Source organism: Miscanthus floridulus, chromosome 7 (assembly GCF_019320115.1).
Source record: "Miscanthus floridulus cultivar M001 chromosome 7, ASM1932011v1, whole genome shotgun sequence".
Taxonomy (NCBI): domain Eukaryota; kingdom Viridiplantae; phylum Streptophyta; class Magnoliopsida; order Poales; family Poaceae; genus Miscanthus; species Miscanthus floridulus.
The window spans coordinates 12,131,612-12,201,843 of NC_089586.1; the positions used below are offsets into that span (position 1 = coordinate 12,131,612).

The window sequence follows — 70,232 nt, forward strand, 5'->3', positions numbered from 1 at the left end:
AAGGATGCGATGTTGGAGCCAAACCCGAAGATTTGGTTTGGTGGATATATCCCGAAGATGGAAGGACTAAGCAAGTGCTAGGACCGGAGATGTCACCATGACGGTGCAAGCTAACTGAACTGACTTGTGTCGGATCCCAGGCAAGCCCCGGAGCATATTAAGCCTCCTAATTTCCGAAATGCAGTACAGTATTATTGTTATATATATATATATATTGTTGCATTAAGTTTAGGTGTTGGATGCAAACACTTGCTGCATTGGTTACCCAATTCCTTGTCCAGATATTGTTACCCTGAATCCTATGTAGCTCAGGCTCGAGTAGTGCTTAGCCCTGCTTAAATGCGGTAGAAGTCGGGTGATTTCCTGTCACCTGCGAGATATAGGAATATACATGTGGCACGGTTGGCTATATTTGCTATTGTGGAAAAGAACCAGTCTTAATTTGAAATGAAGACCGGACGGAGGCTTGCCGGTTTGCAGTGACTCCGTCTGTGTCGATTAAGGACTGGATCTTGGAGCCTTTCCTGTTCATGTTGAACGCATGCCTCTCTCTTAGTTGGCCGGCCTGAAGACCGACCGCGAAGCCGAGTAGCTCACCTCAGGCCGGGAGTCGATAAGTATAAAGTGCGCCTCGGAAGGGAGCCGTAGGCGTGAGTCCAAGGGCAGGTGATTTAAAAGTCCTGATCGTCCTGGCAGAAGGGTAATCCCTGAGAGTGCTGGCGCTGATCGAACCCGCGAATTTGGTTCCTGAGATTGTCCCAAAGGTGACCCACGGCTACCCTTGCTAAGTATGCCAGGGTGAGAGTTAGGAATACCCCCTCAGCTGAGTTGTAATTCGATTCGAGTCGCCGTCTCTCCCGGTTAGTGAGAACTTGACGGGCTTATCTCCAATGTAGATACACTAAATAACATTAATGGTTCGGAAATGATGATATGATGATGACAGCCGTATTATACCTGCTATGGTTAATATTGTTTGCTCCTAATAAGTGAGTGCTCTAGTATAGGTGCTAATCTAGTGGACAGGTAAATGATGATAAGCTTGATGCTAAGTTTAAATTGGTCACCATATTCATAAGCTCTTTTATGCAACTATGTCAAGCTAGCCCACCTCATAAGCCTTGCATGACTCCTTGGTGTCATTTATTTCTGGTTTATGACGGGTAAGTCTAGCTGAGTACCTTCTCGTACTCAGGGTTTATCCCATCATGTTGCAGGTGGAGTTCTCGACCTGTTGATGATGGTGGCTAACCGCCGATGGGCTCGGTGATTCTATAGTTACTTCTCATCTATATGCTTTTGTCGGATGATGTCACTTATGCTAGCAATGTATTTGGAACATATATTAATGTAACCTTTTGAAAGCTATGTTGTTTTCACTAATTGGTTTTGAAACCCAAACTTGTACTATTATTTGTGAATCCATTTGTAATATTATTTTCCGCTGCAACCCTACGTATGTGATGTGTATTTGCTTAATCACGCGATCTTGGTTGTGATGTTGATTTACCGAGGTCTTTCGGGACACTCGGCGGACTACCGGGTTTATATGAGTGAAAGTATGTGCGTGTCAACGTGTTAGCGGGGACAGCCGTACTTGATCTTGTATAAATTGGGCGGTTCTGTTACAGCTGGTATCAGAGCAAGATTAAGCATAATACTGTCATGTACATTGTTTTAAAAACAAAGTTTTGGTTTTAAAAAGTCTATTTTAACTAAAATTTTAGCTACAGGCAAATTTGTCAAAACTAATTTGCAAAACTATGCTAGCGACATCATCCTTTATGCCCAGTTAAGGACTATTAGGTGGCTATCTAAGTACTAACATGGGTGTTTTTACTTTCGTCGTCCATACGGCGTGCTATTATATGGATGCCATTCGTTTGAATGGTAATGTATGGATCAATTGCCTCTACGCCCAGGTAAGTGTGAGTTGTGAGAGCATGACCGTCCCATTGTCGGTCTAGGGGAGAGTTAGCTTTGGTTACTGGAATATTTACATGTTACACACATGTATATATGAAGGTACTTAATTATGGGTATATCTATTGGGTAACTATGGATACTGAAGTATATATATCTAGGGATGTATATATGGAGAGTATCTTAGTTTACTGCTTTCATTGTGTGCTTATTTATCTCTTATGAGGATGGGCTGCAATGAATTTACCTGCAGGTACGCTAACCACGAATGCGTAGATTGAATATAGCTGACGACTAGCTATATATCGAGAGATTACGTGTTTTGCCACCGACATAGAACGTGATTGCCACCTTAGGCTGGCAATTTCGTGAGGACGAATAGGACGAGCATGCATCATGATTGTGCTTGTGCATAAATATGCTTCCCTCACCTTGTTCTAATACTATGTAACTTGTGATCAATGTAATGTTACTATCTTCCCTGTGTGAAGCTAGACAAAATGCCTTATCCCATGCTGCTTGAATAGCTATGCTTGAAGGTAGTGTGTAATTAGTTTTGTCTTGTATGTTTGCTTCCAAAGGAAATAGACGACAAGTTATTAATTAGCAAAACTTCACCCCTTTGAAAACTAAATTGCTAAATGTAAGTAAAACTTGTTTTGTAGAGATATCCACCTACTCCGTAAAAAAGAAACAAAAGATAATAGTGCCTTACCACCATGTTTTGCCTGATATGTGTAGTGTTGTTGTTGTAGGTGACTGTTTGTTATGTATGAGCTTTGTGCTTCGCAATAGCCATTTAAGCTAATTGGATTGAGTGTTTCGAAATGCTCGCTTAAGACCATGATGTAGGCGTGGATGCTCGTTATCTAGGTAGTGCCGTAGTTGTCACCCTTTTGCCCTCGGTAAGCATATGAGTGTGGAAGAGCGCTATCCTAGAGCAGCGTCCAAGTTTTGGTAATCTCAGGGTTGTCGTCTACAATTAAGTTCTCTCTTAGGAACCTGAGCCTGTACATGTGGTTGCTAGCCTTGAACATTGTGCTACGAAGACTTTATCTATGCATTTGCTTGACCTTAGGCCCAAGCTTAGTTCCGTTGAATGCTTGCATGTTTCGTGGTTGTTCCGCTCCTATGTGGGAGGACCCAGCTCAAAAATCCTTGTTAGATCTTATTGCTCCTTCGTTTACAGATGATCTGGTGCAACGCTAATCGCTATCTATCCTAGCCTTGGAACATTTTCCTCACAGATCATGTCATTGCTTTATCAACTCAATCCCTAGTCAGTGCAATGGCTCTGTCCCTCGAATCTCATTTATTTTGCCTCCAACCCTTTCAAGTCTCTGGATGTTTATTAGTCTTGATCTCCTGTTGCTGCTCGACAGGACAAAATCTCATGTTAATCTTTATCTGGTAATCACTTTGGTGGACACGAGGCATATATGGAAATTAAGCAAAAGTCTCCTGCTTAGTTGCCTTCAACAATTAGGATATGTTCTTTTGCGCTGTGTTTTGACCTTCTGATCGCCTCCTTGTTGATTCCTAACCTTGTGACTATCCTTATTTGCTATCCCTCCTTTGCATAGTGCTTGTTCTTATGACCCAATCTGTGCAACTTGAAAAAAAAAATCACTTTGGGTGTGTGATCAGTAATGGTGTTATGAGTAGCAACTATGGTGCCGCGACGGAACCTAGGGCCTCCTTGTGGCCGGCCGGCACATGGTTGTGCTACTGGGTGCGCGCAGGTATTGAGGTTTCTAGTCATGATCCATTGCAGAACTGCACCAATGTGTTATTTTCACATGAGCTCTTCCTTGGTTATCTCTCTATGTCTTATCAAAGATCCATATATCAGACCAAAAGTAGTAGAGCTTACTTTTGAAGTCACAAAAAGGATACCCTTTGAAGAACTGGTCACTGACATAAACATTAACAGACTACAAGAGGTGGTAGACAAGTGACTCCACTTGGTTGTCCCAGTATTGACGTCCATCACCTAGTGAACAACTTATGTCATCCATGTTGGATCCGAATGGTACCCAACACTTAATGTTGGACAAGTTATCAATCTAATGATAATGTATGGCGATATCATGTGGTGTAACAGGTCATCGGGTGCTCATGAACCTCCCATTCAAGTTCTTGATCTGTAGGTGCATGATGGTCATACAGTTGAAATCAACCATCTCTAGCGTGACTCCTTATCTGCAGACTTCGATGGCGACCATCTGTTTGTGCCTTGATTGCAATTATTGTTGTGGTCAAGAGTAAGAATTTGGAACTTTGAGTGTTGAGAGACAACTGATTGGTTACTAGTCGGAAGCTTAACCTCCAGCTAGGTGACAACTTTTGCTAATTATGAAGGCTATGTCTCGCAGAGCAATGTAAGCAACGAAACAACAAGTCATTTGGCAATGCAACTACTGCTTTGTTTTCCAAAACCTGTGCTATCAAGTCAACTTCATCTTGGACAATCACACAGATAGTACAAGACGTTGTGTTGGCTATGTAGGAGCTAGCGAAAGCACGTTCCTAGTTTCAGTCAGTATCTTTGTGCCCCTAGGTGCCACTAACACATGTGTCTGGGCTCTATTGGACGAAGTGCCGAAGGACATATAGGAATGGTTCCTTATCTCTGTAGGACAGTCCCTCTATGTAGAGTATGCTTTGTGTCCCGAAAACATAGTCACAAGTCCAATGCTTGTGCATCGTCAAGTTGGTGTCAAAATCTAAACAATTTAAGTTGTTTCCTGAGAGCCACAGGTGGAAAACCTTAGTCTACATCCTCAAAGAAAAGAGCTGCTGCTGCTATACAAAGAGATCGAGAGTATAGAACACACACCACAACGTATGAAGCAAAGAAAGAGAAGAACGAGAAATCTATCTAGATTTTAAGGTACAGAACCGAACATCTTCGAGCCAACGATTAGTGACTCAAATGAAGTTGGATTGACCTCAAATTTGGTGAGCTCATTCCTTGCTTAGGACCCTTCAATGTCTTAAGTTAGTTTGAGTATTGGTTGAGTAAAACATCAGATTTGAGAGATATCTTGTCGGCTCAGTTTGCTGCCATTTCAGAACAGAGCAGTTTTGGTAGATGAATTGTTTGGATGACCAAACGGTGTCCGGTTGAGTTGAATTTTGGTGAGTAGTTAGAAGACCCATGGATCTACATGCCCACCAAAATTTGTGCATATTGGAGCAGTAGTTTGTGAGATATGAATAGAAAACAAAAGGGTACAGAATCTGCAATTTTGCTGTGACTGCGATCATCCTTGGCATTAGACGGTTGTGTTTGTAATTCATACCAAGAAATTACAACTTGTAGGTGTATTGCTGTTTGACAACCCTCCATACCCTTGAGAAGATTAATTGCACCCCTATGTGCCTTGCATTTGCCCTCTTAGATCAGCAATGCGTGAGCAGTCAAGGTGTTCTAGAAGTCAAATTGTGCCCTTGCAATTCGAAAGTAATTGGAAAAGGTGTCAAACCATAGATTTTTGGATTAGGGTTTTTGAGATATTGATTGGCCTAAGAATGGAAGCCACGACGTCAAATATAGTTTAAGAAAGCTGGTTTTGCTACAATGCAAGTCAACCAACTTGCTGTGCAACTGCATCACGAAGGCAAATTTTACTTAACCTGCTTGGTATTGAACTAGTCCCTAGTTTTGTGATTACTTGCAACTTATGTTGTCCTCCAAGCCTCGCTGACATCCTTCTGCGTCAATGGTTCGCCAATGCTAACATGGCTTTGGTACCTTATATGTGTTTTTACCCAAGAGGTTGCATCAGATACAACTCAGATAACTGTTGCCGTTTGGACACGAGAATTTCCTTAAATAATGGTCGTCGAAAACGCTGAGTCAACAGAGTCAGCTATCACATTCACCGCTCACTCAACAGACCTAGGTAATACAGTGTTGTTATCAGAGAAAGAGCACTGCACACATGGAACATTATGTAGCTTTCCATCAGTTGACATATGAGTGATTGCACCGCTACCACCAGTTTGGATATTGGTTAACTAGCTTCTCATGCCCTCAAAGGATGTTTACCCCGTCTATGATCACATCCTTTATGAGAAGTTGTGCTCAAGCCACTTTAGTAGAGAACTGCTTTTCAAACCTTGGGAACAAATATAGCACCATTGCAAGGAATATCCGTCAACCGACTGCGATCTAGTGCAAAGTCCATAAGTTCTGTGCTATATCCACTAGAGAAGTAGATGTTACAAGTATTTAGTCTACGCTTGTATCACTCTTCATACATCGAGGACGAAGTACGTAGGACAGTGCTGTCTTGGATTCCTTCCAATGTAACAATGCTTTATGGACACCAACGAAGGAAATTCTTTAGACAACAACTTACGACGAAGAGCAAGTATCAGAAAGTGTCGTGAGCAACTTGGTCCCTCTGATACTCTGAAGTTAAGTAGTCTAATGCTATCACTGATGTTGGAAACTGGATGACAAGTTTCTCTTCCCATAAAAGTCTTTCGCACCGAATCTCGGGACGCGATTCCTTTAAGGGGGGAGGGCTATAACACCCCAGGTCTTTGTCACCAGTTAAGCAATGGGTTTGATCTCAAACATAACATGTCGAGTGGTAATGAAGGTGTCAAGATCAAATCTACATGATGGAGCTCCAACTTAAACTTGGGCCACGCACATTTGCTTACATATGGGCCCTTGTTAAGATTTTGCAAGAGTAATGTTAAACATGCTTATTCCATGTACATTACATCCACATGCATCCATCTAGACCTGTGGAAAAGTTTCATAAAGTTCGGAATCAAGAAGTCGCATGAAATGATGAGTTACATTCTTGCTTGAATTGCGCTAGTAAGTGAAGGGAATTATAGGCCATCAACCAAACCTTGCTACCTTGCCTAAATGACTCTAATTGAACTCTACAACAAAAGTCATGAAGGGTTTGTGTTGAGCACATGTCAAGAAAAGGCCTCAATTGGTCGAAAACTCTAATTCTAGGGTTAATGAGATGCTGCTTTGACCAAAGTAAAAGAATGGTTTATATTCAAGATACAAGGTTTGACCTTGAATAAAAGTTGTAGTATAGTTTGTGTACTACAAACTTTATTGAAGGACCCAAGTCTAAATCTATTTCTAAGCTTGACAAACAAAGGTCACAAGATTGATTCTGCTGCAGTTTTCAGCACTTAGAATTATTCTAAGTCTGGAGTTTCGCTAAGCAACGGCGTTGGCATTCCGCGTTCTCCAAAATTTGTTAAGCAACTTGAGTTGGTCCAAAAATAAAAGTTGAAGGATATATTATGGAGAAGAGCATGAAAAAAGTTGCACTGAGTTTGACCGAGTTTTGACCTCCGAAAGTGAAATTCCGTGACCGTTATCAATGTGTTGACACTATCACTTTGAGGCTTAATTACCCGCTGTTACAAAGCTCAAATGATCAGGCACATTAAATAAGAAACGTAGAGCAGGCCGTGTAGAGCAAACTTCGTTTTTGGCCTAATAGCTGATTCGGCCCAGATCTAGCCCAAAAACGCGCCCCACATCGGACACTGCGGCGCACGCCACCTGTTCGCTGAATTGCCTCAATGGGCGGCGCGTGGCCGCCATGCACAGAGCGCGCCCGCCATTGCTGCCGCGTGCCCTACTCGCTACCACGTGCGCCACACATCCTTGCACCGCTGCGCCCTCCAGAGGTGGATGCCGAGCTTGTTCCCTCTCTCACTCGCACCCTCTCTGCCTCTTCCTCGCTCTCTGGCGTCGCACGCAAGCTCCAGGGCGCGACCGCCATTGATGCCGTCGGCCAACTCCTGCTGCTGCTCACATAGGTTGTAGCTGGGCCGCTGCTACCCGCGGCTGGCTGAGCCAGGGACCCGGCGCGACCACAGCTCTCCTTCGCAGCCAGCTGGCCAGGCCCTAGCGAGCAGCGTCGTCGCCGTCCGCCGCCGGTGTGCCCGTCGCTGCTGCCGCAGCCGGTCCTCCAGAGCCTCTGCCGGCCGAGCCCAGGGCCGGGCGTGGCTCCGGCTAGCCACGGCTGGCCCGGCCGCACCACCGGCCGGCCTCCCCCTCGCCTCCCCGGCTGGCCGAAGCCCCTCGCCGGTCGGCCGAACCGGCCACGACGGCGCGTCTTCCGTCTCTGCCCCGTAAAAAGGAAGAAGAAGGGTCTTATCGTAAATAGAAACTTTTTAACGTGTTCACTTTGTAAAATAGCCAGACACAAGAGGTTACATTTACGGGCTTGGTTGATTTGAGTAAAGTCCAGGGTTCCCAATGCAAAAAGCGTTTTCTTTTCGGTTTAATCTTTTAATGACAGATTTTGTGCTAAACTTTGAAAATTCATAGTAATTTGTAGAAAAATCGTAAAATAGTAAATGAGGACTTTTTGGAATCCTTGTGAAATTCTCTGTGCACTAGATCTATAATATTACATGTTTTAGTTTAAAGGTGTAGCTGTAAAAATAGATTTAGGCAGTTAGGTTCTTAATGCTAGTCATGTCTTGTCTTTTTGATAACTGCAGTTATTTTACTCAAATAAATGTGAAATTTTTATGGAGTGTTACTGATGTGATTAATGATGTCTGGTAAAAATTTCAGTATTTTAGGCTTGATAGTTTAAGATCTATAAAGATAACAAATTACCTGTATTGTCTTACCCCTATTCTGAATAGGTCTGCAAGATTAAATTAATTGGCTTAGTTAGGTTATGAATCATGACTTTATGATAATACATGAGTTGTAGTACTTTTATTAAGCTTTTCAAAAAGCTAAATATCATGATTTTTGGTTAAGTAGATCTTGAGTTATACTTGCTTAAATATCAGTGGCTGTTTCTGCCCAAACTCTGACAAGGTTACCCTGTTGGTATTGTGGGGCCTTCTTAATAGTAGAATTAGCTTTAGGTGTTTACAACAAAGTTGTTTAGAATTTGATAAGATTTCTAAAAAGTCTAGAACCACATTTATTGGACATGTATAACTCCAATTATAGCTGTTTAAAGTGGCATGTCATATTCTGTCTATGTTTTGGACAGAAATGCAATTATAGGATTAATTGACCCTTCTAACTGAAGAATCATCTTAATATGAGAATAAGAAAGTTGTAGGTAACTTCCTAGGCTTTTCAAAAAGTTATGGTTCATGTTTGTTGGAGGTCTAGAACTCCAGTTGTGCTTCTCTGAAGTTCTTATCAGTTTTCTGTACCACTGCTGTTGGGTTGCATTTGCAGTTTTGCTTGTGCAATTATTTTCGTGGTGTAAATGATGTTTGCTATGGTTGTAGTGAATACAAAAGTTGTAGCAAATTTCATGATCTTGCTTGTGTTCAAATTGTAAGGTCATAGGCCAGATAGTGTAGGAGTTACATGACTTTTAAGTCTTCTGTCAGGTTTTAATTGTATTCTGAGCAGATCTGAAAGATGCTAGTGTTTGATCTAGTTAGGATTTGAATGAGCTTTTGGTGATAATAACAAAGTTGTAGATAATTCATATATATAGCTTCTGTTAAAATTTGGTGGTATTTGGTTTTGTGGTTTGTGAGTTATGCCTGTTTAAAGTTAGATTTCAGAAATGGCTGCTCTCTGTCAATTGTGGACCAGTTTCTATAAAGGTATAATTTCGACCTACTTAACTTGGGAATCATGCTGTGATGGTTATAGATGAAATGTAGATAATTTCATAAGCTTTCCAAAATGTCTTCTTTCAAGTCATTTGGATTTGTGTAACTCCAGTTATAGCTAAATCTTGTAGCTGCTGTTTGCATGTCCAGAAATTGGCAGATTCCAATTATAGTGTTTGCTTGTATATTGCATCTCATCTAGGTACGCTAGATGCACCACGTGAAGGATGCGATGTTGGAGCCAAACCCGAAGATTTGGTTTGGTGGATATATCCCGAAGATGGAAGGACTAAGCAAGTGCTAGGACCGGAGATGTCACCATGACGGTGCAAGCTAACTGAACTGACTTGTGTCGGATCCCAGGCAAGCCCCGGAGCATATTAAGCCTCCTAATTTCCGAAATGCAGTACAGTATTATTGTTATATATATATATATATATTGTTGCATTAAGTTTAGGTGTTGGATGCAAACACTTGCTGCATTGGTTACCCAATTCCTTGTCCAGATATTGTTACCCTGAATCCTATGTAGCTCAGGCTCGAGTAGTGCTTAGCCCTGCTTAAATGCGGTAGAAGTCGGGTGATTTCCTGTCACCTGCGAGATATAGGAATATACATGTGGCACGGTTGGCTATATTTGCTATCGTGGAAAAGAACCAGTCTTAATTTGAAATGAAGACCGGACGGAGGCTTGCCGGTTTGCAGTGACTCCGTCTGTGTCGATTAAGGACTGGATCTTGGAGCCTTTCCTGTTCATGTTGAACGCATGCCTCTCTCTTAGTTGGCCGGCCTGAAGACCGACCGCGAAGCCGAGTAGCTCACCTCAGGCCGGGAGTCGATAAGTATAAAGTGCGCCTCGGAAGGGAGCCGTAGGCGTGAGTCCAAGGGCAGGTGATTTAAAAGTCCTGATCGTCCTGGCAGAAGGGTAATCCCTGAGAGTGCTGGCGCTGATCGAACCCGCGAATTTGGTTCCTGAGATGTCCCAAAGGTGACCCACGGCTACCCTTGCTAAGTATGCCAGGGTGAGAGTTAGGAATACCCCCTCAGCTGAGTTGTAATTCGATTCGAGTCGCCGTCTCTCCCGGTTAGTGAGAACTTGACGGGCTTATCTCCAATGTAGATACACTAAATAACTTAATGGTTCGGAAATGATGATATGATGATGACAGCCGTATTATACCTGCTATGGTTAATATTGTTTGCTCCTAATAAGTGAGTGCTCTAGTATAGGTGCTAATCTAGTGGACAGGTAAATGATGACAAGCTTGATGCTAAGTTTAAATTGGTCACCATATTCATAAGCTCTTTTATGCAACTATGTCAAGCTAGCCCACCTCATAAGCCTTGCATACTCCTTGGTGTCATTTATTTCTGGTTTATGACGGGTAAGTCTAGCTGAGTACCTTCTCGTACTCAGGGTTTATCCCACCATGTTGCAGGTGGAGTTCTCGACCTGTTGATGATGGTGGCTAACCGCCGATGGGCTCGGTGATTCTATAGTTACTTCTCATCTATATGCTTTTGTCGGATGATGTCACTTATGCTAGCAATGTATTTGGAACATATATTAATGTAACCTTTTGAAAGCTATGTTGTTTTCACTAATTGGTTTTGAAACCCAAACTTGTACTATTATTTGTGAATCCATTTGTAATATTATTTTCCGCTGCAACCCTACGTATGTGATGTGTATTTGCTTAATCACGCGATCTTGGTTGTGATGTTGATTTACCGAGGTCTTTCGGGACACTCGGCGGACTACCGGGTTTATATGAGTGAAAGTATGTGCGTGTCAACGTGTTAGCGGGGACAGCCGTACTTGATCTTGTATAAATTGGGCGGTTCTGTTACAACTGCCATACAGACCTTTTGATCAGTTGCACTCACTGCCATCAGCCATCATAAGAGGATGTTGTTGCTGTGGAGTACAACTGAGCATAAGTGTAGAATGGAAGGATAGGCAAATAAAGAAGAAAGCACAACAACAAAACCATCAAAACAAGAATAAGGTAGCCACCTCAAGTTTGTTTTATGCATCATAGGCCTTTAAATCCCACAGTTACCACCAGAGGCATAAACAATAAAAATAGGCAACTAGTTATCAAATAAAAAGTAGCCAACAGAGGCTACAAATAAGTTTCTTACAATACTAAGTTCAACCCAACAGCCAAGGGCTCAAATGTTCCCAAATCCTTGCCTATTGTTAGCCACCCTCCTAGGCAAACTACACCATCAAGGTCAGGTGTCAAAAGAACAAGCAGACTGCATAAAAGGTCCTGTTGTCAAAAGAAGAGAGAGTGGATGAGGGGGGGGGGTGGAGGAACTATACATCTCTACAGTCAACCCCCTCCTGGCCTTCTAGCCCTTCATGTGTAGTGGAACTACACATAGTAGTTTTTGGCTAGGAAGGTCCGAAGCCAAAGGGCCCTGTGGGCATCACTCATGTTCACAAAGCCCCTGCCTTAGGCCTTGTTATCCAGGAGGAAGATGTAGGTAACAATAAGTGCCTCCTCACTGAAGCCAGGCATCTCCATCACAACAAGGTACAGATTGGCATCAACATGGGTAGGTCCAGTCTCCCTAAGAGCATTGGCCACATTGTTCACAGCATCTGACATGTTAGTCAACATGAGCATCTCCTCCTCAGAGAAGTTCCCTCTCTTCCTCTTTAGGCCAGCAGCTGAGGAGGTAGGAAGCAGTTCAGTGGCCTTGCTATCCCCTCCCTATTCACTAGGAACTATGGTGTGGGTCAAAGGAGGACCATCAGTCTTGGCACCAACACTGTCAGCCTGGTTCTGCCCTAAGGCTTCACCAGACCCAAGTGCAAACTTGCCTATGGCCATGGCATTAGCAAAGATAGCCTCCATCTCAGTGTAGAACCTAATAGGGTAGTTAAGAAACTCTGCATCTTTAGGATGGTCCTGCAGAGTTGGGCAAATGTAGTTTAAGAAAGGCAAATGTAGGTAGTCAAGGCAAAGACGAGATCAAACTGCTACCTTGCAGTGGCCAAGGTAGTGCTCTTGCTCAAGCATGATAGCATGAGCCTGGTCATTCCAAAGAGCATCACTAAGGTCCTTCAACTTGCTCACCCTAGCCCATTTCTGCCTCCACTTCCTCAAGTGGTTGTATACTTGAGTTGGGCTAACAACCTCCCCACAGAACTGCTTGAGGGCTTTAGCCACAGAATTCACATCTTTGTCCTTGAAAACCTTCTCAGGCCTGCTACCATCACTAACAAGGGCAGCCATCCTCCTTAGCACAAAGCCAGAGGTGGTGTTGGTCCACCTCATTGCCCTCACAGCCCCATTCCTAGCTACAGGAGCAGCAACATCAACAGGGTTTGCTACACCTGGAGCAGCACCAGCACCAGCACCAGCTACAACAGGGGCAACAGCACTAGCACCAGCACCAGCTACAACAGGGGCAGAACCACCATTGATGAGCTACTCCATCACTGAAGTACCAGCAACAAACCCACCCTTAAATGCACCTGAATCCATCTTAGGACTGGCATGTAATGAAATTAACAATAGAACTAGTCAAGAACAGACTGACAGATCATGAAGAATAGAATGATTCAAGAACAGAATGAATGAAGCATAAAATTGGTCTTAGCTTTGTCCACCAAATTATTACATCACCATGACACACACATGAGTTCCATAGCAGGGTACAAAAACTAAATTCAAGAACATATTACATCAACTAGTGTTTGTTCCCCTCCCTTCCCACATAGCATTGCAAATGACATCCCTTATTTCAGCCATGTCAATAGAGTCTTGGTCTAGATGGGCTGGGGGCAGGTTGGTTGGATCAGCAGAAGTAGTGAAACCTTCCTCATCAGGCACTACTTCATCAATGCCAAAACCTAGGATCCAGTTATGCAAAATGGCACAGGCAACTACAAGCTTCACTTGTGTCCTATACTTGTGGAAGGGTTTGTTGTCCAAGATCCTAAACCTGCCCTTCAGTGCACCTATAGCCCTTTCCACAGTCACTCTAAGTGATGAGTGCCTAAGGTTGTAGAGCTCCCTTGCATTGGTGGACCTGTTCCTTGGGCCATACTCAGACAAATGGTACCTAACCCCCCTGTAGGGAGGTAGTAAACCATTTTTGCATGCATACCCAGCATTTACCAAGAATATTTTACCTACACAAGACATCTACTGTGAGAGTGTGTGTTAATAGGCCATGGAATACGTAATTAGTGTTGGTGTGCAATTACCTTTTGGCAAACTCAAGCCATCTTCCCTGGCTACAACATCTGCCAAAACAGTTGCATCATGGGCAGAGCCCTCCTAGCCAGCCAGGACATAAGTGAATTTCAGATCACAATTCACAGCTACCATCACATTTTGGGTGGGATCCTTTTTCCTACCCCTAAAAGCTTGTTGCATGCGCCTAGGAACCCTTGCTAGGAAATGAGTGCCATCTATAAAGCCAATGACATCCTAAAAGCATGGGTCAGTCATTGCAACAGGTCTAATGTAACTAATGAACACAGGGTATATAATTACCTTAAAATATGGATTCCATGTATGGCTTCTAAGAATCTTTGGGTGAGTGGTAGTGCTAGCTGGCTTTATCATTTTATTCCTAAGCTCACCCACAGCATACAACACCTGATGGAAGTGCTTGTGGACAGTTTGGATAGACCTCCTAAAGGACTGGTGGACAACCCTAAATCTTTGGTTGTGCCCTACAACATGTAAAAATATGGCAACCTGCTCTTCTACTGACACCCCCTCCCTATCAATGACAAGACTCCTCTCTCTAAAAGTTCTCACTAACTTAAAAAAAGCAACTCTCTTCATCCTAATTATAGAAATACACTCTGAATCAGTGGAATTGTATATCATTCTCCGTGTTCTCTGTCTGTGCTGTTCATTTTCATCCCTAATTAGGCCCAGTGCTATAGGATCAGACAGTGGGGTTTCAGGTTCAGCGGTTTTCCTTTTCAGCCTAGTGGATACAAAGGTAACCATAACAACAGTCAAGGCAGCTGCCTTCCTACACAGCATGTCACGGCTCAAAGACAGATCTATCTACAAGCATATAAAAATGTAACATGATTTCAGCTTAATGTACCCTGCTAGGCATCAACATGAATGTGAAATGAATGCATGCCAACAAAAGCACGGCTGCATCTTGTATGTGATGCCTCCTAGTACTAAATTTGGACAACATCATCGACCAATTATGGAACAAAAAACTCAGAGTAATAGTAATCAGAAATAGATCAACATCCCTAACAGATCAAGAACAGCAAGGTACAAGTAACACTAACAATCGTATCAAACAGTTATGAACAGCAAGGTACAATACAAATCTGAAACAGATCAACAACCCTAACAGATCACGATCCCAACAGATCAAGAACAGCAAGGTACAAGTAACCCTAATAGGAGCATGAAATAGTTATAACAAGTATGAAACCCTAACAGATCATGAACAGCAACGAACAAGAAACCCTAAGAACTTCAAGAAGCACCACAAAAAAGAAGATTGGGGGTCGATTTCATCTTGGCTCGGGGTCCAAACAACGGAGAGGAGGCAGATCTGGAAGTAGAGGATGCAGATCGGGAAAAAGACGAAGCAGATGCGGACGGAGAAGAAGAGGAACACCGCTTCCACGGAGTCCCAGCAGCAGCCGGAGCGGGGACGCGGCGAAGAACCTCGGCGCCGGTGACCTAACCCACAACCAGCCGAAGGTCGCCGCCGCCGCCACGCACCACAACTCACCGCCGGTCTCTCACGAGGGAGGTGGAAGAGCAAGCACCGAGTGGAAGGAGAGAGTGGAGAGTGGGAACCCGTATATAAAGGCCGGCGAAATCGCCGCCATTTCGCTTCGCGCGCGGCGGCCAGAGCGGGAGCGGAGAGCGGGGACGCGCGCGAAGACGTTTCCCCTTCCCGCCAGAGCCCGCGCGAGCCACCCCGCCGCCGCCCAAAATCGCCCGCGTGCGTCGCAGACGAGCTCGGCTCTGAAGAAATGAGGGTTTCGGTCGTTTCCAGAGAGCCAGGCGAAGAGGTCGAATGTTGCTCTGCGAAGCCAGGCTCGCTTGCGGGCCATCAACCACAAACATGGCAACTTGCAGCCCACGGGCGCAGCCGGGCCTCTGGGCCAGGGCTCGCAAACGCGCCCTTAACCGTCAAAACGGACCGCAGCGGTGATGGGTATCTAAAAGTGGACCGAATTGCAATTATGCAATTCTCATTGATCTCAAGGGAGGAAACTGCAAAATTTAGGGTTTGTTCGCCTCTCATCCAGGCACACCCACGCCGTCGGCTCCTCCCCTCCCCACCTCCACCTCTCCCCGAGAAGAATCGGCGGCGGCGGCGGCGAGCTCCTTCCCTTGTCGAAGTCCACCCGGCTGTAGAGCAGGTCAACTCGACTCCTCGTTCCCCACTGATCGATTTGGCAAAACCTTGTCTAATTGCAACCAATAGGGTTGGTTTGATGCGTATGCTTCTGTTCAAACTCGCAGAGCCTCGTTGCTGAGGAGGGGAGATGGCGGGCATGGGCGATATGCCGATGAGGCCGGCGCGGCCGGGCCCGCCGATGCAGCACCGCGGGCCGCCGCCGATGGCGCGCCTCCGCCCCGAACCAATCGACCGCGAGAAGGTCAGTGCTTACCCTCTGGCCCTTGCCCCCCTTGTTCCCGGTGTCAGTCTTCTAAGTTTTAACTCATGGTCTGCCCCCCTTTGGTAGATTGTGCTTTCACAAGTAGTTGAAAACTGATATGCAACTCCGCGGCATTAGGTTAGGTTTTGCTTGCGTCCAGAGGAATGTGAATGCTGACTAATCTTACTGATGGCATTTTCTTTTGTGTGCAGACCTGTCCTCTGCTGCTCAGGGTTTTCACAAGGGTAAGCATGCTTATGCCTTCTTGTTTCTGCCCCCAACGAATTTATTTATTGGTTACCTGTGCTGGTTAGCACTTTATTTTAGTGTGTTGGGTGGGACTTGAGAGTCTGTAGTATTGATTCACTTGTTTGTGTTACTATTACTACTGCAACTTTTAAGTCGATTTTGTTGTACCTATGGTGCATGGTGGAATCAGCAGAAAGTTTTTCATCATCAAACTATGCCTTTTCTTTTTATGAAAAGGCAATTTACTGCCAGTTTACTTACACTGGAAATTTATTTAGAAGTCTATGCTTTAAGATGATTGCGTAACTAACAGTATAATTATTTGTTTGTGAAACAAATGAATAATCAGTGAAGTTTTAGTGAAGCACAAACCTTAGTTAATTAGTTCCATGAAGGGGAAGCAACTTAAGCCGGTCTACCTGTTCTGGAATGATTCTGGAAAAAAGTTATTTGATGGTGAAACCAATGAATAATCAGCGATGTTTTAGTTAAACACAAGGCCTTATTTAACTAGTGTCATAGAGGGGAACAAACATAATCCGGTCTACCTGTTTTGGGATGATTCTGGAAAAAGTTGATATGCTTAAATCAAGGGATGAAATGTTTATCTTGTTTAGAGGCCTGCACTTCATATATAATTATTTATAGAGTTGTTGAGTGCAGTAACGCATCTTAGCCATCCACTGCTCCAGGATTTGTTCTGTTGGTGTTCTGTTAGCACATTTCTCTGTTGGTGTTCTGTTAGAACATTTCTAGTGTCAGTTCTTATTTAGCTGGCCTGAAGGTTTACTGGGTCAGTGGGAGCTCTTCAATGGAAATTATATTGCCTATTTAGATTCTAGGTGGCCCATTTATCATTCCTAATCCTTCCTGGAAAGCACAGTAGTAATCTCATGATACATTAGAATCTAGAAGCTGGGAATACATTTTTATGTGGGTGATCTGCACAAATGTACCATTAAGAGTGCTACATATATTTGTGCACGTCTTATCTTACAGGTCTTGCAGTAGAGATTGATAATAAAACACCATGTACTGCAGAAAGTTGATTGTTGGTTACTGTTTTCAGGTTGCTGGTCACCATCAAAATGAAGAGTTTGCTGTGAGAGGGAAGGAACCAAAGGATGAAGTTCAGATTTACACATGGAAGGATGCCAGTCTCCGCGAGCTCACTGATCTTGTAAGTCCTTTCTACAGACTTGAACTTGCTTGAGGTAACTAGGGTTTCATGTCCTATAATAACATAGCACTGGGTTTGAGCAATGGCTAGTGGGGCCTGAGTCTGCATGATATCATGTTAAATCTTATCAGTGCATTATGATTATTTTTCAGGTGAAAGAGGTTGCTCTTCCAGCAAGGAAAAGGAATGCGAGGCTTTCTTTTGCGTTTGTATACCCAGACAAGAATGGTCGTTTTGTTGTCAGACAGGTAAGGCTATAAGAATTTGGGCATGTTTGGACCCTTAGCTCTACCTCACCTTGCTTTGCTGTTGCCAGGCAAGGTGGATGCTTGGTTTGTTTCGCTGGGTGGGCAATGTTATAGGCGCTGTTTGGTTTCCTAGTTAAAAACTTGTTTTTGCTGGCAAGCTTTGTGGTTTAGTTTAACTGCTAGGTACTCTTGCTCATGAAGATACACTCACCAAATTGCCTTAAGTGGGATTGCCTCCATCCGTCTAAATGAACAAAACCTGCTTGAAAAATTTCAGTACACGTACCATACCAATTCATATATACAATACAAGGCGATGAGAGAACCATCACAAGCATTACCGTCAACACAATCTTCCACATGTCATACACCCAAAATACACCGTGCTATATATAGTTTCATATATCCAAAATGCATATTATGCCTTATACACATTATGCCCTATAAAGGTTCATATGGCCAAAATATATACCCTGCATCATTAGTTTCAAAGTGCCAAAAACACAGTATGTCATACAGTCATTGTGCTTCATACTTTTAAAAGCTAAACTAGTCAGTCCATGAGCATTAACCAAAGTTATATGAAGAGTTTAATCCATAGGATAGTGATCCATGACCCACTGTCCCACGGACTATTGGATGCTTTCCTCCAGCTGCCCCATCAACATGCTAGCAATCCTAACATTTTCAGCAAGATAAGTCTGCAAATCATAGGCACACTAACAAAGGATACTCCATGTTATCGATGACCCTGTAAATTCCCTTATTTGGGTCAGTGGCATGAGTGAAGCGCATACCGCATAGTCTCAGACTTGTTCTTACTTCTTAGAACCAGTGACGTCTTGAACCATGGCATACTCATTCTTTTCGTTCTTCCTTTTCTTCTAGTAATCTTCAGGCTTCCCCTTAGAGCCACCTGAGCTAGGACCATTAGAATCTAGTAGAGTATCAGAATCATAGTGCTGAGAAGGATCATTGTCCTTGTTCTTGACTCTTTCTCCCATTGCCATTGAGATCATTATTCTGTCTTGGTCGGCCATCAAAAGGTGCTAGAAGCACACTAAATTCTCCCATAGCTTGTTTTCTTGTGAAGATAACCTCCATCTCATCCTAGAAGGGAATTGGAACATTGTAGCACTTGGCTCTCCTGTTGCCATCCTACATTTGACATATAATAGCTTCTTATTTGCAATGCCCAGGGGGTGTCTTCCCCGTGTTCGAGTTTCTTTTATTAGTTACCCAGTGTGTAATAAAAAACCTGTATCTAACAAAACATTTTAGACATGCATACTTAGATTTCATCTTCACAACATCTATTTCATCATGGATTATCTTCTTCTGGACACCATCAAAACTAGTGCCCCTTGTAGACTTTCCATCTACAATTACCTTCCATTCTCCCTTAAGCTTGTGGTACTTGTTGCAGATTTGTTTCCCTGTGAAGTTAGAACCATATCTCTTTTGTTAATTCTTTGAGCACAGCCTCATGATGCATCTCCCTTAGAATCAGGGTCTTCCCACTCTTCTGGATTTTCTGTTTGAAATAGAGGAGACCTTCCACTTCCTGGGGCTGCCACATCACACAGTTCCCAGTCATCTCCCACACATGACAACTCAGAATTTGCATGATTATTTGGAACAGTACTGCAACTCATATTTAATTTAAAAACATTATTTCTCAAAGCACACATAGTTCAAAGTTCTTTTTACATTAGTCTAGATGCAGGTACAACTGCCACTTTTTTTTTAAAAGAATTATATTCAGAGTTCTGTTGTGGAATGAGCTTATGTCGTTAATGCTAAAATGCTAAGCCTCTAGGTGTTAATGCTGATGTGTTGGCTTATCATTAAGAGTTTAGGCCCATTGAATCTTTGGCTTGTTTCTCTTAACTATGTTGTCTTAATCAGTAGCATGTAGAACTATTTGCTACTTTTGCCATCAAACAATTATGTTCTTAGGTAGACGTACCTAACACATGGCATGAGCTGAATGCATTAGCAAAACTCTGGTCCCTTCCCATTGTCTATTAAAGCAAGTTTGCTGTTAACATCATGATATTCATGGACTTTTACTGAAATGCTGCCCGTTACTTGGTTAGTTCATTGTTACCATTGCATTGTTGCCCTTTCATGACCTGTCTTATTGAATATTTGAAGGTGGGTTCGACCTTTGCATATGGTCATGGAAGAGGTGATGATGCCAAAACTCTTGCAGAGCTCGGGTTCCAGGTACGTAAGAATGCTGTATTGTGCTACTTCAGATTACACTTTTTGGTCAGTGCACAAAATATTTATCTGTGCTGCCTTGTTCTGCAGATTGGTGATTACTTGAGCGTTGCAATCATGTAGACAGTGCCCACAATGAATTTCAGTGACTGCACCGGATGTAACTGCTGTGATGTCAAAAGGCTTTAGTTGCAACAATCAAGGCATGAATCTCTGTTAGCACTAGGAAGTGGAACCAAAATTTTCTGTAATACTGGTATCAAATTTACCTAGACATTTCGAACGAGCAAGGAGTCTGGTCTGGTTGCTTGTATAATATCTGTGGTGCCTGAAGTTTCCAAATCTGGACAACGTGCGTTTTCAATTGAGAATGTTAAGTTGGGCTGACTGATATTCTTTTTCAGTTTGTTTTTTTAGCCAGAACAGTATTTTTCTCTCACAACAAATCAGTCGGAACAGTGTTTCGGCTTAAGCGAAGCGAATGGGGCCGAGCATGTACATTGACTAGGGATGAAAACGGATCGGATACGGACGGATATCATCGATATTACATTTGTTTTCATATTTCTGTCTGGATTCGGATTCGAATACGGATAGTGTAACTATTTCGGATATGATACGATTGGATATCGACATTATAAATATGTGATTTGAGTATTTGGATACGGATACGGTATCGGATGTTAGATATCCGGACTCAGACACGGATAGATCTCAACCCCTCTAAACGGATTCGGTTTCGAATACAGTCGGAAAATATTCGTACCGTTTTCATCCCAAACACTGACACAGAATCCGGTGAGACGATCATAACAGTTGCAACGTAGTCTTAACTTTCTTGGCCAGCATATGGTTTGAGATGAAATTAAGATAAATGGATATGGATATGGTTACAGTTATTCTCAGATTACAAATGCTGGCCGAGCATGTACAAGAAAAGCGTCTGATCCAATGCATGAGCGGACAAGAGTCTGCTCTCTTCTGTATGGGTGTGTTTAGTTGGGAGGCCAACCCGCTTCATGGAGCCTCCTCTGCCCCGCCGGTGCTCCTCCCCACGGTGCTCACCGTGGCGCTCATCGTGCTCGCTGCCTCGACGGAGGCCGTGCTCGCCTCTCGTTCCTGGGCGCATCGCCGCCGGAGCCTGGTGCTCGTCGTGCTCGCCTTCCTCCCCGGCATCGTCCTCCGCCTCGGCGTGCTCCACGCTGCTGGCCTCGCCGTACTCCGCGCCGCCGGTCTCGCAGGACGGGCCACCACTGACCACCGCCGGCAGCTCACTCACTTCTTCATGGCGGTGGGGCTGCCGGACTCGAGGATGGGCTTGAGCGTGGGGTCCTCCTTCATGCGCGCGACGCGGGCCTCCAGCTGCTCCTTGTGCGCCGGGTTGGTGAGCCCCCCAGCATGGTGGATACGGCGGGGTCCTGCATCAGCGCGCTGCCTAGCTGCTCCGCCATGGCCACGAACTGCGGGTTCTGCATCAGCCGCTGCATCGTCGACGCGTACTTCTACGGGTCCAGCTGCGCCGCCGCCGCTGCCGCGGGGACACCACCGTCTTCTGCAGCTGCTCCGCCATCTCCGTGAACGCCGTGGTGCTTGTCGTGCTCGCTACCGTGAGAAGGCCGACGAGGAGGAAGAGGAAGCGGCGGAGCGGATGCATCATCGTGGTGATGTGCTGGTTGTGCAGAGTGGAGTAGTTCGTCGGAGTGGGGGACTGGTGGAGGCTGCCGTGCTTCACCGAGGTGTTCGCTAGTTCCTCCTATGCGCACCCACCAATTGTTCGATGAAATTCCTCAAAGAGGTAAGCTTACTAATTGAGACAAGAGGTGACTGTATCAAAACAAACCAGCAACCAAACAACTAGGGATTGACTTGGTGGGAGCAGACTAAGGCTGCCCAGGCTCAGATTCTAGCCAGGCTATAAGTTGGCCAGGAAACCAAACACACCCTATGAAACCAAAGAACCAGTATGAAACCAAAGGATGAATAGTAGCTACGACTTCAAAGCAGAAAAATAAAAATTCAAACATCTGTTTGATTTTAAATGACACATGCTGTGAAAAGCCGAAAACCGTTGTCAAAAGAAGCTGCTGCTTGGCAATCACATAAATCTGCTGAAACCACTCGAGTGTTAATTTTCTTCGTATGCCTTTCTTCTAGATATCTCTTCACAAGGGCTAGCTACACAATCTTAAGCTTGTGATTTGAACGATTTCTTTGCATAATGATTCAAGCTTGTAGATTCAACTAACTATTCTTCATGATTCAAAAGTAATTGACGCTTTGCACATATGACTCTTCATAGCTAGCTTGATACATTCCTCGGCATTGCATTGGTCCAATGCAAAGTTCGGCTAGGCGGCGACTACTCGGCGACTACGCGCGCCTAGTCGCTGGGCGAAGCCCGTCGCCGCGACTAGGGGCCCAGCCGCAGCCACGCGTGCGCCAGCCTCAGCCGTCGGGCGGCCGCGCGTGCGCGTGTGCCCGCTCCCCTGGCTGCCGCATTCTGCCCCTCCCCACGCCGGGCGCGGCCCTCTGGTTGAAGCCGCCCCTGCTCTGCTTCACTCGGGGAACCAGGCGCGGCCCTCTGCTCTGCCTCGCCGCCCCTGCTCGCGGCCCTCTGCTCTGCTCGCTGCCCCTGCTCAGCTTCGCTCGGGGAACCAGGCGCGGCCCTCTGCTCTGCTCGCTGCCCCCTGCTCTGCTTCGCTCGGGGAACCAGGCGCGGCCCTCTGCTTTCTCTTGGAGCAGAGGAGAGCTCCGTTGCCAAAACGCCTAGGCAAACGCCTAGGAGCGCCTAGGACCGAGTACTCCCGACTAGGCACTAGGCAATGGGTCAGCGCCTAGATTCCACCTAGCGCCTAGCTGAACTTTGGTCCAATGCCTATTCACTTCTTATTTTGCACGTCACAACTGTCAATAAGGCCTTCTCTGCTGATCATCTTGCTCATTCAAAAAATTTTATTTCTGGATATTTAATATATTTACAAAGCATCATTTGTATGCTGGTGTCAACTAATAAAGAGAGACATATCATGAAACAAGGATTTTCATGGAAAATAGCTTCAAAGTAGTAGCATCCTCGAATAGTCTTCAAGGACAAGGAGCCTCTTTTCCTTGTTGTACAAGTACATGACACTGATCATCCTCACAGCATTCAAGCAGATCCGTGTGAAGCTGGAGGAGAAGGTCCTCCTACAGAAACACTCCCTGTTGAGCTCCTCCCACTCTCTTGCAATCAAGCTACGCATATATGCTTCAACATCGTTGGGGGTACATCTAGGGTTCTCCATGAGGTAGAAGTCCCTGTGTGACCCATCAAATCCTTCCTGTGCTTCATCCTGCAAACGATTGTTGACTGTTCGAGTGTTTTCTACTAAATTTACAGAAATATTGGGTTTGGAAATCTTAATATGGAAATGGCAAAAACATTTAAGAACTGTATATTCAGCTAACCTCGGCGCTGCCCATGTCATCCCAAAGTCGCAGAATCTTGGCTGAGCAAGAGATGACAAAAGGAATGTGATCAATGAGTGCTTCAATACTTTGATCATACCCTAGCAGCACAAGTAGGTGTACAAATGCAAGTGCACTCCTGAAGTGACAACACCATTTCTTAGGTAGTCCTCTGCAGTAGGAACCTGATCTGTTGCTAACCATTTTGCCTCAACCATGAATCCATCAAACAACACTACCCACTGCATAGAATGGTGGAATAGGTTTCCTATGTTAGTGATTGTTATTAAGTGTGGTCCAATTATCATAGTTGCAATAAGTTTCATTGTGAAAAAATATAGCAAGTTTTTAACCAATTTTTTCTAGAAATGCACAAGTTTTTAACCAATGAAGTTGAAATTTCAGCAATATAGGACATCATTCCTAGATGGAGGTACAGTGTTTTTTAAATCGAATACTGTTTATGAAGATCCATTTGAGAAGTATAAGAAAAGGCAATTTGGTAACATACTGCTTTCTTGAGATGATTGACAAGGTTCAGTTCATGCTCCTTTTCAGCCATATCTGCGATCTCATTCGTAATGGTGTAAAGAGCCATGAAGCATGATCTCATGCAACTAGGCAGTGAATTAGCAGCTGCAGTATTCCACCTACAATTGCATTTTATCATTATGTAAATCAGTTACAATGTGCCAACAACTATTAATACCAAAATCTAAAAAAAAATGTGCATATGCATGTGTACTTGACAACTACTTTATATCATTTAATTTACTGTGCAAGTTTGAGACTACTGTTCTAAGCTTACATTTTGATTGCCTTAGTGAAGAGTGAGAGCTCCTCTAGTGTGCCAATAAGGTCAAATATGTCATCCACAACATAGACAAGCGAGATTATTTTTTGTGATCTCAACTCGGTATTTGGAGAAGTAACATCCTTGGAGGGCTGTCATGGACCACATGTACCATTTCAGCACCTGGTCTCTCGCCACTGGTATTTGTTGAGCTAATCCTAGGTCCATCCACCATCTACATCACAAAAACAAAATCTTTCACAATTATGATTAATGAAAAGCATATCACCACTTTAATTTCTCTTAGATAAACAAAGGTAGAATATCATTTTCTAAACACTTTTACATAGTTGGTCTAGCACAAAAGCATACATGCCTGTGATTAACTAGAAAGGGCACTCATTTACATACCTTTTAATCTCTTGCATTTCTTTCTGATGCAGCATTTTGTTTTGCTGAAACTCTGCAGCTGCTAATCTCTCCACTGCAGTGTCTCTGGTCGGCAGGCTCTGCAGGTAGCTGAGGTGATGCCTGGCTTTGTACTGCATCAGGCTCAGGTGGCAAGGCTTGGTTCCAGGTACCTAATGGCAGATGCAAGGTGCTTGCTTGAGAACTCTTTTGCCTTGTACAGCAACACCTCTCCTCCAATATCCAGGTGAGACATGTCATGCAGACTCAGGAGCCCTCTGATGTCCTTGCTAAGAGGAAGCTTGAACTCGCCGTCGCTGCCGGTGAGCCTCCATAGAACATCACCTGCCGCACATCGATTGATGGTAGAAACCATTTATACTTTGGACATATGGACATATGTATCCTTTCTAATTTCCAAAATGATATAACATCGTATATATATGTTTGAGAGTACTAGCTAGCAATACGATTCTCTCTACATGTAAGTATATATCCACTGACATGCTGAGACATCATGGGCGGCCTCTCTCATGAGCCTGAAAGCAAGGGTTGCATCGAAGGGATCATCAGTGTGGAGGAGATCCATGCAAGCACTCATCATGGCGCTCTCGATCTCCTCCTCAAAGTAGTGGTCGATGCTGAGGCGCTTGAGGTTATCGATGGTGACCATCATCTCCCGGTCGTCCTTCTGACGTTGATGGAGAATCTTTTGTACTTCCGTCAGGCCCTCCTACAGGTGTATGTTTCATTGAGAAATATATATAATGATGAAAAGTAATGGATATATATGGCTTGCTAAGCTATACCTGGAGGTCAAAATCTTCACTCAGCGGAGTGTTGGAAACCGCCGCCGCAGGGCGGATGAAATTGCTACGGTGGCGGCCTCGCCGACCGTTTCCAGCTGCTGCCGCCGGCCGGCCAAGCTAGCTGAAAGGAGAAGGTGCTCCACGGAGGAGAAGGAAAAGGTGCGTGAAGTAAAAGTACTATACATATATACAACTTAAGGAGAAAGCAAGCAAGATAAGGCGGCGTATATATTTATGTATATATGTATATATATCTTGTTTGTGTGCAGTTCGTTGCTGCTTGTGATCAGTTGTGAGCATCACAGAGATCGAGAGAGAGAGAGGGTGTTTTCTGTGGTGGTGGTGCATGCAGCTTCCGAAGCCAGCATCAAACTTGCAGTCCAAATGGTGTGGAGTTAGTAGGTCTTCGCAACTGATGTGTTGCGTTTGAATCTTCAGGACATACAACACCCTAGGTCTCTATTCCTGTGTGCGTGTGAATTTGCAACTGTGTCTGCTAGCTCCAGTTTGTCCTACATGGAACCAAAGAAACAGTATGAAACCAAAGGATGAATAGTAGCTACGACTTCAAAGCAGAAAATTAAAAATTCAAACATCTGTTTGATTTTAAATGACACGTGCTGTGAATTTGCAACTGTGTCTGCTAGCTCCAGTTTGTCCTACGTGGAATTTTGCTCACACTTGGCTAACAAGTTATGGCACAAATAAATGGTATTTTTCTTGTTTTTCCTTTCACTACGACAATTATTTTTTATACAAGTATTTTTATGAGAATTTTACTGGTATATTTTCTGTAAAAGAAAAGAAAGCAAATTGTTCCCAGTACGTGTACGTTACGTATGACTGCAATCACTAAACTACATGCCCTCGTGTTCTATCGACAGGTAAAAGTAGCAAACATGGCAATGCATTATATTATAACGGGAGGTACAATTTATTGCATGGTGCTCGTACGAATGATAATGAGCTAACTATTTTTGTTAGATTTACTAAGATATGATTGAACATTAAACCAAATAATTCAAGTCCTAAATGCTAGTGCAATAACGAATTAATCTCAAGAGATTGACTCAACTTAAATATTTGGTGTCCATTGTGTGCATTTTTTTTTTGAAAATTCAGCAGATTTTTTGGTATTTTATATATGGAAAACAATTTACAGCATGTACAACTTACAAGGCTCTCAAAGCCAAGAAGAAAAAGGAAAACAAACATTAGGAAAAAAAATTCTCACACCACCTAATGACGGGATCCCTATTTTTTTGCTTGGTTATTGTGCGCTTTTATTGTGATTCTAAGAAAGGGTGGATGGTGAGCCACACGTTCACACGCGTGCCACGACATGAATAGGGTCAGGCGACTAGACCATGAGTGGTGTGGCGTTAATGAAAGTTTTACGGTTCCAAACTCAAAGCAAGAAGGTGACACTGAGATATGACAAACCAAAATGATGAAAGAGGAGTGTATTTTCTCTCATACTAGGTATAAATATATGTATTTCTTCTAATATACAACTAAAATTGTTACTATATATAGTCGCCCTGTTCTTCAGCAGTGAACAAACATTGTTTTTCTCTTATAACAAATCAGCGTAGGCATCAACATAAGCCAAATTTCAGCGAAACGAACAGAGAATCATGTAAGTCAGTGAAAAGGAAATCATGTAAGTCAATGAAAAGGAAATCGTGTTAGTCAACAAATCAACGTAAGCATCATCATAAGTCAATGAAAAGGAAACCATGCAAGTCATTAATAGATTATTAAGGCCACTTCAATCATGTACATGACTCATATGTCAACTTCTTCGTTCCTAGCAGACTTGTAGTAGTGGTGGATAGATATGTCGCGGTCACTGTACGCTGCTCTACCGTACTGTCGATGTCAAAGGTTTGAGGTGCTACGAAATTTTCAACAAATCAGTCAACTTGTGCGTCCGTGCTCATACCGTGCGAACAAGCTCCATAGCAATTAGCAGCCGCCGGCTAGGTTCTTCCCATTTGGTGACCAGGGCTGCCTCGAGGAGGAGCATCCATCCGTCGTTTAAATTTCAGCAGGAGTTTAGGTTTTATCTTTTTGAGGTTTTGGTGAAATTAAATAAACCTACTGAAAAAAATCATCATTGATGTGCGGAGCTTACCTCTGATGGCTATAACAAGGTTGCCATTGTGAGTGTTGATTTTATTATCACTACCTGCAAAGGAAAGGTGCTACTAGCTAGGAACTCTCCATGGAGACAGTACCTTCAGGTTGTTGACCTTATTGTCGATTTTTGCAGAGAGAAAATCATACGTCCAATTTAATAATTCAAGGGTTAGATGTGTTAAATCTGCAACATGTGTTATACGTGATAAATCATAGGGTGATGTTCACTATGCCAAAAAAAAAACCCTTTCTTTTGAAACTTCAAAAGCCTCCTTAGATGCAGCCGAAAGAACCATCCCTATTCAAGTCTCTGGAAATCATTGAGAGACGGGTATAAAAATTGATTTTTAGAAGCGCGAGTGCCAAGCTAAGGTGGCTCACCTTGAGAAATCGTTTTTATAGAATTTGCGCATAGGGTAGAGAATAGGAATCTTTGTAGCCCCAAGAGAAGTTACAAGTCACATGATTTTCACGTGAAATACACATGCGTGCAGTAATATCCTTTTGTATTCACTTTTGCAAATAATAAATATTTGAGCTCATAAATGGTTTCAATGAAAAAGTCTGAATTAAGTTTTAGATCTAATTACGAACTACAACATTGGTTTAGGGTGTATATTTATCTGAGATACTTTGAAAGTTTTGAAAAATTTAAATTTCAAAATCTAAAAATTTTAAACGTATTTCTTGGACCCTAAATGCTTTTAAGTTAAAAAGTTGTCGACTACAAAATTGTATGTCTCTTCGAGCTCGATCTTCATCTTTGGTGTAAATTTTGTCTTCATCCAACTTGATTTCAAAAATTTATGATTTTTTGTGATACATCTATTTTTAGAGATGGCCAGAAACACCAACCATATAAAAGGATTGCATTATGGTTTTGGTGTTCGATAAGAATTTATACATCTGGATCATCGTCTACGTCGTTAAAGCTATAGGTGAAGAAGAGAATGAAAAAAACCTGAATATTCAGTAGGTGCATGACGACAGACACATGCAACATGCATGATCGCTCCACGGGTCAGGAATAAAGATATGAAGTATGCGAAATGAATGTGACACAAGCTAAACAACTGAATTGCTTCATGGACGCAACCATGCAAATAAAATAAACTAAAATATTATTTATTTATTTTTTCCAAAAAGAAAATATAACGTTTATGCCTTTGCTGATTCGACAGTATCCTGATGATGAACCTATTGCTGATTCGACATGTTTCTGGAGGGCCAAATTTGTATCCTTGATTTTATGCAAAGTCTGAACCAAAAGTGTGATCAGAAAAAAAAAAGATGACATCGTATCTTTGGCATTTGGGATAAGAGTTTTGCTTGGGTGGACTTTTCCATGAAGTTTGCACAAATCTTCAAACCGGGCTAGTGGACCAGAATTATCTCTTTACGAATAGTTAAAAACAGTACAATTGTAATGCATCTGATGGATGGAAAAGAAATTGAGGCATTAATTACAACCATTTCTCATAGGCAGGTAACAAGCGTTTTAAACGCAGCAACCAAAATACAGAGATTTTCTCAATTACCTAACCATGACACTTTTTTTTTCTCACCAAGCAAACTAGAAGGCAACAACGGGACTCCCGCTGGCATATGTTGCTCAGATTCTGAAGTTTCACGCCCATCTTCTCAAGTTGCTCGATCTATCAGGAACTGAGTCCCAGACATATATGTCATGTACTCCAGTAATCAGCGCCTTGACAACTTGGGCTACAGCAACATGACGCTTAATGTTCACAGGGTCTGTCACCTTCCAAACACAAAAACTTCCCAGGGTGTTTGACACTGGATGACTGGAAGTGATTTGAGTTTACTCCATAGGTGAGAAGAGCAGCTACATTCTCTGAAGATGAAAATGTTATGCATGAGCACCTACACACAGCACATTGGGAAATGATGTCACTGCTTGCTAAATATCATGATAGACTGTAGTGTTCTTAACATTCTACAGCAGTTAAAAGCAGTACAACTCAAGATACCTCACTAACATTTTACCAGGAGTTACCTTTTTACTTTCAGACACTTTGATTTTCACAACTCTTCTCCAGTTGAACAGGAGGAAGCAGCAACTCTATTGTCTCACCTGCACATCCTTTAACCAGGAATAGCGAGATGTAAATACACAGTATGTCAGTATCAGGAAATACAGGCTTTAGTTTGTCTTTAGGACTGACCATCAGATGAGCTTGTGCAATCTGAATATCTGTTGATAGGAGTAAATTCAAGAAAATCAAATCATTACAGATCCTTTAATTTCATATGCAATTTTCCATCATCAAACAACCCTTGTTGAATGACCAACCATTCCCTTGCTGATCAGCTGAGGAAAGGCAACCAACTTGACATCCAGTTTCAGCATCCTTTCTCTTCACAGACCACACTGCATGGTTTGTTGTGAAGATCTCCCAAGTTTTTCTTGGAACAAACATGGAGTAACCCCACATGTAGTGTGGTGGCGTGAGCTCCTGGTAGTTGAGCCAGCAGGCCATCCCTGGTCTTGCACCAATATCCAGGTGGGAATCGTCCTCTCTAGATGCTAAAAAAGCATGGAGTAAATCCTTAGCTCCTTTGCCTGATTCTAGCAGTGGCACGTCTCATCTGTTTAGCAACAAAATCAGCTTCTTTCACCTTTCCAGCTTCCTCAAGAGCATGATGAAGCAAGACTAGGCTGCGGGGTGCAGCAACCGCAGAAGTGCTTCTGTTCTCGATTAGCTCATAGAAAAGCCGGAATGCCTCTGAAGCTCTACCATCGGAGCAAAGTCCATCCAGAACCAGGCTGTGAACTTCCACACCCAGTTCATGGCGCTTCTGCAAGCTAAACAAAGTAAACTCTGCTGCATCTATGAACTTCTTGTCCTGACAAAGTGCTGCGATTAGTTTTTCCATCTTAATGTAATAACCATTATCATAAAGACGCTTAGTAATCTTGTATGCACGATCATTAAGATCGCTGTTGAGCAATACACCAATCAGATTAGTAGAAAGATCAACATTCTGCCTGATCTTTCTCTCTAGCATGATTTCAATCAAATCGCCAGCTTCTTTGGCACAGCCATCTTTCTTCAGAAGTCCCAAAAGAACTGAGTGGAATGTACTTGTGCTAGGCCGAAGATCACTATTTAACATCCTGTGAAGAGCTTCCCAAGCAGATTTCATCCTTCCCTTCTGCATAAAGCCATATATTACAGCAATATAGCAGTCAGTGTCAGGCATAAGATCCCTCTTCAACATTGAGAGCACCAGCTGGTACCCTTCTTCAAAATCTCCCTCCTTACAATGTCCTAGGATCAATGTCTTGAATGCTAGGAAATCAACCTTGCTCCTCCTATCCAACAGCTGCCCGAATAGCACCCTGGCCTTCTTTGCCTTTCCATTCTCACAGAAGTACTTAAAAACTGGATTGTAAGCTGCAATGAGTGGCACACCACCACCTTTTTTCTTGAGCACCTCCTTCTCCAAGAGGTTGTCCACAAGCTCCTCTACTCGACCAAACTCACCATTCTCACACAACGCCCGGATCACCATGCTGTAACTCGCAGAGTCACGTCTCACGCGGAGCTCCATCATTTGATCAAACACCTTCATCGCATCCTCTATCCGCCCTTCTCTACAATGCGCAGCCATCAGCGTATTGAATGTGCACGTGTCCGGCTTAAACGAGTCCATCCCGAACACCTCCTTCACTAGCTCCATCCTTCCAGCCTCGCAAAAGCCCTGCACCATCGTGTTGTAGGTGATCCTGTTCGGCGGCACACCATCTGCGACCATCATCTTGAAGAGTGACAATGCCTCGGCAAGCCGCTTTGTGCAGTACGCCCTGATCATGGTAGTGTAGGGGGCAATTTAATTTATTACCACTCTTACGGTTGTCACTCCTCCAGTTGCCAGCGTTAAAAGTGCTCCTACGTATTTGCCACTGCATGCAATTCGTCTCCTACGGATTTGCTATTTTCGCCGACGTGTCGTGCCAGATGGACTCACCAGCGCGGAAGGCAGCCTGGGAGGCCTGTTTGGGCCTGACAAATGACCTTCCTGCCGCTGGACCTCATCAAGGTCCGCATGCAGCTGCAGGGTGAAGCCGCCGCGGCGCCGCAGCCAGCGCTACGCCCGGCGCTCGCCTTCCACGCCGGTGGCCACGCCGTCGCGCTCCCGCACCACGACATCCCGGCGGCGCCGAGGAAGCCGGGGCCGCTGGCCGTGGGCGCGCAGATCCTGCGGTCCGAGGGCGCGGCGGGGCTCTTCTCTGGTGTCTCCGCCACCATGCTGCGCCAGACGCTCTACTCCACCACGCGGATGGGGCTGTACGACATCCTCAAGACAAAGTGGACCCCGCAGGACAACAACGGCGTCCTCCCGCTGCACCGCAAGATCGCGGCGGGGCTCGTGGCGGGGGGCGTCGGCGCGGCCGTGGGCAACCCGGCCGACGTGGCCATGGTGCGGATGCAGGCGGACAGGCGCCTCCCCCTCGCGGAGCGCCGGAACTACGCCGGCGTCGACGACGCCATCGGCCGGATGGCGCGTGACGAGGGCGTCCGCAGCCTGTGGCGCGGGTCGTCGCTCACGGTGAACCGCGCCATGATCGTCACCGCGTCGCAGCTTGCCACGTACGACCAGGCCAAGGAGGCCATCCTGGCGCTCCAGGGCCCTGGCGCCGACGGGCTCGCCACGCACGTTGCCGCCAGCTTCACCGCGGGCATCGTGGCGGCGGCCGCGTCCAACCCGGTGGATGTCGTCAAGACGAGGATGATGAACATGAAGGTGGCGCCCGGCTCGCCCCCGCCGTACGCCGGCGCCGTCGACTGCGCCCTCAAGACGGTAAGGTCGGAAGGGCCCATGGTGCTGTACAAGGGGTTCATCCCCACCGTGATGCGCCAGGGGCCATTCACCGTTGTGCTCTTCGTCACGCTCGAGCAGGTGCGCAAGGTCTTCAAGGGCGTCGAGTTCTGAGACGATCGGTGCCGACGACGAAGATGATGACGACAACCGCCGCGATGGCGTGGCCACCGGCGTGGAAGGCGAGCGCCGGGCGTAGCGCTGGCTGTGGCGCCGCGGCGGCTTCACCCTGCAGCTGCATGCGGACCTTGATGAGGTCCAGCGGGTGCGTGGAGCAGCCGGCCACGATGGAGGCGATGCCGCCCTCGACGAATCCCTTGACACCCATTGCTTGCTTGCTTGTCGCCTCGGTTTCCTCCCTCTTTTTGTCAGGAGGAGTCAGGGAGAGACGACGGATCGGAGAGCAAAGAAAGAAGAGGAAGGAAGGCCAAAATCTAAAAACGGAAGCTCAAAGCTTAGCTCGAGCAAAACCGAAACGAAAACCAAGGGGGGAAGAGGAAGAAAAAGGTTGCCTGGCCCAGAAAAGAACGTGAGGTGGAGGAGGGGCAGTATGGTCATTTGCCACGTCCAAATAGGGTTCCCAGGCTGCCTTCCACGCTGGCGAGTCCATCTGGCATGACACGTCGGCGAAAATGGCAAATTCGTAGGAGGCGAATTGCATGCAGTGACAAATATGTAGTAACACTTTTAACGCTGGCAACTGGAGGAGTGGCAATCGTAAGAGTGGCAATAAATTAAATTGCCCGTGTGTAGGAGACAACGTTAGGGAAGGCGTCAGCTTTCCCGCCTTGTCCGCTCGCGCGCATTCCGTCGAACGTCTTGCGCGCGGTGGCCACGTCGCCCGCTCGGCACAGAGCGGACAGCATGGAGTTGTACGTGATGGTATCGGGCGCGAAGGCGTAGGTCTCCGGCAGGAAGCAGAAAAGCTTGAAGAGCGTGGGAGCGGACGCGCGCGGCGAGGCGGTGGAGAGGCCGTGGATGAGGGTGTTGAGTGTGGCCACGTCAGGGGAGGTGTCGGGGGAGCGCAGGAAAGCGGCGAGCAGCGCCGACGCCGCGCGGCGCTGGCCTCGCCGGAGCAGCGCGGCGAGGAGGGAGTTGAAGGAGTGCGGGGATGGCGCGGAAGAGGGAGGTTGCGGCGCGGACGCGGCCGGCGGCGGCGAGGGCCCGGAGGAGCGCGTTGAGGGCGTGGTTGGGCAGGAGGGTGAAGGGGGAAGGGAGGGTGCGGAGGTACGAGAGCGCCAGGCGGAGGTCGCGGGAGCGGAGGAGGTGGTGCAGCTTCCGCGCCGCCGCCACCGACGCCGGCTCCGGCGGTTGGCCCGTGCCCATTAGAGTCGACGGGAAATGACGCCGAATCGCCAGAGTTTGGCCGCCGACCGCCTGGCCAGCCGGTAGTTTGTCGTTGTCCGCCTGCTCGCCCGGTGCTCTGCTGATTGCCTTGCGCGGGTCTGCTGTGTGATCGTAACGAACGGTGTTCTCAATTTCAGTTCTGCAGAAAGCAGAGCAGCACGTCTAGCAAGAATCGATGTGAAATTGAGACTGTAATTGATGTGAGCTTAGAGTGAAATTAAATGAATAGTATTCGGACAGCATGCCATTCCTTGGGTGAATCTATTTTTCAGGAATACAATGTCCTACAAATTATCAAGAAATGTTTGGCTGCTGAATGTAGAATGGAACGAGTGATATTTCAGACATTGACCATGCATATAGAATTGCCGAAAATCAAACTGAACAGCATTAGTTCACAAATGAGCAGCACTACAATTTCAGAGAGCACACATTACATATTCAGAGAACAGCACTACCATTACATTGCATTTCAGAGAGTACGACACATTGCTATTCAGAGACATGGAGAAGTGGAGAAGACATGTATTTGGCCTAGAGCACATCAGCATCATGCCTGAGTTCTTCTCTCTCAGAGAACCACCACAGCCTGTTACCCAGCTCGAGTTCCTGGCACGGCCAGCTGGGGTGGCTTAGAACTTCCCATGGAGGCGTGACCTCAACGGCGTGGTGCAACAGCCATGGCAGCATGTGTGCCGACGTGCCAATGGAAGTTCCTCCCCAATGATGGTGCGACCATGGCAGCGACAGAAGCCGAGAGCCATGGCAGTGCACCCCTCTGTCCCTCTGACAGTGCTGCCGTGCTAGCAGAGGGAGGGATGGGAGATTGGGAGGGGCCGCGAGCGCCGGGGAGCCTCTGCGCCAGCCCCTGAGCCTTGCGAGCCACGCCGCCCGAGCTCGGAGATTGAAAGGAGAGACGAGAGCTCGCACAACGAGATAAGAGGCAGCAGCTACGCGTAAGTACTATACTACCCTTTAATTTTATTTTTGAAATAATTCTTTGCTCATATATTTTTTATTCCGAACCCACATATTTCTGGTTCCGGCCTACAACTTTTCACTACATTGGTTCTTCTTATTTTATAGTCATCTGATTAGTTTTTTCCAAGCACCATAAAATTTCTTTTTTTTTTGTAAAGGTCGCGGTTTGGTGGTGTGTGTGGGATCTTACATTACTTTTATTATAGAGTTAAATGCACTAGAGCTCCATAAATTTATCATGATGTGTCATCTAGGTCTATGAACTCTGAAAATGTATTTATATATATAGGTCATCTAGATTGTTAAATGATACATCGAAGGTCCATATTGCTTCGTCGGCTTTTTCTTCATTACGTGGCATGCCTGCGTGGCATGTTTTTTTTTTCAATACCCCTTGTCCTCCGTCCTATTTTCGATCTCCTTCCCATCTCGTCTCTCTCTGTTCTCCCTCTCCTCCGTCTGTTCTTGCCCACGCACAGCTGCCGGGGCCGCGAAGCCTTGCGAGCCACGCCAACGCGACCAGGCTGTTGATGGTGTGCGGGATACACAGGACTACCCCCCCTCCATGCGCTGCTCCTCGCTAGGGATGGCCAAAACGGGCCAGGCCGGCCTGCCCCCGTGCCAGGCACGGCCCGAAGGGGGTCGGTGGTCGTAGTCCCTGCAGTTTGGGTCGGTGCCGTAGGCTAGCGTGCGCCGGGTGAAGTCCGAGTCTCCCTTGATAACCGGTGGCTAGCGCTGCCGTTCGTGCCCCTGCTTCACTGCCTCCAGCAACTGCGTGTTCCCAAACTGGTATGGTGAAAAAAAAATGTCAACATGATCAAACTGGTAGCTATAATTAATCCTAGGGAAGAAACTGGAGATGGAAACATCAGAATCTTGGCCCCGTTCGCTGGTCTGAACTTTGGCTGAAACTGGCTGAAAAATACTGTTCCGGCTGAATTGTTGTGAGAGAAAAACACTGTTTCGGCTGAAAAAACAAGCCAAACAAGCCGAACTTTAAGACAAGCTGATCTCAGTTTACTGCCTGCCGATGACAGATTGAATTGACAAGAGCCATTTTGCTCGTACCAGACGGGAGCGGCCGTCGTAGTCGGTGTTTTTGGGATCAGGCTTTTCAGCTGGTGCAGGTCGCCGTAGAAGGCAGCGCTGTTGACCCGCGGGGTGAGCTCCGCCTCCTGCTTCCCGATGTGGAGCGCGATGTCCGATTTCAGCTGCTTCACCCGTCCGCCATACTCGCTCTGCACCCACGGTACGAGCGCCAGCATCCCCTGCGAAGGATGAGGAGGGTGCACCACCATGGCTGCGCAGCGGCAGCAACCAGCGGCTAGTGCCGTCCATACGCCTGTCGGTCGCATGCCGCCAGTGCGCTTGCAGGCCGCGGGCCGCCCCTGTGCTTGCCGACACCCCTGTCCTCGCGGAACGCACGCCGCTCGCTCGCCCTCGCCGTCCTGATTTGCTGGCCGTGCGCAGGCCCTGTCCCTGCCCTCGCAAAGCGAGAGGACGACGATGCGGCCACGACGTCCTCAGTCTCCTTGGCCTCTTCCTCCTCGCCTCTCCTGCCGGCCGCCGCATCCGTTGTGCGCGTCAGCAAGTGGAAGGAGCGGCGGCTGCGGTAGGAGCGTGAGCGGTGGTGGCTGCAGACATGGTATGAGCGTGAGCAGCGGCGGCGGCAGGAGCAGTAGGAGCGCAGGAGCTGCGTGTGCGGTGGTGAAGCATGTTGTCCTCGCGGTCGTGCACATGCTGGTCACGTTGTGCCAGCGCGCGTTCTGTTCCTAGGTGTAAGGGGTTAGGAGGAAAAAAACATACGGTGTTGGCGTGCCACGTAAGCAGAAAAACGCTGACGAGTATAGACCTACGGTGCACCATATAACAAGTTAGATGACTATAAATACATTTTCAGAGTTTATGAACCTAAGTGGTACACCATCATAAGTTCATGGACTCCTAGTGCATTTAACTCTTTATTATATATCTAGACTAGATATATTCAAACGCAAAGTAAAAAACAATCTGAAAATTAAAATGCCTTATAATTTGAAGTGGAGGAGTTATGTATTTTGTGAATTGAGTTTTGTTATTTGAAAATGCTAATAAAAGTGTTCCCCTTTGAAAGCTAGTATTTGAAAAATATACTTATTCCTTGTTTGACAAATATGCCCTAATAATAAATAGAAATAGTAAAAAAAATATGTCTTGCAGAAAAGAGTGAAACATGATCTTACCACCATCAGTATGGCCATGGTTTGGCCAACATATGGAAGTCTAACTGGCTAGTTTGGTTGACATAAATCCCTTTTGTAAATATGTTTCCTATGAAAACATATTAATATTTATGTTTTCAAATAAGTTTGCTATAAAATATATTCTATAATTAATTTTATGATAACTGCTAGTACTTTTTTTTGATTGATTGTTTGACTCGTCAAAAAACTAGAATTTTAGGTCGGAGGAAGTAGAATACAAGCCGTCAATAAAAGTGGTGGTGACATATGGACTGGTAGCCACACGATGACACGACCAAGGCCATCAAGGCATCAAACCTGTGACTCATCAATCTTTCTGTAGTGCCAAAACCAGGGTTGTGATCAAGCAAGATCAAACATTCAGATTTGAGTTCGGTAGTAGCTGTTGTGGCCACACACATACATGTCGGAAGTTCAGGGGAATCTCTGAGGTTGCCACTAGGTCAAGTCAATTTGGATTTTTGTGCTGTTAGTTTTTTGTGACTGCAGATTTGAGAATTCAATTCAGCCTGAATTTCAGCAATCAAGCTTGCATCAATACCACGATATTTTTAGCTTCACCTGCTCTAACTGACTCTGTGAGAGGAGGAGAAAGAAGAGAGAAAAAGAGCTCTTATGAGCAGTGCATGGACAGTGAATGCGTCAGAGAAGCTGGAGCCGGTGGGAGCCATACCAAATGGGGCCTTATGCTTACATTTGGATGCTGAAGCCGCCACCAACTACTGGTTTGACACATATGACATGCTAGATGCCACACGTACATCCATTACATGACTGACCAAACTTTTGTCTTGGAAACTAGGGGCTGTTACGCCTAACCTACGGTACGCCACACAAGACAGAGCAGCTGTTTGGTTCGCTCTTAGACTGCGGCAGCCACATGCCCATGCAGTGTAAATATACGCCACAAGTGTGGCGGCCTTTTTGTGTGCCACAGTTTTGCGGCGGCGCCACAGCTTGCGTGGCTGGGAGTGGCAAGAGACCAAATGCCCCCCTAGTCTCTACCGCTCGGTTGTATTAGGTCCTATTTGATTGAGTTGTGGCTTTTAGAAAAGCTGCTGTGAGCTGTGACTGTGAAAAAGCAGTTGTGAGAAAGTAACTGTGGAAAAAGCAGAAGACCGTTTGGTGCAGGGGAGCTGCTGTGACTTGTAGTCACTTTTACAGTTTAGTCCATTTCCTCTTTACAAATTTAAAACTAACTTTACTACTATTGTCTCTTATGGCTTTATAGTTAGCCCCTTTCCCTTTATTCAATTCATATGTATAGGTCCTTTCTGTCTCCAGATCAGTAAATTGAGCGGATCGGGAAATCGAACACGTGGGAGCCAGGGACGCGGCGGGGTTCGTGCCCGCTGCTCGGCAGCAGGGCCGCTCTCCGGCCTTGGCCGCCTCGCGCGCGCTACTGGTACACCCACGGCAGCCGCGAGGCCCTCGCACGACGGTGGCGCTCGCCCGTGCTTGGTGGCCTCTGTGCTCGGCGGCCCGTGTGTAAGGAAAATGGACCCTTGGCCCATTTACTTTGGATTTTGGTGTTTGATGACCAACACAACCAAATTGGACTAATTAATTTGCAAGTGTTTGTTTTGTAGTTCAATAGGGTGCAAGACGTAACTTGGACGAAGGCGACGTGATGATCGGATGATCAACACCTCAAGCAAGACCTTAGGAGCACAAGAGAAGACCCAAGAGATCAAGCAAAGTCCAAGCATGAAGATTGGAACCAAGCCGTATGCAAGATCGCGAAGAAATGAGCTCACTGTGGTGACCGGATGCAGGACCGGACGCTGGACAAGCAACCGGATGCTGCGACCATACGCTGGGCAAGTGGCTCGGCAGACAAGCGACCGGACACTAGACCGGACGCTGGCGGCAACCGACCGGACGCAGGACAGCAGCGTCTGATCGAGTACAGTAAGGTTCTAGAGCGGCAAATCTGCGACCGGACGCGTCCGGTGCCAGGCGACCGGACGCTGGCTACCGTCCAATCAGTATATTGCCGGCTCAACGGTCGAGACGACCGGACGTGTCCGGTCAGGACGATTCAGCGTCCGGTCAGTAGCAGTTTCGCGGGAATTCGACCCCAACGGCTACTTTCTCAGTGTGGCTTATAAATACAACCCCCAACCGGCCATTTGAGGTGCGTGGAGCTGAGGAAACATACCAAGGGTGTTGGTACACTATTTTAGTGATCTCCACATGTATAGTGCTTAGTGTTTCATTAGGTGATTAGCATAAGTGCTTTGCGAAGTGCTTAGGTTGATTAGACCACCGCTTATGCGCTTGCTCTAGATGTATGCCTAGTGTTTAGTGAGGTTTGCATACCTCTTGCCACCCCGTGCTTGCGAGCACAAGTGTTGTACATCGGAGGGGCTTGAAGTCTTGCGAGATCACACCAACCGCGTTTGTGGTGTGGCCGCCACCGTGTACCGAAGGGAACAAGGCCCGCGGCGTTTCGGCCGGAAGCTTGATAGTGAAGACTGCGGGAAGCATCCGGGAGAGGCTTGCCGAGAGGCACATCGGAGACCCACTTGCGCGTGGGGAAGGCCCGAGGCTATCCACGGAGTTACCCGACCGGAAGCTTGGCCTTTGCGAGGGATTCCTTGCGAGGGGCTCCAACGAGGACTAGGGGGAAGCTTGCGCGCTTCTCGATACCTCGGTAAAAATACCGGAGTCATCGACGAGAGTTTGCATATCTCTACCTTGCTCTTTAGCTTCTGCATTTACATTGATTACTTTACTACGTTTGCGGTAGAGATAGCAATACACTAGCAAAACCATAGTTGCACATCTAGATAGTTTATCTATTGCATAGGTTTTGCTAGGGTAAGAAAAAGAGAGGCCACAGTTTAGAGTTAGAATTTTAAGTTGCCTAATTCACCCCCCCTCTTAGGCGTCACGGTCCCTTCAATTGGTATCAGAGTCGGTTGGCTCATATTTGGACCTTTGGCTTAACCGCCGTTGAGCCGACGCTATTGTAGAGTGGTTGGGATGGATACCGCTAGGCCTCCATAATTTGATGGCACTAACTTCCTCTACTATAAAGCTAGAATGGCTTGCCACCTTGAGGCGGTTGAGTTGGGTGTATGGAGAGTCACTCGTGACGGGATGAAACCCATTAAGAATCCCAAAAAGCCCACAAAGAGTGACGAAAAACAAATGCATTTTAATGCTAGAGCTAAGAATTGCTTGTTGGAATCATTTAGCATGGATGTGTTTAACCAAGTGTTCACCTTAAATACGACACATGAAATTTGGTTAAAACTCCAAGAGCTCCATGACGGCACAAGTAATGTCCGTGAGCAAAAACATTGTCTAGCTAAGCAAAATTATGATTCCTTTGCTATGAATGATGATGAGCTTGTTCGTGATATGTATTCTCGATTGAATCTAATTATCAATGAGCTCCATTCAATAGGATTATTAAAGCTAGATGATGCGGACATCGTGAGGAAGATCATCTCCTTTCCACCACAAAAGAAATATGCAAGCATCATCACCATCCTTCACAACATGGAGAACTTGAGCACCATGACCCCAGGGATTGTCATTTGCAAGCTAGTGGCATTTGAAATGTCACGTTAGATGGATCAAGGAGAAGCATCTTCATCAAGCAAAGGCAAAGCTCTCGCTTGTAGCGAGAAGAAAAAGATGAAGGGCAAGAAAGTTGAGTCAAGTTCAAGCTCAAGTTCCTCAAGTGAAGATGAAGAAGAAGATGAGGATGATGATGATGATGAAGATTCAAGTGATGATCAATCTTCCTCCTCCACCTCCGATCTTGATGAAGAATCAATCAAAGTGATCAACAAAGTGGAGAAGATGATCCAAATGCTCAATGTCAAGGGTGTGCCCATCCAAATTCAAGATTTCATTTTCACAAATCAAAGAAAAGAGCAAAGAAAGAGAGGATGCTATGGATGCGGCGAGTTAGAGCACTTTGTGGAAGTTTGTCCAAACAAGCTCACACCCAAGACAAAGAAGAAGGCATGCAAGAATCAAGCCCTCACATCAATAAGATCATGGGATGATTCTTCAAGTGAAGAAGAAACCCATCACAAGAGGCGAGGCCGCAAGCAATCATCATCAAGCTCTTCTCATGTGTGCCTTATGGCACGAGGTAACGAAAGCTCTTCCTCTAGTGAGAGTGATAGTGATGATGATATGCCCTCTTATCATGGACTTGTGCAAGAAAATCTTAAATTTGCCAAAGCTTGCACTAGTCAACAAAAGAAGCTCAAAAGCGTAAAAGAAAAGCTAGATAGTTCACAAAAAGCATACAAAACCTTGCTTGAACAATATGAGAACTTTGCTAATCTCAATGTTGAACTATCTACTAAAATTGAGAAACTTGAGGCTAGTGCAACAACAAATGCATGCACAATCAATGATAAGCAACTTGAAAAGAAAAATGAAAAATTAAAAAAAAGTTAGTTAGCTCACAAGAAGCATATAATAGTTTGCTTGCTAAAATAGAAACCATGTGCAAACATTGTGATGAGCTAACTAATAAAGTTACTAATCTTGAAGCCGTTAGCACAACCCCCACCAAGGCATCTAAAAGGAAAAGTTCTATCTTTAACATGTCTAAAAAGGATGCCTCTACTTCTTGCAATGATTTATGTTTAGACTCACCTTTGTGCAACCAAGTTTGTGTTGAGAAAGTTGTTGTAGATACATGCACACAAGAGGTTACAAAGGAGAATGAGCAACTCAAGCAAGAAGTAGCTCGCCTCACCAAGGACTTGACTCAAGTGAAAGGCAAGGCGAAGCAAACCCAACTTCATCAAGATGACACTGTCAAGGGAGTGAAGAAGCTTGATGAAGGACAAACCGTGGTTTGTTACGTGTGCCACAAGGAAGGTCACAAGTCCTATGAGTGCAAGATGAAGAATTGGGGAGGAGCAAAAAAGAAGGAGAAAAAGCAAACAAGCAAGCTCTCCAATATCTACACCAACAAGGTGGACAAGAAGGCCTCCACACCTTATCTCTTGAAGAAGAAGAAAAATGACAAGGTGGTGGCCATCAAGGTGAACAAGCAAGCCAACAATGGGGTCAAGCGCTTTTGGGTGCCAAAGGAAATCCGTTCAAACATGAAGAGCACCAAGAAGGTTTGGATCCTGAAAGGGAAGTGAGAAGTCTATCGGACTTCAGGGAATTTGGAGACTTAGCAAAGTATGGGTGCATTTCATGGGGTGCATCATGATGGACAAAACCATTGCCAAGTGGGCTAGTGAATACTATGGACCCAAATTCCCCTTCCCATGTTAGGTAACTAGATTCAATTTACTTCATTTGGTATTAGATTTTCATACAATTAGTATCCTTTAGCATCTAGTTACTCTTCATGCCTAGGTTTGCATGTGCATACTTATATCTTTTGTCATGCATACACTAGGTATATCTTATGGTAGGCTTGCTCGGTTCCATTCTTAACCCTTGGAGCAAACCTACATGGTTTAAAATTGTTTAGGAGCACGGCACATAGCTTGTCTTTCAAATTGTTCATCCAATATGTGCCAAAGTCCAAATTGTAGATAATCTCTCCCAAATATCATCTTTGAAAATGATCCGCACATTCATGTGATGTCATCCTTCAAATGGTATTTTGGTACTTAAATCAATGTGCACAAATTTTACAAGTATTCAACATTTGTGTACACATATTTAGGGGGAGTAATTCTACAACTTGGATGCCTTGAGACTAACACTTTTTCAAATGGTATCAATTTTTCAAACCTATCACATGTGTAGCAGTCTCATTGTAAGGAAATTGGAGTCCCCGGAGTTAAGCATCTTTCTTCAATTAGCATCATCATGTTAAATTCATTTCAAAATTTATATGCTTTATCCATGCATTATATAGATTAAACTCTCTTGTACAATAAATTGCTAAGTATGCATATGCTTTGCTTTCTACCATATGTATGCATATATTTAGGAGGAGCTCAGTCTATATAATGTGAGAGTCAAATCTTGTGATCCATCTCACTCTACACACAAAGGATCACGGAAATTGACCCTCCCTTGTGCTACAAATGTCTTCCTTTTCGGTGTTTGATGCCAAAGGAGGAGAATTTGAAGGACCAAGGACAAGCATTTAGTTACAAGTAGTAATGGTCCGAGAAAGGGAGGAAAGTAAATTATGGATTAGTCTAAGTAATGGGAGAATTTTTTTTAGAAAGCTAGGCTTTAATCCATAATATCACATGGGGACATTTGCAAAGGCAAGACAAGCTTTTAAGTACAGTTTTAATTGGTATCTGTCAATTAGTGTCATATAACCTTGCCCTTTGCATTGCATCCTAGTAAGTAGGTAGTTTTTAACTTCCAAATTCTTATTATTTGCTTGCTTTGGTTGTGTTGGCATCAGTCACCAAAAAGGGGGAGATTGTAAGGAAAATGGACCCTTGGCCCATTTACTTTGGATTTTGGTGTTTGATGACCAACACAACCAAATTGGACTAATGAATTTGCAAGTGTTTGTTTTGTAGTTCAATAGGGTGCAAGACATAACTTGGACGAAGGCGACGTGATGATCAGATGATCAACACCTCAAGCAAGACCTTAGGAGCACAAGAGAAGACCCAAGAGATCAAGCAAAGTCTAAGCATGAAGATTGGAATCAAGCCGTATGTAAGATCGCGAAGTAATGAGCTCACTATGGTGACCGGATGCAGGACCGGACGCTGGACAAGCAACCGGACGCTGCGACCGGACGTTGGGCAAGTGGCTCGGCAGACAGGCGACCGAACACTAGACCGGACGCTGGCGGCAACCGACCGGACGTAGGACAACAACTTCCGATCGAGTACAGTAAGGTTCCAGAGCGGCAAATCTACGACCGGACACGTCCGGTGGCAGGCGACCGGACGCTGGCCAGCGTCCGATCAATATATTGCCGGCTCAACGGTCGGGACGATCGGACGCGTTCAGTCAGGATGATTCAGCGTCCGGTCAGTAGCAGTTTCACGGGAATTTGACCCCAACGGCTACTTTCTCAGTGTGGCTTATAAATACAACCCCCAACCGGCCATTTGAGGTGAGTGAAGCCGAGGAAACATACTAAGGGTGTTGGTACACCATTTTAGTGATCTCCACATGCATAGTGCTTAGTGTTTCATTAGGTGATTAGCATAAGTGCTTTGCGAAGTGCTTTGGTTGATTAGACCACCGCTTATGCGCTTGCTCTAGGTGTATGCCTAGTGTTTAGTGAGGTTTGCATACCTCTTGCCACCCCGTGCTTGCGAGCACAAGTGTTGTACATCGGAGGGGCTTGAAGTCTTGCGAGATCACACCAACCGCGTTTGTGGTGTGGCCGCCACCGTGTACCGAAGGGAACAAGGCCCGCGGCGTTTTAGCCGGAAGTTTGATAGTGAAGACGGCGGGAAGCATCCGGGAGAGGCTTGCCAAGAGGCATATCGGAGACCCACTTGCGCGTGGGGAAGGCCCGAGGCTATCCACGGAGTTACCCGACCGGGAGCTTGGCCTTTGCGAGGGATTCCTTGCGAGGGGCTCCAACGAGGACTAGGGAGAAGCTTGCGCGCTTCTTGATACCTCGGTAAAAATACCAGAGTCGTCGATGAGAGTTTGCATATCTCTACCTTGCTCTTTAGCTTCCGCATTTACATTGATTACTTTACTACGTTTGCGGCAGAGATAGCAATACACTAGCAAAATCATAGTTGCACATCTAGATAGTTTATCTATTACATAGGTTTTGCTAGGGTAAGAAAAAGAGAGGCCATAGTTTAGAGTTAGAATTTTAAGTTGCCTAATTCACCCCCCCCCCCTCTTAGGCATCACGGTCCCTTCACCGTGTCTCTACTGGTGCGCTCGCGAGGGTAGGAAATGGGTCGCCTGCGAGGGAAGGAGAGGGTAGCCAGACCGGAGTTGAGGAAGGGGTCGTGCCATCAGAGCCGCAGGAGACGTGTCGCCGGTCCACAGGGGATGTGCCGCCGGACCGCTCCATTGGAGCCGCAGGGCTGTGCCACCGGTCCGTAGAGGAGTAAGGGACGCACCGCCAGACCGCGCCGCTGGACCGTGCCATCGGAGCTGCAAGGCCGAGCCACCGAGACCAGTGTCGCTCGCCCGCCGTGCCGCTAGGACCACAGGCCGCTCCGTAGGTGCCTCGCCATCGGGAAGATGCAAACAGAAACAAAAGAAAATAATGATTCGTTTCATTACCAGTGGCAGGTGGGTAATTTTTTACTCCAAAAGCAGTTGAAAGCAGGGGTGAAGGTGCTTTCAGTTTTATACTAGAGCAAAAGCAGCTTTTGGCCTAAAGCAGCGGTGGCTTTTGACCCCTTTGGTTGGCTTTTGGCTTTTGCAAAAGCAAAAGCAGGTTAGAAAGCCCAACCAAACAGGACCTTAGAATCAGATTCAAGTGCGAACGTTCTGATGCATTCCTTGGATGTGACTCCTATTTGATATTTGTTTCTTGTGAGAAACTACTATTTGATATTTGTGCCATGCATGGAAACAACCGATGTATCTTCATCGGTCATGTTTATGTCACTTCGCATGTGTTCGCTCTTTTTGTTGGTCTTATTTTTCTTGTCTATGTAGAGCCAGACACTACTATAGTAAGCATTAATAGAATAGACAAAATCATTTTTCAAAGGCGGGGTTGTCTACCACATCTGTGTTATCATCCCTTTTAATTAGAGACTGTGAGCATGCCTGCCTTTGTAAATCGGCAAAAAACGGGGGACACCTTGAGCCCGACAAGGAACCCTGCCCTCACACCCGTGGTTGAGCCCACTGGCCACCTTATAGGTTGCCGCCGGTGCCCTTGCCAAGGCATCATGGTGCTGAGGATGTAGTAGAAGAAGGCACAACGATGAAGAGGATGAAGATGATGTCACCTTTGTCCTCCTCCTTGAGCTCCCCCATCTAGATCCACACGCATGGGAAGCATCAACAACATCGACAAGGCTGCATGACCCGAGCAGGAATGATGGTGCCACCTTGGCCACCTCCACCATGTCCCTCTGTTGAGCTACCAAGGGCCACCACTCCCCGTGTCATCTAGATCCACAACCCCAATTTTCTCTATGTCATCTAGACGAATAGACTTGAAGAACAACCAAGAACTTACATATAGGGAACTTCCGCACCAAAAATGAAGGGCAGTTGCCACTACGGGATCTAGGGACAGAGGCATCGGAGAAGGGGCCGAGACCAAGCTAGCTGTGAACCCAACTGTGGAGCCATGGATCTTAGCACCATAGGATTTGGGACATGATGTCAACAGGGTCAGTGCCCGCTATGAAGTCTTCCTCGCAAGATTTGGAGGTCAAAGTAACCACCATAGCGGTCGGTGCATCAATCTTGCTCCTTGCAACCTAAGTATTTGGGGACGGTGATGGCGGTGAGCAAGAGGAGAGAAGTGCGAAGGGGCATCGACATTGAGCTTTGCCGACAACAGCGTAGGGAAGAGGACAGAAGCAAGGAGGAAATCGATGAAGTGAGCAGAGGAGGCTAGGCGCGACTATGGAGAGTATCAATGCGATGAGAGAGAGGTGGATGAGGAGAGGGAGAGAGTGAGTGGTGTGTATTTTGTTTATAGGGTTTCACTGTAAGTGGGCGACGCCTATATTTCTAGAGTAGGGTAGTATAAATGCCTATTTTTGAAAATGGCCTATTTTCTCTGAAAATAGATTTTTGGAGGCGATCTTTATTGGATCGTCCTCATAAATAGGCTAACCATATCTAAAATTTCACCATACATTTTTGAGACAGACACTTTAGGACAACATCTCCAAATAAAGGGGTTGTCTCCTAAAATTGTACTTGTAGTAGTAAAAGAGCACACATGACACATAAAGAGGTGATGACCTTATTATTGTACATTATTGTTGTTCTTGTGGAAAGTTATGTTAAGAAACTATTGGCCGATTAAGTAAGCAAATAGGAGGAAATACTATACCACAACCCAAAAATAATGATTTTGCTTGTTAGGAGTGGCACCATCATGTCGGCTAGGTCAGGGTCAGGGGCTACCATCAGACGGAAGCCCTGAGCAGCAGTGCAGAGGGTTGCTACCACTGTTGACGGTAGTTAACAAACATTATAAACTATCAATATAACATGCATAAGGGCATAAATATAATCACCAACGAAGGTCTAGGGGTTTAAACTAATAAATTCCATGAGTTTTGGTGAATCTTTATTTTCTGCAGGGTTTATCTAGAAAACCATCAAGGTGGACCTACATGTCAGATTTAATCGCGCTTATCGATAGCGAAAATGACCCTAGAAGGTTCCAGAAGAGTCGAGAGGACTCCACACCGAAGCAGAGATCGATACGCTGGCCCCACCTGTAGGCCGCCCAACCCTCTAGGGCCCATATGTCATCCCCTATTGTTATGTCAGTTCTTCACCGCCTCCTAGGTTGAATCTATGTCGTCCTTTAAGTCGGTTTGATCCAAGGGCTCACGATTGACGCTCCGACCTATATATACCAACCCCTACCACTCCCCTAAGGCATTGATAAGTCATTTGAGAAGATAGAAACCCTAATCATCCTCAGAGCTCCACCATATTCTAGGGCATAGCTAGTTAGGCTAGGTCTAAAGGGAGGCAAGCAGGCTTCGCTTGGATTCCTGATCTTGTCAAGAGCGTGGTTTGATATAATCTTTGTACCCCCTCTCTTTTGTATCTCTCATTACTTTTATATGCTTGCTACAATTGTTATGACAACATTGGTATTCACAATATTCATGTTGTTAGTTATAATGTTCATCGTCTACTTTGATTATATACTTAGTATAGCTAGTTTATCATTATGTTTATGCATAAGTTCGTATAGCGCTCGCTCTGGTGTACACGGGGTGAGTGGTCGACATTGTGTAAGCATGGTGCTTATACGTTGTTTACCTGCGGGTACACCCTATATTCCGGGTCATGTGGTAGATCGCGGATGTGACACTTTCGTTGAGTCCTTTGTAGTCTACTCCTCGAATATAGGTGCAAGTAGGGTTCGGTTATGAAGGAAGAACAAGCTCTGTTCTTAATCTTCCTTAGTTATATCCCTTATGTGTAGATATAAAGATGACCTTAGCCATGACTACTAGGTGTAATTGCACTAATCAATGCATGCTTTGACTTGTAATTAAGAATGACTTAGGAGTTATTCCTCTAATATTCTACTTAACCATGCTAATGCCATAGAAAGGAGTACTCTGAGTGATTTATCATTAATCCATACTTAACATATACATAATTTATCCTATGACTTACCCCCATTATGAGTAGAATATTGGTTATGGTTTAATTCTCCATCAATAGCATAGTTATCAATACATGTCCGTGCCATACCTTCCCTGTGGCAAAAATATAAATAATGATACCAGAAATACTCTCGGGTAAAGTCTTACAATGGTATATTATCTGTGCGCTTGCAGATTCCTTTCATTTATATATATTCTTTCTAGTCACATGATATATTAAAGTACTTCTTAGTATCATTCTAGAAGTGGCACTAGGTTTTACGAACAAGGATTTCTGGCACCAACGCTAGGGATGACAACCTAGTAAAAGATGCTAAGGAATGTAAACAACATAAGGTGACTACTTAAAACAAGTGATACATTAATAAATACCTACAACCACCCTTTACCCTCCTAATTCTTTGGTGTGAGCATCTTGCTTTGGCATCACACGGTGGAGACATGGAGATATCCACTTTGGATAGATGGCAACGAGCAATGACGCTCGGGTGGACAATAGTGGTGAGGAGGGCTGAGGCCACGCTTGTTGACTACATGGGACCCAAGTACCCTCATTGAGGCCATAACCGGTTCTGCAAGAAAGGGTGGGCCAAGCCAACTAGCCTAGGATGAATCCAACTTAGGGTACCTTATATTATCTACATGGCAGACAAAGGCATATGCAAGATATGCATAGAAACTGATTCCATCTATTATAATCGGCTAGGAAACCAACATGTAAATCAATCAGACTGGGACTCTATTTGTAACACTACCCCTATATAAGGAAGGGTAGAGCCCCTGATCGACAACCCAATAGAAGATACTTTGTGATCCTTTGCTCGCAATTGACCTGAGCATACGACACACGAGCGATACAAACATCCAAAAGATATATACACTAGATGTAGGGCACCACATGCCTAAACCAATATAAATCCATGTCCCGTGTGCTTCCCCTTTGATCTACTGTGTGTGATACATCAAATTACTCACTAGTGGTAAAAGACACTATTGGTTGGTGCACTTGGTAGGGTTTTTTCATGCATAAATCAATCTGAATGGATCAAATGGGATTCTTCAATGATGGAGCAATCGATGGTTTTGCACCTGGCCAGACAATCAGCTTCTACTCCTAGGATTTCATCATTGATTTAGCAAGGTACTAGGCCCTTGTGTTTTCCTTCACCAGGGACTAGGATTTTCGCCTTAGGGCCTTGGACATCACCATTGACTCAAATCATGTGGCATCCATCAACACCAACAATGCACAACATTGAGTGAGTGAGTTAGGGTTAGGGTAGTTTTAATGTACCAACAACGCACAGTGTTTGGGGAGGCTGCACCCTAGGCCACCCGTGCTGCCACACCCCAGTGCATCCGTGTTGCAGGCCCTCGCACTGCTTGCACCTACCAAGCCTCTCCTCAGGGCACCATTATTCGACCATGCTAGGGAGCTCGCTGAGCTAGGTGATGTGAAGAGAGAGAGAGAGAGAGGGAGGGAGGGGAGAGAGAGAGAGAGAGAGAGAGAGAGAGAGAGAGAGAGAGAGAGAGACGAGAGAGAGAGAGGAGAGAGAGAGGAGAGAGAGAGAGAGAGAGAGAGAGAGGCATTGAGTAAGTTAGGGTTGGGTAGTTTTAATGGGTCATGTGATTTTTCTAGAGGCGGACCTCCTACAATCTTATCTTTGTAAATGCCTCTATTTAAAGAGGGGTCATGTTAAAGGCCCGTCTCTATAAATAAATTTATAGAGATGGTGCACATTAGGTTGTCTTGATAAATGCTCCTATTGCCTATGAAATTCACTAGCTATTTTAGGAAACCCATACATTTTTAGACCGACTTTTTAAATAAAAGGGTTTTCTATGAAAATCATTTTGTAGTAGTAGCCTAGTAGGTGATGCCAACTTTCAATGGATCACAATAACTTATGCAAGAACTACTTTCAAAACAGCCCAATAAATAGACTACACTTACAAGAACATAACTTTATTATATAACTTCATTACAACACAATTGTATTGCACAAGACCATACACACTCTTCCTTTAGTGTCCATACTAGCACCCACTCCTTCCAGGACTCATGCTATCCCTAAAACGCCATGGTAATCTTGACATGCCTCATAGTGGCTCCTACAAAACTATTACTTCCATGGCATATCTCAACAATAATTTTTTCAAGAAGATGGATACATCATCCTTCTTTGCCCAAATAATTTAATCGATCCATCTATCTGGCCTGGTGCAGTGGTGAGAGCTGTCTCATTGAGTCACTAGGTCATGGGTTCGAAGCAGCCTCTCTACAGATATGCGGGGGAAGGCTTGCCTTGTTTTTTTTCTTCCCCAGACCCCACTCATGTGGGAGCCTCCGGCACTAGGTCTGCCCTTATCTGATTTACATGCTCTGATTTCTAAATTGGTCTCAACTAACAAGGAGTGAGATAAGTTAGGCACGGCACATGGATTTTCATGGAGCAAAGCTTCAAAGTATCAACATCCTTGCATAGTCCTCAAGGACAAGAAGCCTCTGTTCCTTATTGTATGAGTACATGACACTGATCATTCTCGCGGTGTTCAAGCAGACCAGTGTGAAGTTAGAGGAGAAGGTTCTCGTGCATAAACACTCCCTATTGAGCTCCTCCCACTCCCTTGCGATCAAGCTATGCATATGTGCTTCCGCATCACTAGGGCTGCACCCAAGGTTCTCCATGAGGTAGAAATCCCTATACGATCCATCAAATCCTTCTTGAGCTTCATCCTGCAAATTCCATGAACAAAAGTGCTAAAGATTTGCTGCTAAATTAATATTATAGGCAGATTGGATTTGAAACTTGATGTGCAAAAGGTGAAAACAATTAACAAGTATTTGTTCTAACCTCTGCACTGCCCATGTCATCCCAAAGCCGAAGAATCTTGGCTGGGCAAGAGATGACAGAGGGAATGTTGTCAATGAGTGCTTCAGTACTTTGATCACACCCAAGCATCATGAATATGTGTACAATTGTAAGCGGCACTCCTGATGTGACTACACCATTTCTCAGGTAGTCCTCTGCGGTAGGAACCTGATCGGTTGCTAGCCATTTTGCCTCAACCATGAATCCATCAAACAACACTGCCCACTGTAGAAAAATGTGGGATTTCTAGTGTTAGCAGTTGTTCATTGTGGTTTCATTTAACAATAAATTTTATTATGAATCATTTTAACAAGTTTTAAATCAGTAAATTAAATTATAGACTTTAGCTATAGGACACGGAACACCGTAGCTAGATGGAGCTACATTTTTTATTTATTACTATTTATGCAGATAAAATTGAAGAAGTATATATAAGATAAAACTATTTGGTAACATACCGCTTTCCTGAGATGATTAACAGGGTTCAGTCCATGCTCCTTTGCAGCCATATCTGCGATCTCATTTGTAATGGTGTAAAGAGCCCTGTAGCATGATCTCATGTAACTGGGGAGTGAATCAGCAACCGCCGTATTCCACCTGCCAATTGCATATTTAAAAATCAACATTATGTAAATTAACTATATTAATTTTAATATGACAACAATATTATTGCATATCATATACTCTATGCAAGCTTACACTTTGACCGCCTCCGTGAAGAGGGAGAGCTCCTCTGGTGTGCCAACAAGGTCAAATATGTCATCCACAACATAGACTAGCGCGATTATTTTTGTGATCTCAACCCGGTATCTGGAGAAGGAACGTCCTTGGAGGGCTGTCATGGACCACATGTACCATTTCAGCACCTGGTCCCGCACCACAGGTATTTCTTGAACCAATCCTAGGTCCATCCACCATCTGCATCACAATCACATTATAGCCTTGTTTAGTTCCTCCCCCTAAAGTTTACTCCCTATCCCATCAAATATTTAGACATATGCATGGAGTATTAAATATAGACTAAAAAAATAACTAATTGCACAGTTTGCGACTAATTTACGAGACGAATCTTTTAAGCCTAATTAGTTCATGATTTGACAACGTGGTGCTACAGTAACACACGTGCTAATGGCGGATTAATTAGGCTTAATAAATTCGTCTTGCGGATTATTGACGGATTCTATAATTTATTTTTTTATTAGTATCCGAACACCCCATGCGACACCCAATGTGACACCCTAAAATTTTACACCTTAGATTTAAACAAGGCCTATATCAAATAAGGACCTCATCATTATTATTCATAAATTACCACTCACTCTATGCAAAAAAAGGTAGAATAATATAATTTTCTAAACACTTTTACATAAGTTACTGAAGTCAGCGACTGGTCTAGCACAAGATCAGCACTCATTTACATACTTGTTAACCTCTTGAATTTCTTGCTGATGCAGTAATTTGTTGAGCTGAAACTCTGCAACTGCTAGTTTCTCCACGATGTCTCTGATGGGCAGGCTCTCTAGGTAGGTGAGGTGATGCCTAGCTTTGTACTGCATTAGGCTTAGGTGGTAGGGGTGGTCCAGGGACTGTCTCACATACTCTGCAAGGCTTGGCTCCAAGTACCTAATGGCAGATGCAAGGTGCTTGCTTGAGAACTCTTTTGCCTTGTAGAGCAACACCTCTCCTCCAATGTCCAGGTGAGACATATCATGCAGGCTCAAGAGCCCTCTGACATCCTTGCTAAGAGGAAGCTTGTATTCACCGCTGTCATCAGTGAACCTCCGTAAAACATCATCTGCTGTGCAACCATGTTTGTAGATACCGTTTATAATTTGACATGAATATATCCTTTCTTTCTTTTTTTTGGAATGATGAGTACATTCTCTAGAATTTTTTTTAGTGTGTGTGTGTGAGAGAGAGAGAGGAATTATTGTTTGCTTGTGTTTACTAACTTGCTGAAACATCATGGCCTCCCTCTCTCAGGAGCCTGAATGCAAGCGTTGCATCGAAGAGATCATCGCTGTGGATGAGATCCATGCAAGTACTCATGGCGCTCTCGATCTCTTCCTCAAAGTAGTGGTCGATGCAGAGGCGCTTGAGGTTATCGATGGTGACCATAATCTCCCGGGCATTCTTCTGACGTTGATGGAGAATCTTTTGGACGTCTGTCAGGCCCTCCTACAGGTGCATGTTTCATGTTAAGAGAAATATATTTCCGAACATTAAACTTTGGACGTGCTACAATTTAAGTCATTACCACTGTGAAGAAAATCGAAGTAGAGGTACCTGGAGGTCAAAGTCGTTTCGGAGCAGCTGCGTGTTGGCCACCGCCGCCGCTGCCGAAAGGCGGCGGACGGAATCGCCACTGTGGCGGCCTTGCCGGCTGTTGTTTCCCGCTGCCGCCGGCGAAGTTGCAAGGAGAAGAGGCTCCACGGAGGAGGAGGAGAAGATGCGTGCAGGTGCAGCAGACATATTGCTCCTGGTAGAGAGAGAGAGAGAGCAGCAGCAGCAACTAAACACCAAGCTTAATCAGAAAACGAAGCAAACTAGCTAGCTGGTAATAATGTGGGAGTGCTGTGTGCAGTGTGTGGTTGCTGCTTGTGAGTGATATGATGCATAGAGGTGTGCACAGGCCCTCCAATTTATAGGGCGAGAGCGTTATGCATGTATGTAGAACATGTGTACCTAGCTAGGGCTACATGTGTCTCAGAAGGAGTAGATATTATGTGAGCCAGATCGAGCTGTGGTGTTTTCTGTGGTGTGGTGTTGCATGCAGCTTCTGAAGCCACCATCAAGCTGCAGACAACAACATCCTGTCGCTACTCGCTAGCTCTTCTTTTCAGTCTCTATTCCTGTGTGGGCGCGTGAACGAACCTGCAACTCTGTTGCTGCTAGCTCCAATTTGTGCCGTACTAGTGCAACTTCAAAGCAGAGAGCGTATGTACAGTTTGTACGTGTATATATATAGAACCATGCATGGTAATTTCATTTCAGCTCATCAGCTGGTACGTACGTCGTCCATACTGAAATTACCCATGCATGCATGCTCATGCTCATATTGGAAGGGGACAGGCCACCCAACTAGTTAATCATTTCATCATCCTCAATTAATTGTACGATGCATAGGTGCCAAATCCATAATTTGGTGCGGTTTGTTCTCTAGGAAAATGATATTGTTCTCTCCTTTTAAGCATATACTCCCTCCATCCCAAATTGTAAGTCATTCCAAGAATCTTGGAGAGTCAAAGCATCTCAAGTTTGACCAAGTTTATATAATAAGATAATAACATTTATGATACCAACTAAGTACCAATAGATTCTTTGTTAATTATATTTTTATAGTATACCTATTTGATGTCATAAATCTTTGTAATTTTTTTTATAATTTTGGTCAAACTTGAGAAGCTTTGACTCTCCAAGATTCTTGGAATGACTTACAATTTGAAATGGAGGGAGTACTAACATAAGTCGGATGGACGAGGACACAATACACACACGTCTAGGTACATATGCCAAAATGTGCAGTGGGTGCATCATGCTAGGGCACTGCTTCCGGTTCCAGTTAAGGCCTTATTTGGATGCATGTGTATCCACTTCAATCCACTATGTGTTGGAGTGGATTGGAATGAAATTTAGTTTAATTCCACTCCAATCCACTTCAACACATGTAGATTGACATAAATACATGCGCATCCAAACTATGCCTAAATAAGATTAGAGGTATATGTCCTAACAGTGCAAGCATGTGTTTTACGACTGAAAACATTTCTTATTAGCTTGTAGTACATGTGGACATACCCACCCTGTATAACTGTGAGCCACATACCCTGTGTTGTGTTGCTGGCCGGTGTTGCATGCAGCTTCTGAATGAAGCGGGCATCAAGCTGCAGCTTCTGAATGAAGCGGGCATCAAGCTGCTGCATGCAGTCAATATCCTGTCGCTAGCTGCAGCAGGTCTTCAGTCTTCTATTCAGGCATACATCACCTTCAGTCCTTCAGCCGTCTCTATTCCTGTGTGCGTGTGAATATGCAATTTTCTGTGACCTGTGAGGCCGGCCCATGTGAAAAACACTGCTCCCTCCGTCCTAAAACCACCCAAAAAAAGTGTCATTTTTGTCATAAATTTAGATAGATGTTTGTCCCGAATTATATATAAAAACGACACTTTCTTTTTGGCCGGAGAGAGTATTTATATTTCTGAATGAAACGTCTAAGGATTAGAATAAGCCACTCAAATGTGCCATGTATATTTGCTACTCCCTAGCTTGGTCTAAACACAATGCAATTATTCTGTTTTTTATATATTATGAGCCAAACAATTTTTAAATTTCATTAAATCTATAAAAAGAAGTTTTAACAGAGGTAGTATACATGCTTAGTTGGCAGGTTCTGTAATCGCTTTCCAAGACACTGTTAATTAATTCTTTTTTGTGATGTTTCAGTTTGTTATGGAAGCGTGTTAGAGAACAGAGGTTGAATAGTAATTGTACTTGTACCCTGCCACAAGCACTGACGTTTCTAAACAAGTCTACTTGGTAAAAGAAAGGGCCGTACACTACCGGAGACGTCATCTTTGCCGAGGGCTTCTGGGTTTGTCGAGGGCTAGATCTCGGGCACTCGGCAAAGGGTGTCTTTGCCGAGGGCCAGCCACAGGAGCCCTCGGCAAAGATAGGCCCTCGGCAAAGAAGCCTTTGCCGAGGGTCTGGCCCTCGGCAAACAAACGGCCCTCGGCAAAATAAATCTTTATCGAGGGCCTATCCCTCGGCAAATTGGCCCTCGGCAAATATGGCCGGATGGGTCACGGCGGCCACTGGCGTTAGTCTTTGCCGAGTGCCCGCCGTCAGGCACTCGGCAAAGATTTTTTATTTTTTTTAAATATTCTTTGCCGAGGGCCATTGGCCAGGCCCTCGGCAAAAACCCCTTTGCCGAGGGCCAGGCTAGACCCTCGGCAAAGAGTTTTTTTTTTTGGTTTTTTGAACCCAGCTTTTTTGTGGTGCTATAATACATTATTTAAATCTCAATTTTAAAATTTGGGCCAAATTTGACTTTTTTGATATATTTCCCTAATTTATTTTTTTTCGTTGATTTTTTTCGAATATTTCAAATTTGAACTGCAGGTGGATGGAATAATGCAATTTAGTGATTCAAAAATGTTATTCATGGTATTTGGTGTATGTTGAGTTCCTATCCATGAACTCGCATCAAATTTCGGGCATCTTCTTCACGTAACATGACGAGGAACTTGTTGGAAAAGTGTTTTTAAATTATATAAAATCCATACGAAGTCCGAAAATCATGAAACTTGTCGACGTGTCATGTTATTACATGTGTAGGCTGTGATAAAAATTTGAGAAGGTTTCGAGCAAGTTGTGACGTCGGATGCCTAAAACCCAGACATCTCCACATGTTTTATTGAAATAATGAATGGATACATCGGTTTTGTATGCAGAAAATTTTCAAGGCCGAAGAAGGACTTGAGGCCCAGGCGGATCGGGTGGCTGCCGCAGCTTGTAGGAAGTATGTCACCGAGATACACCACCATGGACGCGTCCAAGCCCACATAGACTACTACAGGTCGGTACTTAAGCAGTCCCTCCCCAAGCCTCAAGCAAGACTGATTACGCTGACCCGGGACCAGTACCTTGAGGTAGGCGAATAACATTCATAATGATTCGTTTTGATATTAAGTAGGTTCAATTTCATCTTCTTATATGTCAAATACTCGATGACTTGTAGGTGATTCCTTGGTGGTGCCGATCGTATTCCGAGTGCTGGGCCATGATCGTGGACAAGTGGTTATCACAGGACTTTGTTGGCACGCACGAGAGGCTGCGGGAACAGCGTCTGATGAGGCAGGGTCCAACTCACCATCAAGACAGCCGCAGCCACCCCGGATACAAACAAGCATACGTAAGTGATTTCTTTCATTTATTTTGATACTCAATTCTGCTTGATTTCTCACCATCTTCCCATCTTTCTCGCAGGAGGCTGCGCACCCGGGCGAGGAGGTCTCGGAGTTCTCTGCGTGGGCTATGTCCCACATGGGCAGGGCGTCGTCCTCTGTCTCCTTTGACCCGGCTGCCCCGCCCCAGGTATACTCCGACCCGAACGTATATACTAAAGTCCAAGAGTACACGTTCTAGATAAGGGAGATCTATGGGGAAGATTACAATGTGCGCACTGAGCCCATTGATGCAGAGATGATCATGAGGCTCGGAGGAGGCAAGAAGCACGGGCGGCTGTGGATTGCAGACAGCGCCATCGACTCCACCACTGTTCCCTCCCTCGACGCTATCCGAGCACGGAGCACGAGCTCCAGCCAGCCCATACGCTCACGGCCTTCTCCAGCACTGTAGCAGGTCCAGGCACTCCAGGTAATTCCTGTTTTACTCGTCGTACGTTGATATTTACACACCTAAATTAGATTTGCATTACTGATACATTGGAGTGAAATATTGCAGGCCGAGCTGCAAGAAACAAAAAGGCAAAGTCAAGAGCAGAACGCGGAACTGAGCGCACAGCTGCAGGCCCAGCAGGTCGTGTTCGAGGCCGCGCAGAAGCAGATGGCGGAGATGATGGTGATCATGCAAAGTCTTGGGCAAGCATCGGGTGTACCTGTGCAGTTTTCAGCTCCTCCACCTCCTACTACTGCAGCTACTCCTGTAAGTATGAAAGTTCACTTTTCGCTTGTGCTTTGCATGTATGTCGACGTTCGTGTCGTTGTGGATGTCGGTGTTCGTGCCGTTGTTTCTTGTAGGTTTTGGAAACCTCCCCGTGCAGGGGAGGTGCTGCCGAAATTTTCAATTGAGTCTAATCTTTTTGTATTCCTAGATTACTAGATGCAATCTCTAAGTTCCAAAACTGTTTTTTCGGATTACTCACACATGCAATCTCTGCTCCTTTGTGCAGCCTCCGTCCGCGGGTTCCAATCAATTTGGTAGTACGTCACCGGGTGATCCCGCCTTTCCTTCACCACCGTCTCATAGGCTACCTTGATGAGGACTAGTGCTAGGTGATGTGGTTGGACTTTATTGTAATATTTGTGGTTTATGGTTCTGACTTGTGCTTGGATTTCATGAACTTGTCGTAATAAACATGTGAATGATGATGAACATGTGACTTGTCGTTGTAATATATTGTGATTTGTGGTTCACAATTATGGTTGTGATATATTGTGAGAAAATAGGTTCTGTGTGATATATATATATGTGTGATGGTTGATATATATATGTATATATATGAAATGCTTGTGTCGATGGAATGCAAAAAACAAAAAAAAAATTCTGCCTCTTTGTCGAGGGCAATAACCAAGACCCTCGGCAAAGAAGGGTCCTTTGCCGAGGGCCGTCCCATTGCCCTCGGCAAATATTTTTTTAAAAAAAATAAAATTTCTGCAATATTTCTTTGCCGAGGGCCATGGTTGGAGGCCCTCGGCAAAGACTTTTTTTAAAAAATAAAATTTCTTTGCCGAGGGCCTGCGTGGAAGCCCTCGGCAAAGATTTTTCAAAAAAAAGAATAATTCTTTGCCGAGGGCTGTCCCATTGCCCTTGGCAAAAAATTTTTGAAAAAATTCTGTATATTTCTTTGCCGAGGGCCATGGTTGGAGGCCCTTGGCAAAGATTTTTCAAAAAAAAAAGAATAATTCTTTGCCGAGGACCCTCGGAGACGGCCCTCGGCAAAGACTCCGTTCTAGGCGCCGGCGCCGTGACGGCTGCTTTTCTTTGCCGAGTGCCGCTCCAGCCCTCGGCAAAGGCTTTGCTGAGTGCCCGATAAAGGGCCCTCGGCAAAGACCCTCTTCGCCGACTCAAAATTCCCCGAGAGTTCTTTGCCGAGGGCCGCCCTCGGCAAAGCCTTTGCCGAGGGTTAATGGGCCTTTGCCAAGGGCCTCAGGCCCTCGGCAAAGAGGCCGGTAGTGGTATGTTGGAACGCATGATACATTTTCCAGGAAACGGTTATCATTCCACATTTAAATGAGGCCGAAATCTGTCAATTTGTGTGTCTGTGTGTTTAGTTCGCTTAAAGGTACTTATCTCTTCATTCATTCCCAAATAGAGCCATTTTTTTTAGAAAAAAAGGTTTACTTTGGCCACTAATAATTATTCACATGAATGGTATGGGATTTAATAACACATGAAAATGGTATGAAAAGGTTGTCCACGGTTCGTATGATGCATTATCTTTTTCGCAACTTTCACTTACAGATAACTTTGAAATTAATGTTAAAACTTGTGTGTTTTCAGCTTAGTCCATGTTTGCGGTATCCTATATTCATCCGGCCGGGATGGTCCTGTTTCATCATCCTGCATTCAGCTTAGTCGGCATAAGCACGAGTCCTTGTTTAAGAATTAATCAAAAGCAGACGAGGGACACGAGAACCCATGGCCCTGCCACTCCGGCAGTCGCATAGCGGCATAGGGCACTGCCGCACTGGTTCAATGGGCGACGAATGGAACAGTGTCCAGCATGTGGCATGCCCCAATCTGGTGGGCCGTGGGGACACTACAGGGGCAAGATAAGCCAAGAGGGGCCAATTCGCCAGTGACGAATCGCCCGTTCTTCACTAGCTGGCTCGCGCGTACAGACGTAATGCTTCCCGCTGTCCCGGCCAATTGGCCGACCGGCAATCGCGATATATGATGAGGCTCGATCAGCTAGATACTCCTGACAAATATGTAGTGCAAACTGCATATTAGGTGGAAACAGCGGCGGAGCTTGCGTCTAAACCAAGAGGGGCCATTTCGTAGAGGAGCAGCGAACAAGCAACTAATTAACCTTATGACGGTCAGTGGGAGCGGAGTTGAATTGAGAGATGTATAGGCGTATAATAGACTAGTAGATCAACTAAATTTTTTACTAAGCACGTTGACTAGTGGCTGAGTCTCTAGAAATTTGCGTGGAGCAAGCAGGGGCCATCGCCCAGGATGGCCTACACATAGCCCCGCCAGTGGGTGGAAATGTGAAAGCCAATTTAAAAAAAACATATTTTTGATCGTTTAAAATATTTTAAAACTTGGCATATCTATGTACAAAAGTCGAGATATATATGCATACTCACTTTTGAATATATTCAAACGAAAATGACAGATTTCATGTGCATGTAGCATCGGAAGACATAGTTTTTAGGATTTTGTCGTATTTTCCAGAAGTCAACTAATTTTAAGTTTGAATAAATATATACAAATTTCATGTGCATGTTGCGACGCTCCTTGTTGGTGTGTCTATCAGTATACTCCCTCCGTCCCTAAATAACTTTCATTTTCATTTCCCGAGAAACAACTTTGACTAAATATAAAAAAATATTAATACTTATGGTACATAATTAATATAATTAGATAGATTGTTGAACCTATTTTTATAATAAACTTATTTAGAGATATAAATATTGTTAATATTTTCTATAAATCTAGTTAAACTTATCTGTACACAAACCGTGGCGATAGATATTTAGGGATGGATGAAGTAGGTGTGTGGTACTTTGGTGTGCGGGCAGACATTCACTATGCCAGAAAAGTAGATTAATGACGCGTCTAAACAGTAATTAGTGACGTGGAAAACACGCGTCACTTACAGTAATTAGTGACGTGGAAAACACGCGTCACAATGTTCGAATTTTTTACTTTTTGGCCCTTTTTTCGAAAGTTTCTCTCAAATAGACCCCTGGCGGAAAGAATTCCAGAAATGAACCCTTGGCTCGGCGCCACTGTGAGTGGCGCCGAGCTCGGCGCCAGAGTGAGTGGCGCCGAGCTCCTGGCCACGGGCAAACGGCCTGCAAGGGGCTCGGCGCCAGAGCGGATGGCGCCGAGCTCGGCGCCGTAGATCTTGGCGCCGAGCTCGGCGCCACTCACTCTGGCGCCGAGCTACCTGCATTTAACCCCCGCCCAGCCTTCTTCCCTGAGCGTTCTTCCTCTTCTTTCTCCTCGGGTTTTTTTCTCGCCACTTCATCCTACCTCACGAATCGACATATTGGACCTTGAAAACCTTGATTTGATCCGTAGATCTTCGAGAGCAAGGTATCCTCGCTCCCCTCCTTGTTTTTTTCGCATCGATTCGGTATATATTAGTCGGATTTTTGAACCTAAGAATCGTCATCACTTAGGGTTTCATTGTATCCCTCAATATATGTATTATACAACTGTAGGTTCATTTCAAGGCGTGAAAAATGCTAGCAAACCAAGCCGAATGTAGTTATGTTATGGGTTTTATTGTTGTGGATGAAATGAGAAACCCTAGGTTTAGGGTATAATGTTAACTGCTTTTGGTTCTTATAACGAAATTGATTGTATTGTAGTTATGGTTCTCATTGATATTTTGTTGTGATGTTTTTATTTATGTTTGCTAAATTACATCCTATTTGTTAGATGCAAGAAATGTTTCGGGAGGAGTTTTGGCGAAAACGGGGTCGTCCTCGCGAATTATACCCCGACGCGTCTAGCAAAGATGCCCCTGTTCCCCCTGACCTTCCTGTCCCTAACTGTGATTGTGGTTTCCCGGCCCATGTTTTTCAATCGAAACATCCGGACACAGCCGCGCGTTGCTTCTACACATGTAGTCGGTTTAATGTAAGAAATTATTTGTACTATCCTTTTTCTTTATTTGTTTAAGTATGGTACTAATATATTATTGGAATCTCGTTGTGTAGGACCATGAGAGGTGCTTTTTCTTTCAGTGGATCGATGGTGCAGAAAAGTTTGATCCTAGGTACCTGTTTTTCGACGATTGGTTTAGAGGGAGACATCCACGTGAGCACTTCAAGCGGTGGGTTCCACCCCCCCTAACCCTCCGGCAATGACGGCTAAGGAGAAGCACCTAGCCGCCGTTAGACGACTCGAGGAACCTCCTCTGTGCAATTGCGGAGATCGAGCTGTGATAAACCCTGAGAATACGTTGGAGTTTGTGTGTCCAAACAAGTATGAAGTAAGTGCAAAGTGTATGTGTTAAAATCTTGAGCTATATGTGTTTATGTACTAATGTCTCATTATTTAGGTGTATTCAATGGCGAAGTGTCGTTTCAAGGAGTGGTTGTATGGTCCTAAGAACAAATGGCCGGAAGAACTACGGAGGGTTAAGGAAAAGAAGAAAGAACGTGTAATCTACAAAGCACCTCCTGTCATGTGCGAATGTGGAGTAAAATCCAACTATGGCCTAGTCCCTTCGGAGCTTGGAATAGGTCATTATTGCGGCCATATAATTGAGTATGATGAGGTTTGTTATAATTCTGGTAAACATGAAATCGTATTTTGTTTATTTTCCTAATATATATATGATATAATATTTGTTTTGAACAGAGCACTAGGAAATGCAGTTGGGAATGTTATGATGGTCAAGCTAAGTTCTTGGATGAACTGAAGAAGAGGCAACTAATTGCACGGAAGAGGGGATATGGACCTGACTACGTCAACCTATTCGTTAAACATCACAAAGAAAAGATGTGTGAGTTTGCTAGACAGCGCGGTATTTGTAACCCGATCGATGTTGGGCTTAACAAATGGGGATTGGAGAGGCGAACGACGTTAGAGGAGGAGAGGGCAAGGAATGAGGCAAGGGAGGAGACAAGAGTACAGATGCAGGTCTTGGACGAGCATGTTGCTACATTATATGCCAGTGAGTGCTTGAAAACCTTTTTTCGTTGCCTGGTTTTAAATGTAATATTATCGAGTTGCTAACTGATTGCATTTTATACATCAAGGGATTGGTTGCAGCGGGGAACATGCTGCAGAGGTGGCTCATGCAAGATATGAGGAGAAGAAGTTAGATGCCCATAGATCATGAGCTGGTCGCACCGTTCAATCATCGATTGTGCTGTGTGATGATGGAGACGAGGATGAGGACGACACTGGCAGACTGAGTGAGCTCATTGCTTTAGCAGAGGCGGGCATACAGGCGCAGGAGGCTAACGACGACACAGGCAGACTGAGCGAGCTCATCTCTCTAGCAGAGGCGGGCATTCAGGCGTAGGAGGCTGACGACGACACTGGCAGACTGAGCGAGCTCATCGCCCTAGCAGAGGCAGGCTTACAGGCAGAGGAGGATGACGACGCGTTCTTCACTCAGGCCGCAGCGGCCGCAGACGAAGCGGAGGCCGCTTACTACAGGCGACAGGCAGGTGAGAGCAACGCAGTTGAGCCTAGCCGCAGCAACAGGGTTGTAGTAGAAGACTAGTACTCGGATGATGAGTTGCTTACTCAGTACGTTTCAGATTGAGGATTTGGAAGTGCATTTGCCCCTTTGTCTACTGTCGGCACTTAGTTATACTATTAATATGTTGTGTAATATGATATAGTATCTAACTTTTCATTATGTGGTTGTTTTCATTATCAATGGTCTTAATATTCCGCTTAATAATACAGACTTATTTCTATTTGAACACGTGCTGCATAAAACAGTTAACGACATACGATATTATAGAAATCAACACACAAAACACATTAAATGGCATGTGACTACAGGTACCGAACCTGGGTACATAGTTTTCTTTGACTAAACCTAACATGCCTTAGGTAATTAAACCATGCCTTCGGTAATTAAACCTAACATGCCTTAGATAATTAAACCTGGGATTCTCCACAAGAAAAACATAAACTCATCCTAGTAGTGTGGCCACATAGCAAATTGTGTTGCACCTTCTCCATAGTAGCCTCCCGTTGTTGGTGGTGGTGGTGGCAGGGGTGATGGGGGAGACCCCTTTTTCTTGTGGTTAGGGCAGGTGCAATATGGATCATTGCAGAGTGCCTCCTGTGAATCGGCACCATTGTTGTTGTCGTCCTGTTCGTCGTTCTTGTAACCGCTGCTAACTTCCCTTTCTAGATCGAAGATACGGTCTTGTAGGTAGTAGATGTACTCCGCATGTGGATAAATAGGTCGAGGATCGACCCACCTACTAAACCCACAGTTTTCTTCTGTCAAGGAAGACTACAAAAAGTATGTCGTGTAAGTGATATACAAGACAAACATAATGAAGAAACAAATAGTAAAAGAAATTACCCATGCTCGCGGGCATTTGAAGAAACGACGACCTCCATCTATTCCCTCGGTGAACATCTGCACTAGGCAGTCCTCACCATGCATGCATTTTGGCCACTCTTCTTTCCTTTCATCGTATCCTGTCAGTGGTGCCTCTTTGGTGAAATCACTTTTGCTCTCAACTGGGAACCTCTCATAAAGAGCTTCCTCAAAGAAATCGGGACCAAGAGGACCCTCCCACCCCCAGGTAGTTTTCTTCCCCTTTCCTCTCCCTCTGGACGACCCTCCAGACATTGGTACTACAACGAAAGCAAATGCTGAGGAGTGTTCTTCTTCCTTATTGTTTGTGTGAATGAGAGGGAGTGAGTGGTTATTTATAGGTCAAGAGGAGGAATGGAGGCCTGTCAATGTGCCATGTCAGCGATCCGTGTGCCGCTTTACCTCAGCCCTTGGATCAAACAGTCATATGATGGATGGTGGAGATAGAGTTTAGTTGTGCTTCCTTGCATGTTGTCCTTGCAGCTGAGAGGTCTATATCAGTGATGTGATAATTCGACGATGTCCGTGTATCTGAAAAGTCTATATTTATTCTATGAAAATCATAGATTCTCTGAAATGCATAGGTTCTTGTACACAGCGTATGTACAAATATTCCTGGATTATAAACGTAATAAATTTATAGTTAATCTGTGTACTACATTTGTGTATTTGTACAAGTATAGTATGATTAAAGATTCACGAAAAAAATTCGCAAGATAAGGTCTTATATTAGAAGCATCCACAGTTACAAACAGAGACATCAATATATATTCTAAACATTTACTCATCCAACAAGCATAATGCAACCACAACGAATATCACAACTAACATAATATGTCATGCAAAGTACAAATAGTCCACAATATTCATACGGTCCCGAATAATTAAAGATAAGTAAATACAATAGTTCATAGTAACATCTACCACGTCTCTCACTGTCTCCTACTCTTGCCCCTACCCTTGTGACCCAGAGCGCTGGTGCCTGGAGTGTAAGGGTCACGGGGACGGCGTCGCCTAGTGCCTAGAGGCGGTGTAGGATAAGTCGAAGGAGCGTCATGGAGCTGAGAGGGCCCAAGCTCATCGTGCCTCTTGTCCATGTCATCGTCGTCCTCGGCGTCCTCGTCCTCCTCCTCGTCCCCTGTAGCTGCTTGACTAGAGGAACCCAAGGCTCCTCTTCCTGCGGAAGGATCATACACGTCATGCGTCGTGTTTGTCCTGCAACCACAATGACCAGCCGCACGGCGTAGACGACGTGACAGCCTCTGTTGTACAAAACAATGTTAAGTGAAAGAATATAACGTATTAATGATTTGTTTGAAAGAATATTTGTAATCTTACATCTAGGAAGCCAAGTATGTAGTCATCATTGACTCTAGGCCGAACGCGCTCGATCTCTTCAACTGAGCTTCTCAGTGTATTGCCCTGCAACAATGTTTTCAATATTAAGACTTCTGAACACCTAATGTATTACAAGGGTTATATAACTACAATAGATAACTCCTAACGTCGGTCCAAGAACACCTAATGTATTGTTATGTAACTAAACATAACAAAATAAGTCGATTGGCTTACCACTCTGTCCAAGATCGGTCCTGCCTCCACCTGCCTTCCTGCACGAGTGGACCGGTCGTACGTCGTGTCCTCATCGTCGGAGGACTCGATGTCGGCGTAGTCAGCTTCGGTCCACTGTAGTCTGAGCCTGCACCTTGTCGAACGCTGGTACCAAGCTTGGTACTGCCTGAACTCACGGTTCGTGTGCGGCTCGTTGTTGTCGTCCAGGTTGTCATGCATCTCCTCCCATTCCTCAATGTAGGACTGGTGGTGCCTCTCCCAGTCAAAAATCTTCTTGTTCCTCTGACGATCCAACCTGCACGTATGTCATCGTTACATTAATCCACGTACGTGGCACCATATTATAATAAATGGACCATCATCATGACTCATTTGAAATATCAAAACACTTACTTGTGTAAGTCAACGCCAGTTGAGAACATAGGCATAGGCCAAAGCTGTCTCACTCCAAATTGGCGTGCAACCCTATCTGGCAGGTGGTACTCGATAGCATAAAAGCAGATTAGAGGACACCTCATCCTATAGAAGTAGTCGTCGGCCCCACATACGGTGCTCAGCTGAAAAAGTAGTGCGTCCTGTCCACCATATGGCTCCCACTCAACCTGCATCATGTTCAAATAAGATGTTAGATGGTATACTAATCCTTTTAATAGGTGCATGGAAAATAAAATTTACTTACACTAGACGTCGTCAGCGAATCTAGCTCGTTCGTGTACTGAATGTACGCCCGGTCTATCCTCGTGTGCGAAACCCTGACCTGGTCCCAAAGGTACGCCCACGTCGGCTGGCGACTTGGAGGCTGACCTTCGAACCACTCACGACGAGCCAGTACCTCTGGACGACCAACTGGAAAACGAGCCCACATCCATAGCTGTAACAGGTACACGCATCCACCAAGTGACGGGTTCGCCGTAGACCGACGACACCCCTCGCATAGCTGCCGGTATAGAAAACACAAGACTGCAGAGCCCCAGCTGTATTGACCCGCCTGGTCCCAGTTACTGAGGCAGTGGATCCACATCCAGGACGCATTATCACCCGTCGCGTCTGGAAAGAGAACGCAAGCAAAAAGGTGTAGGATCCACGCTCGGTAGTAGTACACAACCATCTCCTCATCTGCCTCCTTGGGGCACTATGCGAACTCTGTACGTAGCCATGAGATGGGAACTCCAGAAGTGCGAGCCCCTTGCTCGCCAAGCTCACGCCCAAGGAAGGCCTCCACTCGTGCTCTCCATCCCTCTGACCTGCACTGCCCGGTGACTGGGTTCCCATGAATCCTTAGGCCTAGCATCTTCTGACAGTCCTGAAGCGAGACTGTCATCTCCCCGAAAGGTAGGTGGAAGCTGTGAGTCTCTGGCCGCCACCTATATTTAAGACCAAGGAAGATTACTTGTCAAACAGTCAATCGCATTAACAAATGGCCATAAATGGAGGCAATGATTCACTTTAATACCTGTCTACCAACGCAGTTATCGCCGCTGAGTTGAACTTGGGCAACCCACGACGAACCTGAAAGGAGATGACATCCAGGCCAGCTCTTTGCAGAAATGGAGTGTACCTATCATCGTACCGAATGTCCAAGAACCCACTGTGGGTCCTAGAACGAAGGTGCGGAAGGTCCTGCATCGAAGATAACATAGTAACATGTTACTTCATGAACACATGTACAAATAAAACTTATAGATTATTACCTGCCCCAGCGCAACGAGACGTCCTCTGTGGGTCTCCTCGTACGTCGGGTCGAGCAGGTGGAATTGCTCCATCCTACAAAAAAAGTGAATGAATTAAAATTGCAATGTACAATGAAACATGAACTTATAAATGTATACATAATTGACACAAATACAAGCATAAATTGAGACATGCATAATTAAATATATGATACGACAAAATATAAAATAATACTATAAACCAATAGTCCTACCTCACTAATCTGCCAATGGCAACTTCGTGAGTTGTGGCCAAGTCTACCGCACTTGCCGCACTCATACTGCTCGGGATCAGTAACAAATGGAGTTCCTCTCCCACGCCTAGTTCTTCCGGGTATCTGATCCATAACCATCCTATGTCTCGTCCTCTGCCTTGATCCACGCTTGTTCCAACGGTAAGCTAGATCCGCAATGTACTTCGGCCCTTCATAAGGAGGCCACTCTCTAGGGTCCCAGAAAGGCACGAAGCGAGGGCTCCATGTGTTCACAAGCGTGTTGACACTGAACTCATGAGGTATCCTCCTCTCGATATTATAGTTGCGATGCCTAGCTGCTGCCACCAAATGCGAACATACAAAGTGGTATTGCCTTGGTTTACCACAAGTGCACTTGAAATCTTGGAGGACAACCACATGTATCCCCGACTCTCGGACCTCGCCATCGGACGTTGTACCGCCCCTATGCTCGACCTGATAAGTCCCTGTGGTGTGGTCAAAGCATGCAACCTCATGTGTGCCAGCCCTTTCTCTTGCCTTCTCTAGGTGTGCCTTTAGTTTCGGAGCCCATATCTCTCCATCACTACTCAACTGCAATGCTTGGGCGTGTCTATCGTTGAACCAGGCAACAAGCTTATAGAAGGTGAATTGAACAAATGCATTCACGGGCATACCACGTATCCCCAATAGCAATTTATTGAATGACTCTGCCATGTTGCTGCATTGAAACTCGTACCTCCAGCCACCATCGTCATGAGCTCTCGTCCATTTCTCCAAATCCCTCATCAAACCCGTGAGCCATTGTCTACCTTCTGCATTTGATGCGGTTCTGACCTGCTCCAACTTTTCCCTAAAGTACTTGTCCTCAAGCTGTCGAGCAGCCTCCTGCAACAGATCAAAGTTTTTCTTGACACTATCCTTCCGTAGGAGATTCTCGGCAAGGTGTCGAGTACACCAACGATGGTGCAAAGGTGCATACCCCTCTAACTGCTCTCGCACGGCATTAAGTATGCCCTGATGCCTATCAGATATGACGCCAACCTCCCTGCCAGGGCCAACCACATGTATCCGGACTAGCCTCAAGAACCATCCCCAACTGTCATTGTTCTCCTTCTCAACCAAAGCAAATGCTAAAGGAACCAACTTGTTGTTCGCGTCACAGGATATGGCTATAAGAAGTGTGCCCTGGTATTTGCCAATCAAGAACGTACCATCAATGGAGAAGACGGGACGACAATGCCTAAAGGCCTCGACACACTGAGGAAAGCACCAGAAGGCACGGAAAAATATCTGCCTCCCATCCTTCCATGCATTAGGTTTTGGGATGTACTCATAATGCATGCCTGGATTCACCGCTTTGATTGCATTGAAAAGAACTGGCAGCTGCTCATACCCATCCTCCCAGTCCCCATATATCATGTTCCACGCTCGCTGCTTAGCCCTCCATGCTTTACCATAAGTTATCACATATCCTCCATACAACGCCTCAACGGTCCTGATAATTGTTCTCACCTTCATGTTGGGTTCACCCTGCAAAATTCCCATCAACCGCTTGGCAATTAGGGTAGATATCAACTGCCGATGCCTCAGTGTCAGCTCATGGTCAGCACAATTGTGTGGCCCAACTACTTTTGTGATCTTCCATTTTTCGGTCACCTGTTGCTTCCTTGCACAAACCCTCCATGGGCAGCGTTCCTTGTCACACACAACTGTGTAACGGCGCTCCACATATGAATGCAATACCCTGTAAGGCCTCTTTCGTATCACTGCAAAAGCCTGCAACCACCTCTTCAAAGCAGGGAGGTCATTGAACACCCTTCCCTCCTCAATTACCATGTTAGGACCGGCCTCAGGAGCTTCTAGGAGCTCATCATCACGTCCTTCTGCAAACGCCAGATCAGAATGAGCAAGATCACTAAACTCATGAACTCTAGGATCACGGCGGTCGGGAAAAATACGTCTCATCATCTCAACATCACTCTCTGTCAGCTCTCCAACAGGACGATCATCATCAGAATCAAGAGCCCTAGCCATCTCATATGGCTCCGAATCATTCATAATTTCAACATTATTGGAGCCACGAAATCCATCTGAAAAGTGCACTTGCGTAGCAACATGGGCCACATCGATATTCTCAGGAATGTCTCCTGCAACGTCATTACAGAAATGAGGAAAGAATGAAAAAATACCATGATTCTGATGAGCTCCCAAAAACCATGCGGTTAAGACACTTACTCGGATGATTCTGTGTCAAAGGGATCTCATAAGGAGGATCTGACACGAAAACATGAGTATGACAACCATCTCTAAATAACGCATTGGGGGCAGATTGAGCATCAGGAACCGTAGACGCAATCTGCACATGCAGGCAAGGTTCCGGAATGGGAGGGTCGATGTGTGCCGGATGATCCATTGCAGGGGTAAACCCATGAGGGATTGGATCAACTAACACCCGACGAACAACCACGTCCAAACATTGCAGCTGGCTCTTCATAGCCGATCTCACATAGTTGTCCCACTGATCCGCACAACCAATTGAGATCATTCGCCTGAAGATGTTGGGAGGACAACCTA

At 45.1% G+C, this 70,232-nt stretch overlaps 4 protein-coding genes, 1 long non-coding RNA gene and 3 pseudogenes across 7 annotated transcripts; 4 read left to right on the forward strand and 4 right to left on the reverse strand.

Moving 5' to 3' along the window:
- The first annotated feature begins 15,750 nt into the window (after positions 1-15,750).
- On the forward strand, positions 15,751-20,434 carry LOC136462575 (histone deacetylase complex subunit SAP18-like). Its single transcript, XM_066461666.1, has 7 exons — positions 15,751-15,904; positions 16,008-16,144; positions 16,357-16,389; positions 17,463-17,573; positions 17,726-17,821; positions 19,979-20,050; positions 20,138-20,434. Exons 2-7 carry the CDS (start codon positions 16,031-16,033, stop codon positions 20,168-20,170), a joined length of 459 nt encoding a protein of 152 aa, XP_066317763.1. The 5' UTR covers positions 15,751-15,904; positions 16,008-16,030; the 3' UTR covers positions 20,171-20,434.
- Positions 20,435-21,006: 572 nt separating this feature from the next.
- LOC136462577 (uncharacterized) lies at positions 21,007-25,057 on the forward strand. 2 transcript variants are annotated; one of them, XR_010760756.1, is made up of 3 exons: positions 21,007-21,842; positions 24,778-24,864; positions 24,943-25,057. XR_010760756.1 is itself a non-coding variant. In XM_066461667.1 (2 exons), exon 1 carries the CDS (start codon positions 21,033-21,035, stop codon positions 21,792-21,794), a length of 762 nt encoding a protein of 253 aa, XP_066317764.1. In that variant the 5' UTR covers positions 21,007-21,032; the 3' UTR covers positions 21,795-21,842; positions 24,778-24,997. The 2 variants fall into 2 exon arrangements, 1 of the variants encoding a protein (XP_066317764.1); XM_066461667.1 differs by having other exon boundaries at positions 24,778-24,997.
- LOC136462576 (terpene synthase 2, chloroplastic-like) lies at positions 21,859-25,383 on the reverse strand (annotated as a pseudogene).
- Positions 25,384-29,089: 3,706 nt separating this feature from the next.
- LOC136462578 (pentatricopeptide repeat-containing protein At1g02060, chloroplastic-like) lies at positions 29,090-33,991 on the reverse strand (annotated as a pseudogene).
- LOC136462229 (mitochondrial uncoupling protein 5-like) lies at positions 31,682-32,620 on the forward strand. Its single transcript, XM_066461365.1, has 2 exons — positions 31,682-32,473; positions 32,573-32,620. Exons 1-2 carry the CDS (start codon positions 31,682-31,684, stop codon positions 32,603-32,605), a joined length of 825 nt encoding a protein of 274 aa, XP_066317462.1. The 3' UTR covers positions 32,606-32,620.
- Positions 33,992-35,074: 1,083 nt separating the features above from the next.
- Positions 35,075-36,610, reverse strand: LOC136462579 (potassium channel KOR1-like; annotated as a pseudogene).
- A 14,103-nt stretch (positions 36,611-50,713) lies between these two features.
- LOC136462581 (terpene synthase 2, chloroplastic-like) lies at positions 50,714-53,757 on the reverse strand. 2 transcript variants are annotated; one of them, XM_066461669.1, is made up of 7 exons: positions 53,450-53,757; positions 53,116-53,341; positions 52,586-52,958; positions 51,863-52,081; positions 51,622-51,760; positions 51,146-51,388; positions 50,714-51,027 (listed from the first exon to the last, which is right to left on the reverse strand). In XM_066461669.1, the coding sequence occupies exons 1-7, from the start codon at positions 53,633-53,635 to the stop codon at positions 50,752-50,754; spliced, it is 1,662 nt and encodes a 553-aa protein (XP_066317766.1). In that variant the 5' UTR covers positions 53,636-53,757; the 3' UTR covers positions 50,714-50,751. The 2 variants fall into 2 exon arrangements, with proteins under 2 accessions (XP_066317766.1, XP_066317765.1); XM_066461668.1 differs by having other exon boundaries at positions 52,586-52,961.
- Positions 53,758-62,334: 8,577 nt separating this feature from the next.
- On the forward strand, positions 62,335-63,309 carry LOC136462582 (uncharacterized). Its single transcript, XR_010760757.1, has 3 exons — positions 62,335-62,365; positions 62,449-62,764; positions 62,850-63,309. It is a non-coding gene; the product is annotated as an uncharacterized lncRNA (long non-coding RNA).
- Positions 63,310-70,232: the final 6,923 nt, after the last annotated feature.

What these genes read in the sequence shown, in the direction of transcription:
- LOC136462575 (XM_066461666.1), top strand. Translation starts at nt 16,031, where the DNA reads ATGGCGGGCATGGGCGATATGCCGATGAGGCCGGCGCGGCCGGGCCCG. An exon ending in TCCGCGAGCTCACTGATCTT is followed by an intron (nt 17,574 to 17,725) that starts GTAAGTCCTTTC and finishes ATTATTTTTCAG; the next exon opens with GTGAAAGAGGTTGCTCTTCC. An exon ending in GTCGTTTTGTTGTCAGACAG is followed by an intron (nt 17,822 to 19,978) that starts GTAAGGCTATAA and finishes GAATATTTGAAG; the next exon opens with GTGGGTTCGACCTTTGCATA.
- LOC136462577 (XM_066461667.1), top strand. Translation starts at nt 21,033, where the DNA reads ATGGGTGTGTTTAGTTGGGAGGCCAACCCGCTTCATGGAGCCTCCTCT.
- LOC136462229 (XM_066461365.1), top strand. Translation starts at nt 31,682, where the DNA reads ATGACCTTCCTGCCGCTGGACCTCATCAAGGTCCGCATGCAGCTGCAG. An exon ending in TCGACTGCGCCCTCAAGACG is followed by an intron (nt 32,474 to 32,572) that starts GTAAGGTCGGAA and finishes ACGCTCGAGCAG; the next exon opens with GTGCGCAAGGTCTTCAAGGG.
- LOC136462581 (XM_066461668.1), bottom strand. Translation starts at nt 53,635, where the DNA reads ATGTCTGCTGCACCTGCACGCATCTTCTCCTCCTCCTCCGTGGAGCCT. An exon ending in TTCACGGAGGCGGTCAAAGT is followed by an intron (nt 51,761 to 51,862) that starts GTAAGCTTGCAT and finishes TGCAATTGGCAG; the next exon opens with GTGGAATACGGCGGTTGCTG. An exon ending in TTAATCATCTCAGGAAAGCG is followed by an intron (nt 51,389 to 51,621) that starts GTATGTTACCAA and finishes ATTTTTCTACAG; the next exon opens with TGGGCAGTGTTGTTTGATGG.